General features: G+C 40.5%; 2 protein-coding genes and 1 pseudogene across 3 annotated transcripts in view; 1 reads left to right on the top strand and 2 right to left on the bottom strand.

Moving 5' to 3' along the window:
* The first annotated feature begins 31,551 nt into the window (after positions 1 to 31,551).
* On the top strand, positions 31,552 to 44,379 carry LOC111878283 (uncharacterized; annotated as a pseudogene).
* Positions 44,380 to 60,644: 16,265 nt separating this feature from the next.
* On the bottom strand, positions 60,645 to 62,339 carry LOC128127381 (uncharacterized). The gene has a single exon (XM_052765862.1). It carries the CDS (start codon positions 62,337 to 62,339, stop codon positions 60,645 to 60,647), a length of 1,695 nt encoding a protein of 564 aa, XP_052621822.1.
* A 4,406-nt stretch (positions 62,340 to 66,745) lies between these two features.
* LOC111900513 (receptor-like protein 7) overlaps positions 66,746 to 72,089 on the bottom strand; it is a 5,348-nt gene continuing 4 nt past the window's right edge. The window contains exons 1-3 of one of the 2 annotated variants that reach the window (XR_002853234.3): positions 69,029 to 72,089; positions 67,961 to 68,036; positions 66,746 to 67,366 (exon numbers count right to left, since the gene is read on the bottom strand). The exon at positions 69,029 to 72,089 is cut by the window's right edge and continues 4 nt beyond it. Coding sequence is in view for 1 of the 2 variants with exons in the window: in XM_023896396.3 (XP_023752164.1) it covers positions 68,026 to 68,036; positions 69,029 to 71,921 (2,904 nt within the window). In the remaining variant the exon portion in view is untranslated. Of the gene's footprint in view, positions 67,367 to 67,774; positions 68,037 to 69,028 lie in introns of those variants that run through there. The other variant, XM_023896396.3, reaches the window with a different exon arrangement.

Below are 72,089 nucleotides of genomic sequence, written 5' to 3'. Positions count from 1 at the left end.
TAACTACCAGGAATTTTAAACCGTACTCTAGCAGTACTAAGAAGAATGTCTCACAATTTACGTTAACAAGTTTACATGCAGTGTGCGTGTGTATAAAACCTTTTTCTGTGGGAATAAAACCTTTCGAAGTGTGTTTGTTGTGTTAATGGAAACATAAACTATACCTATTATAGCTTATCAAAAACATTTTGTAATGGTAGAAATCCTCTTTGTATATGATGTAAACCTTTATAATGAGGTAAAATACATGCAATATAAACAACATGTATTTATATATGACAATACACACCTTGTACAACAAGTTACAAGGTGTAAATGAGTTACTAGCAATTTGTTAGTTTTATCTTTTCTGTTCCTGTTCCTTGAATAATTATAGAAAAATCAAAAGGAGTCAAAAACTAATTGCGTAAATTCTGATAGTTCAGAAATTGTGTCTAGTTCGTTCATAATTTTTCTCATGATTTTTAGAAGTTTATAACTGGTGTGAAAGCGTTCATATTCACAGACTGGTCCGAATTTGTAGCTACAGTGATAGGCAGTTTTGTAAAAATCACCAAAAATTAGAGAAACGTCGTGCGAATATGTGCAAGTAGTCATTTTAAAGTTAAAAACCTTACCCATTTGCATATAATACAGTTTTGAAAACTAAAAAGTTTAAGATATTCAAACAGTCCATGAATGAACATTAACTTTTCTGTTGAAAGTTGATGTTTGAGTTTAGTTGTGTTCTTTGTGTTTTAAATTGTATCCCCCCCCTTAAAACTTAGGAAGAACATGAAAATATAGGGGTACGAACTCACCTTGAGTGATCTATTAGGATGGATGATAGAGAAAAGGAGTTTCCAAGTCAAGAACACTTGGGTGATGCTTGAAGATTTGAAGTTTCTATGAACAAATATGATGATATTTGTGTAAGCAATCCATAATTTGGAGGAAGGATAGTAGAATATTTAAGTGTAGGAGAAATATAATTACCAAATGTGGAGCAAAAACCCAAGATCAGCCTTTCAATCTCGAATTTTAGAGAGGGAAAGTGAGAGAGATGTGTTTGTTCTTCTTGAGAAAGAGTGAATAAAGTGGGAGGAGAGATAAGATTTTTTTTTAATCTTTGAGTATTGAATTTTGCTAGAGAGGGGTGGTGAAAGGACAATTAGTTGACTAGAGCTGATGGGAATAGTGACATAAAGCATGAATAGTGACCTGGAGTGGGTATTGGGGGGGGGGGGGGAGTTGCTTGTGTCCTGCACTAGTTAAAGTCAACACTCTATCACAAAATCTAACTTAATAGATTTTATTCTTGGACAAGTATTTTCCCCCAAAATGTGATACAAATGAATATTTAGGGTCTCTTATGTTAAAATACGAGTGTGGGTGAAAATCTCGCGTTAAAATCACGCAAAATCGGCTTAAAATGGAGATGGGGTCAAAAACCGGGAAAAAGTTGCGAATATCCGATGTCTGGGCCGTTCGGTCCTAGCCATTAGAACCGAAAGTAGATGGGAACCGAGAGGTAGTTCGGCCAAGAATGCTCGCAAGCAAGAAGAAAAGGGAAGCGAAGGCGAGACCAGGAAGAGAAGCAAAAGCGAAGGGAGGCTCGGCCTCGGTGGTTCGGTCTTATGCGAGGTTCGGTTCTCATAAGCTTTAGCTTCGGTCCTTTAGCAGTTCGGTCCAGGAGGCTTCTTAGGGTTTCGTTACTTAGGGTTTCGCTTCTTAGGGTTTCGCCTATAAGATGTTCGGCTCTAAGAGGGTTCGGCCCTAATTGGCTGTTTTTCAAATAAACTTCCTGTTTTGCATGGTTTTCAACTAAGTTAAGCTTCAGGATGCCCTAAATGATTTTAAAAAGTTGAGGGAGGTTATGAGAGAGATTTGGGAGAGATTTGACATACTTGGAGAGATTTGGGAGATATTTGACATACATGGAGAGATTCCACATACCTGGAGAGATTTGGGAGATATTTGACATACTTGGAGAGATTTAGGAGAGATTTTACATACTTGGAGAGATTTGGGAGAGATTTTAGATAGAGAGAGATAGAGCGAGAGAGATCGAGAGGGACTTTGTTTATGGCCTTGGCCAGAATTTGACTTCGAAATGCAAGGTTTGTAAACCCTGTTTTGCCTTGTTATGAGCGTTATACGCCGCGAAGGGTATGTATTAATGTTTTTGTCGAGTAGTTCTATCTTTTACACTAATTTGGGTGTAGATTTTCTGAACACGTGAAACTTCTAAGCGATGCTTTGTATCAAGATGGTGCGTTGTAGAATAGTAAACATAAGGTAACCCCTAATATACAAGGGTTAATTGAGTTTAGCGGTTTGACTTGTTAACTTTATTTGACTTTGACTTGACCAGAAATTGACAGTTGTCACATCATCCTCCTGTTAGAAGGAATTTCATCCCGAAATAAACGTTTCGATAGGGACTTCAATAGTTGGGGAAAAGATGTGGGTATTTTTGTTTCATCTGATCTTCGTGCTCCCAGGTGAACTCGGGTCCTCGTTTAGCGTCCCAACGGACCTGCACAATAGGAATGCGACTTTGTTTCATTCTCTTGATTTTCCGATCCATGATTTCAACAGGCTCCTCTACGAAGTGGAGAATCTCGTTGATTTTGATTTCGCCGAGTGGTATTACAAGAGTCTTGCCGGACAGACACTTCTTTAAGTTTGATATGTGGGAGGTCGGGTGTACGCTGTTAAGTTCTTGTGGCAATCGAAGTTTGTACGCCAGTGGACAATCCTGGCAAGGACTTCAAATGGCCCGATGTATCATGGATTTAGTTCCCCATGTTTACCAAAACGTATCGTTCTTTTCCATGGTGAGACCTTCAGTAGTACATGGTCGCCAACCTAGAATTCCAAGGGTTTGAGTCGCTTATCTGCGTAGCTCTTTTTTCAATCTCGAGGTGCTTTCAGTCTTTCTCGAATTTACAGGATCTTTTCCGTTGTCTCTCTTGTGATTTCAAGGCCAACGATGGTGTTGTTAGGGATTTGCCTCTTTGCTAGATGTATGTTTCTCACTTCAGCCCAACGCAGTGGTGATCTGCCCTTGTTGCTTTAGAGATCTTCGAATGGAGCGACCTTGATGTTAGGGTGATAGTTGTTGTTGTGTGAAAATTCAATGAGCAGTAAGTGGGCATCCCATGCTTTATCGAAGTCAATCACCTAATCTATTAGCATGTCTTCCAAGGTTTGATCAATTTCCTTTGCTATGCCCATCGGTTGTAGGTAACTCGAAGGCTTCTATTGTTCTACCCTGACCTTGGCACAAGTCCGATACTTGCCCACACTTAGTAGCGATGCCATCTTTCCTATTCATCCACTGATGTTACTTTTTGAGGTCCAGATACCTGTTGTCTGAGCCTAGATGAATGGAGTAGCGAGTTCTCATGTGCTTTGTTCATGACGTCATTTTTGATTCCATCAACTTCGGTGTCCAGATCCGGTTCATGGGATAACATGCCCTAGTGCTCTTGCCTTCTCGGTTCTTATGATCGGTGAAGATTGCACATTTTGTGTCGTGGAGATAGTGCCTCTAGATCTCTAGGGCGAATACTACCGCTTCTAGTCCAAGGTCATGTGTGACCTAGCCGATCCCGTATATCTTTAGCTGTCTTAAGTAATAAGTAATAACTTCTCCTCAGAGCGCTGCATAGAGCTTGCAGTAGTGTTTCTTGATTGATTAGTTCGGTAGGGAGCATGTAGGTTTAGTTTATGCTAATACACTTATTTGGATGGTAGAACGTTCACTCGCACCCCTGGGTAGCCTTTTCCTGAAGTTCCTGGTAGGACTCGTACCTGGTCCATCTATCTTTACCTTGCGCATAAAGGTCGTATGTAATTAGGGTTGGTAAGACAGTTGGATGGGTGACTATGCCCCAAGTCCATAACCAGACAAGGAACAGGAAATAGGGTGGAAGCACACATCCAATGTCCGAAGAATCTTAATTATATATTATCATCGCATATACAATTAGTAGTGATAGACTAACCATATTTGTCCCAAGCTTCCGTGCTTGATCTTGACCTGCTATACGAGTGATACTCTCGAAGGATTTACTAGGAATAATTTGAAAAGGATAGAGAAGGTATAACACACCTCCATAGAGTGCTTTGGGGTTTCGCAATGAAGCAGGACCAGAGAGTCAGAGTCATATTTAGGGTTATGAGAGACGAGGGTTTCGATATTCAGCTGGTTAGGTGGAGGGTCTTCTCGTAACATATGCAATTGATAAGGCAATGATCCAAACCAATCCATATCGAATGAAAACACCGGATTTTCTCGATGAAACATGTATTAAGTTGTGTTCGTATAGGTATTCGTTAGAGTGATAGTGCATCCTGTGTTTCTTTTTAGTGTTTTCCATTTTGATCGATGTTATTGTTATTGCAAATGATTTATACCACAGTAGCTAGTGCTGGTAGTAAGTGTGTTCTGATAGCTAGTAATGATACTTTATATTGTGATCCCCGGCCGATCATTCTATGATCGATCGGTATATGAAAGTCGTATGTCATTTGATATTAATGAAACCGACGAGTGAATGGCTCAACCTTAATCCCACCACTAGACATGGAACAGGAATTAGGATGGAATTATTCGCTTTAAGTTTGTAGTATTTTGATAATAATTAATCCTAATGTATACATCAATTCATCACAGCTCACCGGTGATGATTCTAAGATCATATATGAGTGTCTTTGATTTGATTTAACGAGAGGGTATTTTTAACTACTTTTTGAAAGATGGAAATTTTTAGCGAACACACCAAATTCATTAGAAACATATGGTACTTAAACGTTTTTATTGTTGGAAACACCACAAAAGTCCTAATAAGATTCCTTGTTGCTCTTGCTGGTTTGTTTGTCACACTCCTCCTGCTCCCCCGTCATTCCTCTCAGTTGGACAGTCTCTCTTAAAGTGTCCCGTTTCACCACATGGGAAGCATACTGGACTTACACCAGCATTGGTGGTTGACGCAATGTGTTGGGTCGGGGTCCTGCAGAAGCAGACAATATGTCCTTTCCTGTTGTAGTTGATACAGCGTGGAATCCAGCAAGCTCCTGTGTGAAGGTAGTTACACTTGTTACACTTTGGAAGTGTTCCCATATATTGCCTGTCTGGTGCTTGAGTGACAAATGTTGTGGCTGATGTTGAGGCATGTGTTGTGACTGCTGTCGTAATTGTAGGGGCAACCACGGATTGTTGTCTCTTAGTGAATTTTTTAGATGGGTTGCACTTCTTTCTGTTCCAAAACTTCTGTTTTTTGCTCTTAGGTTTTTGTTCTAAGGTATTTTCGTTGGTAGACGCCCGCTGGTGTTCTTGATTGTTATTGTGGTTAGCATTTCCGACACCATCTCAGTGCCTGCTAGCGTGGTTGGCATTGAGTTGCGCCATGACGGCTGCCGTGACTGTAGCTTAAAAAGTAGCAGAGTCTATCTGCAGGGTTGGCGCCTTGCTAGTTGGTTGGTTACCTCTTGGTGAAGACATAATTTTGTTACATGATGAAAAACGACTTCGTGAGTGGGGACGATTACCTCACGTGCATTCTTACAATTTATATTCACATATATAAATTTCGCACATTGTTGTACTATTCTTAGTGTTTCTGCTAAACACTCTCGAGATGGAGTTACAGAAATGGGTAGAAGTAGGTTTTGTACGAATGCTAAATTTACCCATCCTAGTTACTATCTTTGCCCAAACACTCTTAGCTGAGGAGTTCTGATGGGATCCGGTGTATTAGTGCTGGTATGATTGCACACTATAGTACGAAGAAGGCACCTTTCAACCAAAATGCTTAAAGGTGAGACAATAATGAGTCGTTAGAAAGGGCTATATGTCGTGACTTATCTAACTAAGTTTATCTTAGTTCTAAGTGTATTGTATATCGATTTTTATTGTGTTCTAAAAGCAATTCCTAATGAAAGTCTATAATAAACCCATGTATTTTAGTAGTTTTGTATCCAAGTGAAACCTTGTAATTTGATCCAAGTTAGGTCCTTCTTACGACCGCTTGATGTATGCTTAGTTGCATGAGTAAGACTTAATAGACCTTTGAGTCTAATGGGCCAGCCGTAAACCCATTGTGTTAATGTGATACTAGTAATTTTGGTTTCAGAGAAAATTTTGGCCTCGATGCAGGTTTACACCACATCATTGCAAGGAAAAGTTTTGAAAGCAAATAAATCCCCCGATTAGTATAACCACTTAAATCGTAGGGTTGAGCTTACACATAGAATAGAGTAGCACCAACGCATACTCATGAACCTAATCTACAAGGTCTTGTGAGTAGTATGAACTCTACTCACGATGATCCGTCCCTTGCGATGCCTGAGACAAAGTCGATGCACCTTGCAGCTCTGCCATTTGACGCTTGACTACAACCATTCTCTCTTCGAGTGTCGTGCGTCTACCCTGTTACTCTTTTGCCTCCGCTCGAGCGGCGATAAAGTCCTTATGAAGTTGGTCTCTGAAATAGCAGTCTCTTTTCGAGTCTCGGGTACGTGAGATGGTAGTGTCTATAGTAGTGCGTAGCTTTCGAACTTGAGTTGCAGTCTCCCTGTTTTGATCCCCGATGTTCGCGATCTGTCGGGTCTTCGCCGGGAGGGCTCTGCCAGTCGGTCTCCCGTGGTTGAGGTCATAGCAACGTCGATGGTCTCCAACTGGTGATTGTTGCCATTGATGTCGACTCCAACCCTCAATCACGGTTGCCCAACGGGGCACAGGTCTGATGTAGTCGAAACGGTTCGCGGGAACTCTGGCTATGTAGAGAGGGTTGATCACCTCTGGTTCCTCTTCTGATTCTACCTCGTCTTCATCTTCACCCATAACTACTTCGATTTCTTCCTATTTAGATTCCTCTTCCTCAGGTTCTTCATTGGGGTCTTCTTCAGGTTCTTCCTCGAACACCTCTTTGGGTTCTTCTCCTAACCATCCACTATTTCCTTGTTTATAAAAGTAGGGATAGCCTGGTAAGTAGAATCTTTCCATGTTATATGTGTGATAATAGAAAGGGTAGGAAGCATATATTAGTCATATTCCTAGAAATACTTATAGGGGTTTGATCCTCATTAGTTACTTCTATAATGACATAGAGCATACTAATTACATATAACAATGATATGATAGACCTTCGAATAAGTGATCCTACCCTTGGTCCACATCCAAACAATGAAAAGGAAGTAAGGCAATGACCACATATTCTATGTCTATGATCTCTAAGTTATATATAACTTTATAGTATCCACTTAGTGACTATAGACCCATTATTAAGGATCTGTTTAGTTTTCACATAAGTTATAATATTACAAAACACTCTTATAGTATTTTAAATGTTATGCTTGGTTCTTAGTAACTTTCTTTTATGGGAAGTTTTTAGGCTTGTTTCTCACTACGACCATACCTCAGCATACATTAGTCACACCTTGGATAAATATAGTTGATCAGGCTATATCCACCCCAAGTCTGATTACATATCCCAAGGTCTACTCGTAGTGTCCAACTCCTTATTTTACTTTTGTATTGTCCTAGATATGATACTATACTAGTATGTATGTATGTACTCATACTTTTAACAAGAAACTCTTTCATTTCTAAGAGTATAATTGTTTTGAAAATTTTAAATCAGAGACTTTTAGTCCCAATGTATTTATAGTTGTATATATTATGTGGTTCGATATACTTAGTTCACTACAAACAATGCTCTGATACCACTCTATCACACCTCGAAACCAAGGATGGCGGAAAAGTCCGGGGATGGTAGACTTCATGTATAGCATCATAACAACGAGTATAGTAACACCCCGAAACCAAGGATGGCGGAAAAGTCCGGGGATGGTAGACTTCATGTATAGCATCATAACAACGAGTATAGTAGTGATAAAAGCAATACAAACAATCATAAATATAATCGAAAAAGAATTACATGGTTTCAAGTGTTACATATTTCAATGATTGATTACAACATGATATAAAAATAGTTGTTCAACGTCGTAGCATTCCATCCTCAAAAGCTTGTGGTTACCTGGTTTTGTTGATTTCCTGAGAATACAAGTAATTTTGAAAGAGTGTCAACAATTAAGTTGGTGACTTCATAAGCTTTTTAGATGAAGAGTTTCAAAACCGATCTTTGTTATGATTTGTGTGTTACCAAGAAAATCCAATATTTTCCTTACAAAATTGATGCGTAGTCTTAAATTCCAAGACCGAGAGTGTACAAGTAATATCCATACTTATTGATATAAAAGTGATTTTAAATCGACTAAGAAGGATTTTTAACCCGTACTCTAGGAGTACTAAGAAGAATGTCTCACAATTTACGTTAACAAGTTTACGTGTAGTGTGCATGAGTGTAAAACCTTTTTCTGTGGGAATAAAACCTTCCGAAATGTGTTTGTTGTATTAATGGAAACATAAACTATACCTATTATAGCTTATCAAAAACATTTTGTAATGGTAGAAATCCTCTATGTATATGATGTAAACCTTTATAGTGAGGTAAGATACATGCAATATAAACAACATGTATTTATATATGATAATACACACCTTGTACAACAAGGTGTGAAAGCGAAAACTAATTGCGTAAATTCTGATAGTTCAGAAATTGTGTCTAGTTCGTTCATAATTTTTCTCATGATTTTTAGAAGTTTATAACTGGTGTGAAAGCATTCATATTCACAGACTGGTCCGAATTCGTAGCTAAAGTGATAGGTAGTTTTGTAAAAATCACCAAAAATTGTAGAAACACCTTGTGAATATGTGCAAGTAGTCATTTTAAAGGTATAACCCTGAACTATTTGCATCTAATATAGTTTTGAAAACTAAAAAGTTTAAGATGTTCAAAACAGTCCATAAATGAACATTCGCTTTTCTGTTGAAAGCTGATGTTCGAGTTTTGGGTAAAAAAATTAAAAGCCCTTATTTTAAATTCCTCCCAGATACATGGCTTACATACTTGACTCAACATTCTTGGAAAACAATCGAATCGAGGGTCCGGAGGAGAATTTGCCATTTAATCTTGTTCTTGGTGTTTTAACTTGTATCCCCCGCCCCCCTTAAAACTTAAGAAAAACATGAAAAGATAGGGGTATGAAGTCACCTTGAGTGATCTCTTAGGATGGATGATGGAGAAAAGGAGTTTCCAAGTCAAGAACACTTGGGTGATGCTTGAAGATTTGACGTTTCTATGAACAAATATGATGATATTTGTGTAAGCAATCCATAATTTGGAGGAAGGATAGTAGAATATTTAAGTGTAGGAGGAAGATAATTACCAAATGTGGAGCAAAAACCCAAGTCAGCCTTTGAATCTCGAATTTTAGATAGGGAAAGTGAGAGAGATGTGTTTGTTCTTCTTGAGAAAGACTGAATAAAGTAGGAGGAGAGATAAGGATTTATTTTTCATCTTTGAGTATTGAATCTTGCTGGAGAGGGGTGGTGAAAGGCCAATTAGTTGACTAGCGTTGATGGGAATAGTAACATAAAGCATGAATAGTGACTTGGAGTGGATATTGGGGGCGGGGGGGGGGGGGGGGGGATTGCTTGTACCCTACACTAGTTAAAGGCAACACTTTATCGCAAAATATAACTTAATAGATTTTATTTTTGGACAAGGATTTTCCCCCAAAATGTGATAAAAATGAATATTTAGGGTCTCTTATGTTAAAATACGAGTTTCAGTGAAAATCCCGCGTTAAAATCATGCAAAACGGGCTAAAAATGGAGATGGGGTCGAAAACCGGGAAAAAGTTATGAATATCCGAAGTCTGGGCCGGAGGTTCGGTCCTAGCCATTAGAGTCGAAAGTAGATAGGAACTGAGAGGTAGTTCGGTCGAGAAAGCTCGCAGGCGAGAAGAAATGGGAAGCGAAGGCGAGACCAGGAAGAGAAGCGAAAGCGAAGGGTAGCTCGGCCTCGGTGGTTCGGTCTTATGTGAGGTTCGGTCCTCTAAAGCTTCGGCTTCAATCCTTCAGTAGTTCGGTCCATGAGGCTTCTTGGGGTTTCGCCTCTAAGAGGGTTCGGCCCTAAATGGCTGTTTTTCAAATAAACATCCTGTTTTCCGTGGTTTTTGACTAAGTTAAGGGTCGGGATGCCCCAAATGATTTTAAAAAGTTGAGGGAGGTTATGAGTGAGAGATTTGGGAGAGATTTGACATACTTGGAGAGATTTCACATACTTGGAGAGATTTGGGAGAGATTTGACATACTTGGAGACATTCCACATACTTGGAGAGATTTGGGAGAGATTTGACATACTTGGAGAGATTTGGGAGAGATTTGACATACTTAGAGAGATTCCACATACTTGGAGAGATTTGGGAGAGATTTGACATACTTGGAGAGATTTGGGAGAGATTTCACATACTTGGAGAGATTTGGGAGAGATTTGAGATAGAGAGAGATAGAGCGAGAGAGATCGAGAGGGACTTTGTTTGTGGCCTTTGCGAGTAATTGACTTCGAAATGCAAGGTTTGTAAACCACGTTTTGCCTTGTTATGAGCGTTATATGCCCTTGAAGAGTATGTATTAATATTTTTGCCGAGTAGTTCCATCTCTTACCCTAATTTGGGTGTAGATTTTCTGAACACATGAAACTTCTAAGTTGTGCTTTGTATCAAGATGGTGCGTTGTACAATAGTAAACATAAGGTAAACCCTAATATAAAAGGGTTAATTGAGTTTACCGGTTTGACTTGTTGACTTTCTTTGACTTTGACTTGACCATAAATTTATGGTTGCCACACTCCAGATGACTTGTTTCTCACTCAGACTAAATATGCTTAGGATATTCTATCAAGGGCTAGTTTATTCGACGGCAAACCAGTACATACTCCACTTGCTACGTTTGAACTGCTTACTACTCCCAGTGAACCATTTCATGATCAAACTCTCTATCGGTCATTGGTTGGTGCCTCTCAATATATTACAATCAATAGACCTGATCTCTCTTATGTTGTAAATCAGGTTAGCCAATATCTTCATGCACCCACTACTGCTCAGTTTCAAGCAGTCAAGCGAATTCTTCGCTCTATCAAGGCAACTGTTTCCTTTAGTCTAACTTACACACGATCTCCTAATATTCCTCTTGTTCCCTTCTCCGATGCCGATTGGGCACGTTGTGTTGAGACACGTCGCTCCCCGTATGGATAGTCCATCTTTCTTGGCGGTAACATTGTCTCTTGGAGTGCCAAAAATCAAACTACCGTGTCACGTTCTAGTTGTGAATCTGAGTATAGGGCAATGGCTAATACGGTGTCTGAAATTATTTAGATCACTTATCTCCTACATGAGCTTATTCCCATCTCTCCAACGCCTTATTTATACTCTGATAACAGAAGTGCGATATTTCTAAGTCAGAACCCGGTTACTCATAAACGTGCCAAACATATCGACATAGATTATCATTTTGTTAGAGAGTTGGTTACTTCTAGTAAGTTACTCAAACGGTTCATTTCTACCACTCAAATGATGGCCAATATGTTTACTAAGAGTCTTCCTCATCCGTTGCTTGAACGATTTCAATCCAAGCTGTGTGTTGGACCTCCACCTTCCTGCTTGATGGGTGGTATTAATGATAAGACTACCATCTCAAAACCAAGGTTATCTAGTCCTACTTGATAGGATATTTGTTATATTTAAATTATGTTATCTTGTATTTTGTAATCCATATATAGTGAAATATACGATACTCTAGATCATTGGAGATTTCGATATCATTGTTTATAGTATGGAAGCTCACTGAGGTAATTTATCTTATTACTTATTGTAACATTCAAATTCCCAGGAATATTATTTATTCATTTAATTTTTGGAGTTTGTGGAGGAACTCGGCGAGTTGGTGCCAAGACTCGCCGAGTAGGGACGCGGATGTTCATTCTAGTTCACGTCCGGACTCGGCGAGTCCATGCGTGGACTCGGCGAGTCCTCACTATTTAGTGAAGCCCTAATTTCCAGGGCTTGGGACCTATTTAAAGGCCCTTATGGCCGTCTATTGCGGCTACTACACCCCAGAGAGAGTCTCAGATCGTTTGAGAGGCAAGGAGTAACCATTGTTGATCTTTGTTGTGTTATTAACAAGAAGAAAGAGGTTCTAGCCAAGGGAAAGCAAAGAAGGTTGCTATTCTGAGGACTAAAAGCTAAGATCATTTCATTTGAGGTATTATTTCGACCTTTCTTCTGTTTTGGGAAGGATATGTGGTTTTAGGGTTTCCTGTGCCCTTGTCTAAGTTGATTTGAGGTCCAAATAGTCCCTTCTGGAGATGAGACTTTAGATCTGGACCCATAGAGGTCTACAGAGCCTTATTTTTCAAGCTTTATGAAGAACAATGGAGGTCATGACCTTGGAACAAAGTATTTGAGAATAAATCACCATTTCATGCCTATTGGTTGATTTATAAGCGTCAAGATTCAGACTTTACGTGTCATTTATGCTGGGGAAGGCCAGATCTATGGATTAGGGGCACAGATCTGACCTCAGGAAGTCAATAGAGTTTGCGCATGGCATGAACTCGCCGAGTTGTTCTTGAGACTCGGTGAGTAGGGTTAAGGTTCCACGCAGATCACCCAGGGAGTAGACTTGCCGAGTTGGGGGATAACTCAGTGAGTTAGAAGGGGATTAAAAGACTGGAGTTCAAGGCGGTACTCGCCTAGTTGTTCTTGAGACTCGGCGAGTTGAGTCGGGGTAGCCCCGAGATTCATGCCATGTGTGACTCGTCGAGCATAGGGAAGGACTTGACGTACCAAGCGGGACAGAGAGTTAGTGGACATGTGTGTACTCGCCGAGTCACCGGAGTGCACTCGGCGAGTTGGGTCAAAGTTGACCGTTGACTTTTGTTCACTTTTAGGGTTTGGTCAACAATGGGGTCCTTGAGTCAAGAGGGGGGTAAAATAGTCTTTTACCCTTTTGAGGGTGACAATAGAGGGTTGAGTCTAGCCTCGAGAGTTATATTTATGAGAGTATTTACTTTGTGTAAATAGGCGGAGGCTAGGCAATATTTCTACCGAGTTAGAGATTTACGAGACGTCTGAGGTGAGTCTTCTCACTATGCCTTACCCGATGGGATAACTATGTGTGACCGAAGGGTCTTACGTGTATGTTATATATGTGATGTAAGTTATATGTGATGTGTTATGTGATATGAGTAGTATGTGGGCCGAAAGGTCAAGATGATATGGTCCGGAAGGTCAACAGAGTTATGGGATGGAAATCCCCTGAGGCACTTGGATCAGAAGATCCCGCGGAGTTATGGCCTGGAAAGGCGTATGTGTTAGAGTGGTATTTTGTGGAATTCACTAAGCATTTATGCTTACAGTGTTATGTGTTATGTGTTTCAGGTACCAGTGATGATCGCGGGAAGGTGTTGGCATGACTCGTACACACGCACGTTGGAGTTTAAATCTTTTGATCTTGGGGTTTTGTACTAATACAATGTGATACAATGTTTTATTTATAAATGCCAATAATATTTCATAGTTTTCAAAAATGATAAATTGTTCGGATTTTTACAGTGTTACAAGTTGGTATCAGAGCCTTGGTTTGAGGGATTCGGATACATCCTCGGGCGTATCTGAACTCAAACTGGGGATTTGAGGAAAATTTTAATACTAAAGTAAAATTTTTGAAAAAGAGTAAAAGGGTTTTGAGACAAACGGAGTAGAGTTGTGTGTACGATCAGCCAGCGCCCGAACAGTGATTTCCCAAAATACTCTCGTAATAAGTGTTATCAGATATGCTATGTTATGCCATATGATGAATTACGTTATGCATGCTAGAGTAGACTAGGTATTCTTATTAGGACTAGAGTGGCCTGATATATGATGCCTTAGTCTAGGGGTTGCTGCTAGAAATGCTTGAAAGTGTTTAGATAACAGCGAGGTGCTTATGAGAGAATTGCTAGCAAGTAGCGCATGATAGTGAGAGTAGAGCACTGGGATTTGGGGCTCAAGGAGGAGGACTTGGGATGAATGTCGATGCAGTATGGACGGTAGTATTGGGCCCGTACTACTGAAGATACCGGGTTGGTGCGTAGTCCAAGTAAGAATCCTTAGGGCACTGAGGAACCAGTGGGGTGGAGTTATCGAGATTGATTATACTCGAGTGGGTCCCTAATATTCTTATCTTGTATTTTAGTGGGATATCATGGTTGGGACACGCCACACACCAAAGGTCAACGGGACGAGTGATGTGGAGATCCGTAGGATCATCCACGAGGAGGTGGCTGTCGCCATCAGGGTTGAGATTCCAGAGATGTTCGGGTCTATTAAGACCATTTTGATTGAGACTTTTCATAAGCGGTATGCTGCTCTTTCTGATGCTGCTGTTGCTGCAACCACTACGGCCGTTGCTGCTGACAGGCCGCAAGGGGGTGACTCGTTGTTGTACCAGGAGTTCAGCAACACAAAGCCACCAGAATTTGACGGAACTCAGGATCCGATAGTTGCGATGAGGTGGGTTTCTGACATAGAGGGGTGCTTGTACACATGTTCCTGTCCGGAGCATCTGAGAGTTCGGTTCGCGCTGAACCAGCTTCGCTTGGGAGCGAAGGACTGGTGGAAGTTTGTGACGGCGCACTACACCCCTGCTGAGATTGTTGTAGTAACATGGGAGAGGTTTACTGCTATGTTCCGAGATGAGTACGTTCCCCAGGTGGAGAGGGAGCGATTGGCATAGGAGTTTCTGACCCTTAAGAAGGATACTGAGTCGGTTACAAAGATTACACGTAGGTTTCACGAGAGGGCGATGTTCTGCCCTGAGCACGTGTCGACCGAGCAGGCATGTATGTGTCGATATCTGAGCATTCTGAGGAGAGACATTCGTGACTTTGTGGCAAACTCATCATACCGGACATTTGCTGAGCTTCAGGCAAATGCCCGGAAGAGGGAGATTGAATTGGAGACGCAGACCAAGGAGGAGGCCAACTCTCAAAGGATGGATCGGCGGCCGGCACAATCTCAACCGGCAGCCAAGCGGGCCAAGCCTACCGATTCGAGGTTTGGAGGTCAGAAGGGGCTGCACTTGCGGAAAGTGCAGCAAGGGTCATGACGGAGTTTGTAGGGTTGGTGCTTGCTACAAGTGTGGCAAGGAGGGGCATATCGCCAAGGATTTCCCCAAGGGATTCATGGTCTGTTTCCGGGCACCGGAAGCCGGAGTGTCCATACTTGCGAGGGACGACATAGGGAGCACCTCAGGGATCTGCCCCTACTGTTGCAAGAGCTAGTGAGAGTAGGCCGGTGAAAGCCGAGGCTCCAAAGGTGCGAGGGAGGGCGTTTCAGCTGACAGCAGAGGTGGTTCGTGCAGCACCTGACGTCGTGGCTGGTATGTATTCTATCATGTATTCATTATATGTTGAAATATTGTGCTTATATTATGTTATGTGTAGGTACTTTTCTTGTGAATTCTATACCTACTGTAGTGTTATTTGACTCGGGTGCGAGTCGATCTTTTGTATCGTTGGCGTTTAGCCGACACATCAGTATTAGTCGAGAGACGTTGAGTCAACCTCTGAGAGTTTCCATAGCGGATGAGAGAGCAGTCTATGCTGCCGAGGTGATTCGAGGTTGTGTACTTGAGATCTGCGGGGTAGCGTTTCCAATCAATTTAGTTCCCATTGCGATGGGAGATGTATGCGTCATCGTCGGCATGGACTGGTTGAGCAGATTTGGAGCGATCATTGACTGCGAGCAACAATTGGTGACCATGCGAGACCCTAGTGGGGGAGTTCTTACAGTGTACGGCGAGGGTACACGTTCTGGGTTGGCGTTTTGTTCAGCCGCCAGGGTGAGACAGAGTCTTCAGCAGGGATGTAAGGGATTTATAGCGTATGCGATGGACGCGAGGGTTTATTCAGAGAGACTAAGGTCAGTGGAAGAGGTTCCGATAGTGCGTGAGTTCCCGGATGTATTTCCGGAGGAGTTGCCGGGTGTGCCTCCCATGAGACAGGTAGAGTTCAGTATCGATCTGGTCCCGGGGGCTGCGCCTATCGCCAAGGCGCCCTATCACCTTGCGCCTCCCGAGATGCAGGAGTTGTCCTCGCAGCTTCAGGAGCTACTGGGGAAGGGATTTATTCGGCCGAGCAGTTCGCCGTGGGGAGCACCTATCCTTTTCCTCAAGAAAAAGGATGGTTCACACCGGATGTGCATTGATTGCCAGGAGTTGAACAAGTTGACTGTCAAGAACCGTTATCCATTGCCGAGGATTGATGATTTGTTTGATCAGTTGCAGGGAGCATCTTGGTTCTCCAATATCGTTCTGAGGTCTGGATATCATCAGGTGAGGGTGTGAGATGAGGATATCCAGAAGACAGCGTTCAGGACTCGTTACGGGCATTACGAGTTCGTGGTGATGCCTTTTGGGCTCACCAACGCACCAGCGGTGTTCATGGATCTCATGAACAGGGTGTGAAGACCGATGTTGGATCGCTCGGTGATCGTATTCATCGACGACATTTTGGTGTATTCGAGATCTAGAGAGCAGCATGAGGAGCATTTGAGGGAGATCCTCGGGGTTTCGAGATCGGAGAGGCTTTATGCCAAATTCTCCAAGTGTGATTTCTGGTTGCGAGAAGTCCAGTTCCTGGGACATCTCGTTAACCTGAAAGGGATATTGGTCGACCCGACCAAGATTGAGGCGGTGATGAGTTGGGAGGTGTCGAGGTCACCAACGAAGATCAGGAGTTTCCTAGGACTGGCAGGCTATTATCGGAAGTTTATCAGGGATTTCTCCAAGATCGCCGTGCCACTCACTAAGATGACCCGGAAGGGTGTAGCTTTTGTTTGGGGTCCAGAGCAGCAGGCCTCCTTCGAGACACTTCGCCAGAGACTATGTGAAGCCCCGGTGTTAGCCCTTCCGGAGGGGATAGAGGATTTTGTGGTATATTGTGACGCATCGATATCAGGGTTGGGAGCAGTGCTTATGCAAAAAGGGCATGTGATAGCATATGCATCGAGGCAGCTAAAGCCTCATGAGGCGAGGTATTCTACCCACGATTTGGAGTTGAGGGCAGTAGTGTTCGCCCTCAAGATCTGGCGTAACTATCTATATGGAGTCCGGTGTACCATTTACACGGATCATAAGAGCCTGAAATACTTGATGGATCAGCCCAACCTGAATATGCGACAGAGGAGATGGCTGGATGTGGTAAAGGATTATGATTGCGAGATCCTGTATCACCTGGGTAAGGCTAACGTGGTAGCCGATGCCCTGAGTCCTAGGGAGGAGAGTGTTCCAATGCGAGACGTTTGTATGAGGTTGACAGTGATGACTCCAGTTTTGGACACCATCCGAGGAGCCCAGGCCGAGGCCGTGAGACCAGAAAACCAGAAGAGAGAGCGAGTTATCGGTCAAGTATCGAAGTTCGTTACCGATAACCGAGGGCTTATGACTTTTCAGGGTCGGATTTGGGTACCGTTTGTGGGCGGAACGCGTACCATTTTAATGGAGGAGGCACATAGAATGAAGTTCTCAATCCATCCCGATGCAACTAAGATGTACTTGGATCTGAAGAGGGAATATTAGTGGCCCTGTATGAAGTGGGACATCGTGTGGTTCGTTGAGAGGTGCCTAACCTGTCGCAAGGTTAAGGCTAAGCACTAGCGTCCGCATGGCAAGTTGCAGCCATTGGAGGTTCCCGAGTGGAAGTGGGAACAGATCACCATGGATTTTATCACCAAGTTGCCGAGGACTGCTAGGGGTGTCGATGCAATTTGGGTGATTGTAGACAGGTTGACGAAGAGTGCTCACTTCCTTGCCATCAGTGACAGCTCTTCTGCTGAGAGGCTGGCAGAAATGTACGTGAAAGAGGTGGTATCGCGACATAGAGTGCCGATCTCGATTGTCACAGATCGAGATGTGCATTTCACTTCCAAATTTTGGAAGAAATTCCATGAGGAGTTGGGTACGAGGATGCATTTTAGTACCACATACCACCCGCAGACTGACGGACAGAGTGAGCGGATGATTCAGACACTCGAGGATATGCTCCGAGCATGTGTACTGGATTTCGGCGGGAGATGGGACACGTATTTTCCCTTAGCGGAGTTTTCCTACAACAACAACCATCATTCGAGCATTGGTGTGCCACCCTTTGAGCTGTTGTATGGGAGGAGGTGTCGGACCCCCATTTGCTGGGGAGAAGTAGGGCAACGTGTGATAGGAAGTACAGAGATCATATTTCAGACGACTGAGCAGATTCAGCAGGTCCGACAGAGGTTGTAGACCGCTCAGAGTCGCCAGAAGAGTTATGCGGATAGGCGACAATTTGAGCTCGAGTTTCAGGTTGGTGACTTCGTGCTTTTGAAGGTATCTCCTTGGAAAGGAGTGATCTGATTCAGGAAGAGGAGCAAGCTAGGGCCCCGGTATATTGGGTCGTTCAGATTGATCGCGAGGGTGGGCAGGGTAGCGTATCGTTTGGAGCTACCTACGGAGTTGGACCAGATTCATGATACCTTCCACGTGTCGCAGCTGAGAAAGTGTATAGCCGACGAGTCGGCGGTGGTGCCATTGGAGGATATTCAGGTGGATGTGGGCCTAAACTACAATGAGAAACCGGTGGCGATTCGGGATTGAAAGATCAAGGTTCTGAGGAACAAGGAAGTGCCTCTGGTGCAGGTCCAGTGGCAGCATCGAAAAGGGTCAGAACTTACTTGGGAGCCAGAGAGCGAGATGCGTGAGCAGCATCCAGAGTTGTTTTCAGAGTGAGACTTCGAGGGCGAAGTCTGATTCTAGTGGGGGAGAATTGTAACATCCGGATTCCCAGGTATATTATTTATTCATTTAATTTTTGGAGTTTGTGGAGGAACTCGGCGAGTTGGTGCCAAGACTCGCCGAGTAGGGACGCGGATGTTCATTCTAGTTCACGTCCGGACTCGGCGAGTCCACGCTGTTTTGTGAAGCCCTAATTTCTAGGGCTTGGGACCTATTTAAAGGCCCTTATGGCCGTCTATTGCGGCTACTACACCCCAGAGAGAGTCTCTGATCGTTTGAACGCAAGGAGTAACCATTGTTGATCTTTGTGGTGTTATTTAGTGTGACATCCCCATTTTTCATGGCCAGAAAAGACCAATTTTGTTTCTGCTTTATAAAAATAAGAGTACTTCTTTTAATAAAAATGTTGCGGAATTTGTTCCCAGAAAAACATGATAAATACGTTATTAAAACATTTTCGAAGAAACGTATTTTATTCATTTTAAAACGTTTGGGATGTCATCGTTAATACAGAAACATAAGCATAAACAGAACTTACATTTATTTACACTAGTGATCTAAATCTCTTTAAATCTCTCAGTGTAATGTGACTTCATATCAACACCTGTGATATAAATAAACTGAATGGGTCAGGTTGGGAAACGTGGTGAGTACATAGGGTTTTCAACCCACAATAATATAATTATTATGTTTAAACAATCAAACAATCAACCCAATTACCCATCCCCATTATCTTCTTTACTCTTAAGGATTTATCCTAAGAGTCATCTATCCTGCATTCGTTTATTCCGAAGTCCCTTACTTCCAGGGTTATAGGACTGGCACTAAATCCATAGCTGCCAATGCTCGTTCGTAAAGCACTAATTCCATAGCTGCTATAGTTTATTCATCGGGTACTAAATCCATATCTACCGGTGTTTATCTAATAGGTACTAAGTCCATAGCTACCAATTCCTAACAGGTACTAAATCCATAGCTACCAGTGTTTGTCCAATAGGCACTAAGTCCATAGCTGCCAATGTTTACTCACATCATCTTTTATCTCTCATCATTCATCTACCCATGTCATACCCAACATATTCGTATATATAAAATACGTATACAGTTTAAATCCTTTAAAACATGTATAAAATGTTCATCCAGCATAGACAGCAAGTATTTAGATAATAAGCACACATAGCACGTAGTTTATATAAAATACTTCATATCTATGTGTAAGTTGAAGGTAACTATGCACTCACCTGAAAGGTGGTGACTCAGCACTCGAACAGCGTTTCGATACTCTCAAAACAATTTCCTACGATAAAACCTAGTACCAATACCACTAGGGTTTAGTCCAACGATAACCGCGACAAATTAATAGTCTGACTATTATTGTTATTATATAAGCGTTAAATAACACTCAAGATAACTCATAATAATAGACCAAATAATTATTTGAAGGACCTAATAACATTACTATAATTATTTGAAAGCTATATTAAAATTTGCGTAATCGTAGCTTACTTACAGCGAATTTTATCGAAAACCAGAACATAATTGGAGCAGCGTTTCGAAACCGAAAGAATCCTTTTCTCGGGACTCCGGGAGCTAGGGGGTTTATCTAGGGTTTAGAGGGGTTTAAAGCACTTAGAGAGAGAAAGTTTGTAGAGAGAGAAGTGAAGAATGGGTTAGAAATGAAGTTGCCTTCGCTGCCTTTTTATAGCCTGCGAGGCCTCGGTACGCTGGGCGTACCTCAGACCTACGCGGGGCGTAACCATCGGATAAGGCTGCCAGCGAGCTTCTAGCTATTTTACAATCGGAGTAGATCAGGGCGAGGGTACACGGGGCGTACAGACTTCGGACGCTGGGCGTAATGCGAGGCAACGTGTCATCATCCAAAGCGAGGACCATGGGATACAAGCGACGGCTGTGATCTTGCCACGTCATCGATCCATGCATCAGCTTCGCAAATTCACCTTCCAACTTCTAAAAATCATAACTTTCACATACGAGCTCCATTTTCGACATTCTTTATATCCACACGAAGGTGGGAACGTACTATATAAGTTTCGTTTAGATTCCGTCGGCTAATTTTGACTCGATTTTAAATTTTACATTATTAACAGGCCGGGATAGGATTGGTCCGTTAAATTCTCATAACTTCTTCATCCGATGTCCGTTTTTGCCCATCTTTTTCTCGTTACGCTATTCTTAACGAGATCTTCGATTCTCATTATGGTCGTGTCGGCTAAAAACCGCACAATCTAATATTCGAATTTCGGGTTGTACACTACTAATCCGAAACTTCGAAAAATCATAACTTCTTTATACGAAGTCAGATTTGGGCGTTCTTTTTATCGATGTTCTTAGTTTAACATATTCTACGACTTTTGTTTAGATCGCTAAGGCTAAATCTCGCTCTATCATAAATTCACTATTTACGCTTCCCGGTGCCGTGCCGGTTCCGACGCGAAACTTCGACGGGTCATAACTTCTTCGTTATAACTCGGATTTCGGCGTTCTTTATATGTTCGGAAACCTTGTGACATATTATACAACTTGGTTAAGATTATTTAAATAATCTTTTGTCGAAAATTTGTTTTCTACCCCTATTGCTTCTAAATTGACTAACCCGGATTTGTGGGCGTTACAATTATCTCCCCCTTAGGATGATTACGTCCCGGAATCATCAACGAAACCAGATAGTATAATGACTCCATACATTATCTCTTCATCCTTGGTAATAATCATAACTTCCTCGTTTCTTCGAATGAGTATCTATTTCTTGGACTCCTTGATTGCAGGCGGTGCTCGATCTAGCACTTGCTCATTAGACTTTCAATCATGACCTTTGTGTCACAAACTCATTCTTTATCAGAGACTCCTTCTTCTTCTTAACAAACTTAGGATAGGTTAATTTGATTACTACAATTGACCGATGTGTCATATTCTAATGACCTATCATCGTATGTAGCAACGCTTAGACTCAGGTCTCTTAGAGTCAGATTCCGAAATGGAATATGCCTTCCTTCATAGTCTAATGTGATATAATCACATTTTAACATGTAGCATTTCTAGCTACCAACTTCTTTAACAACGAGCGTGATACTTCGCTTTGATTTCAATCGTTTGGTTTAATTCAGACGCTACATCAAACTTGGTTCTCTGAACCACGTAACCTACCCATCGTAGTCGGACTCAATGTGATATGACCACTAGGGTCGGAAACAATCATCTTCTTAGTCATTACCGAAACAATGGTAACGACATACTTGAATAAAATGAAATCAATTACTAGCTTCTTGGTAACCTTGTGACTTTCCCTGATCCAAGTGTGAGTCCTGTGCTTTCGGTAGTATAGGCCTCTACTACCATTCACACCTACTCATACTCATCCCAAGTATCATCTTGCAGTTTTCCAAGTCACCATACAAGAAAATCACATAACAATTTAACACACTAGATAACAAAATGAAGATTTTATGATTTCTTGAAACTATTACATAGGTGTTCAAGTTCACCCTGGACTATGCCTCTAATGGGCTACATCATACGATACTATGGCTACTGCATAACTTGATCTTCGGGTATAAAGTCCTCATCCTTGATTCCTCGCATGGTTTTCTGCTTCGTCGAGGATCATGTGAAATGTCCTTGGCCTTGGTGGCGTTTCTGGTGTTGCTGCTTTATTTTTCCTTGGGCAGTCTCTGGACATGTGCCCCTTGCCTCCACATCCGTAGCATACTTTATCATTATGTGTGCAGTCCTTGGAATAGTGACCAGTCCTTCCACACTTGTAACAAGTCACTTCTTCGTTACACTTCCCACAATGCTTCTTCTTGCATTTATCACACCATCTCGCTTCACCTCCATCTCCTCCTCCAAGCTTTGAGAATTTGCTTTCCTTGTTGGACCTTAAAGATCCTTCAAACTTCTGCTTCTCTCCTGCCTTATCTTTTTCTAGACCCTATTCTCTTATCTGGGCCTCTATGTTCTTAGCTGCCCTAACAACTGTTTTCAAGGTAGTTGCCATTTTGACCATTGGGCCAAAGTCAGTGGGCAGTCCGTTAGCAAACCTATCAATCTTGGAGAGTTCAGTAGGCACCAAGTAGGGGAATAGCTTCATCCTCTCGGTGAATGGTGTGGCATACTCATCAACACTCATCTTCCCTTTCTTCAGGTTTTGAAACTCGTTGTTTAGGTCTATCAGATCTATCTCCGAGCAGTACTGCATTTTCAACTGTTCCAAGAACTCTTCCCATGACATCCTTAAGGATTCTCCTCGTGGCATCGTATCTGCCAATAGCTTCCACCAGGTTAAGACTCTAGTTTTTAGTTGTCTTACGGCGAAGACGGTCTTCTGTTTCTCGCTACAGTCGCAGCTCTCAAACACCATTTCCATCTCGGAGATCCAATCCATAATCTCCACAGGCTTTGGGCTTCCTGAGAGACTTGGTGGTTTCGCACCCAAGAAATTCTTGTACATTCGCCCATCCTTGTTGTTTCTGCTCTCCGGGCCATCTTGAGTCCCCACTTGACTCACTTGGCGGCTGTAGTTCCCTTCATCCGATTGCTTGGGAATCAGCTCGGGTTGCTCAGTGTGCATAGTAGGTTAGTCCCTATTTGACATCCTCCTCATTTCTTCCCTTTGTTCAGCTAGCATAGTTTGAATCATGGCTTGAACTCCAGCCATGGTGACTGGCTCAGGTGCAACTTCTTGTACAACAGGTATTTGCTGAACCACTGGGGGTTGGTTCCTATTCTCATTTGCATTCACGTTTCCGCTACGGGTCCTTGCCATCTTGATCTATACACCGAATAAGGTGAATCTAGACCTTTACTTAGGATTGACGCTTAAATCATCCTTATCACTCCGGAACGTTTACATGCTAGTTCTAATATCGTAGTCATACGTTTAGAATCCTAAACACATAAGGTTTCCAGATCCGGTCGCCAACAGACCATAGATCCGATCAAACTATAGCATAACAATTTATTTAGCACATAAAAGCATTTTAGGCATAATTCCTAAAATAAGCTAGTGCTCACACCTCACAATCATCACTTAGCATTCTAAGTTTAAGTCTAGAAATAAATCCATATTCCTAGTTCGCTTAAACTAATGCTCTGATACCAACTGTGACATCCCCATTTTTCACGGCCAGAAAAGACCGATTTTGTTTATGCTTTATAAAAATCAGAGTACTTCTTTTAATAAAAATGTTGCGGAATTTGTTCCCAGAAAAACATGATAAATACGTTATTAAAACATTTTCGAAGAAACGTATTTTATTCATTTTAAAACGTTTGGGATGTCATCGTTAATACAGAAACATAAGCATAAACAGAACTTACATTTATTTACACTAGTGATCTATATCTCTTTAAATCTCTCAGTGTAATGTGACTTCATATCAACACCTATGATATAAATAAACTGAGTGGGTCAGGTTGGGAAATGTGGTGAGTACATAGGGTTTTCAACCCACAATAATATAATTATTATGTTTAAACAATCAAACAATCAACCCAATTACCCATCCCCATTATCTTCTTTACTCTTAAGGATTTATCCTAAGAGTCATCTATCTTGCATTCGTTTATTCCGAAGTCCCTTACTTCTAGGGTTATTGGACTGGCACTAAATCCATAGCTCCCAATGCTCGTTCGTAAAGCACTAATTCCATAGATGCTATAGTTTATTCATCGGGTACTAAATCCATAGCTACCGGTGTTTATCTAATAGGTACTAAGTCCATAGCTACCAATTCCTAACATTTACTAAATCCATAGCTACCAGTGTTTGTCCAATAGGCACTAAGTCCATAGCTGCCGATGTTTATTGGGCACTAAGTCCATAGTTGCCAATGTTTACTCACATCATCTTTTATCTCTCATCATTCATCTACCCATGTCATACCCAACATATTCGTATGTATAAAATATGTATACAATTTAAATCCTTTAAAACATGTATAAAATGTTCATCCAGCATAGACAGCAAGTATTCAGATAATATGCACACATAGCACGTAGTTTATATAAAATATTTCATATCTATGTGTAAGTTGAAGGTAACTATGCACTCACCTGAAAGGTGGTGACTCAGCACTCGAACAGCGTTTCGATACTCTCAAATTAATTTCCTTTGATAAAACCTAGTACCAATACCACTAGGGTTTAGTCCAACGATAACCACGACAAATTAACAGTCTGACTATTATTATTATTATATAAGCGTTAAATAACACTCAATATAACTCATAATAATAGCCCAAATAATTATTTTAAGGACCTAATAACATTACTATAATTATTTGAAAGCTATATTAAAATTTGCGTAAGCGTAGCTTACTTATAGCGAATTTTATCGAAAACCGGAACTTAATTGGAGCAGCGTTTCGAAACCGAAAGACTCCTTTTCTCGGGACTCCGGGAGCCTCGGGGCTTCCCTCGGGAGCTAGGGGTTTATCTAGGGTTTAGGGGGGTTTAAAGCACTTACAGAGAGAAATTTTTTAGAGAGAGAAGTGAAAAATGGGTGAGAAATGAAGCTGCCTTCGCTGCCTTTTTATAGCCTGCGAGGCCTCGGTACGCTGGGCGTACCTCGGACCTACGCAGGGCATAACCATCGGATAAGGCTGCCAGCGAGCTTCCAGCTGTCTTACACTCGGAGTAGATCAGGGCGAGGGTACACGTGGCGTACAGACTTCAGACGCTGGGCGTAATGCGAGGCGACGTGTCATCATCCGAAGCGAGGACCGTGGGCCGCAAGCGACGGCTGTGATCTTGCCACGTCAGCGATCCATGCATCAGCTTCGCAAATTCACCTTCCAACTTCTAAAAATCATAACTTTCACATACGAGCTCCGTTTTCGATGTTCTTTATATCCACACGAAGGAGGGAACGTACTATACAACTTTCGTTTAGACTCCGTCGGCTAATTTTGACTCGATTTTAAATTTTACATTATTAACAGGCCGGGACAGGATTGGTCCGTTAAATTCTCATAACTTCTTCATCCGATGTCCGTTTTTGCCCATCTTTTTCTCGTTACGCTATTCTTAACGAGATCTTCGATTCTCGTTTAGGTCGTGTCGGCTAAAACCGCTCGATCTAATATTCGAATTTCGGGCTGTACACTGCTAATCCGAAACTTCGAAAAATCATAACTTCTTTATACGAAGTTAGATTTGGGCGTTCTTTTTATCGATGTTCTTAGTTTAACATATTCTACGACATTCGTTTAGATCACTAAGGCTAAATCTCGCTCTATCATAAATTCACTATTTACGCTTCCCGGTGCCGTGCCGATTCCAACGCGAAACTTCGACGGGTCATAACTTCTTCGTTATAACTCGGATTTCGGCGTTCTTTATATGTTCGGAAACCTTGTGACATATTCTACAACTTGGTTAAGATTATTTAAATAATCTTTTGTTGAAAAATCATTTTCGACCCCTATTGCTTCTAAATTGACTAACTCGGATCTGTGGACGTTACATTTTGCAAGAAGAAGGAGGTTCTAGCCAATGGAAAGCAAAGGAGGTTGCTATTATGAGGTCTAAAAGCTAAGATCATTTCATTTGAGGTATTATTTCGACCCTTCTTCTGTTTTGGGAAGGATATGTGGTTTTAGGGTTTCTTGTGCCCTTGTCTAAGTTGATTTGAGGTCCAAATAGTCCCTTCTGGAGATGAGACTTTAGATCTGGACCCATAGTGGTCCAGAGAGCCTTAATTTTCAAGCTTTAAGAAGAACAATGGAGGTCATGACCTTGGAACAAAGTATTTGGGACTAAACCACCATTTGATGCCTATTGGTTGATTTATAAGCATCAAGATTTAAACTTTATGTGTCATTTATGCTGGGGAAGGCCAAATCTATGGATTAGGGGCACAGATCTGACCTCAGGAGGTCAATAGAGTTTGTGCATGGCATGAACTCGCCGAGTTGTTCTTGAGATTGGCGAGTAGGGTTAAGGCTCCACGCAGATCACCCAATGAGTAGACTTGCTGAGTTAGGGGATAACTCAGTGAGTCAGAAGGGGATTAAAAGACTGGAGTTCAAGGCGGTACTCGTCGAGTTTTTCTTGAGACTCGGCGAGTTGAGTCGAGGTAGCCCCGTGATTCATGCCAGGTGTGACTCGTCGAGCATAGGGAAGGACTCGACATACCAAGCGGGACAGAGAGTTAGTGGACATGTGTGTACTCACCGAGTCACCGGAGTGCACTCGACGAGTTGGGTCAAAGTTGACCGTTGACTTTTGTTGACTTTTAGGGTTTAGTCAACAATAGGGTCCTTGAGTCAAGAGGGGGGGTAAAATAGTCTTTTACCCTTCTGAGGGTGACAATAGACGGTTGAGTCTAGCCTCGAGAGTTATATTTATGAGAGTATTTACTTTGTGTAAATATGAGGAGGCTAGGCAATATTTCTACCGAGTCAGAGATTTACGAGACGTCTGAGGTGAGTCTTCTCACTATGCCTTACCCGATGGGGTAACTATGTGTGACCGGAGGGTCTTACGTGTATGTTATATATGTGATGTAAGTTATATGTGATGTGTTATGTGATATGAGTATGATGTGGGCCGGAAGGTCAAGATGATATGGACCAGAAGGTCAACAGAGTTATGGGATGGAAATCCCCTGAGACACTTGGATCGGAAGATCCCGCGGGGTTATGGCCTAGAAAGGCGTATGTGTTAGAGTGGTATTTTGGGGAATTCACTAAGCATTTATGCTTACAGTGTTATGTGTTATGTGTTTCAGGTACTAGTGAGGATCGCGGGAAGACGTCGGCATGACTCGTACACACGCACGTTGGAGTTTAAATATTTTGATCTTTGGGTTTTGTACTAATACAATGTGATACAATGTTTTATTTATAAATGCCAATGATAGTTCATAGTTTTCAAAAGTGAAAAATTGTTCGGATTTTTACGGTGTTACACTTATCCACTAGTTAGATGTAGTTTCATTTGTGATTTATGTTTACCTTCTATCACAATTTTAGTGCAACCAAGCCGGTGTATTGGAACGTAAGCTAAGTAGGCATTATGTAATGAATTGGAACTTTGATTTTGTGTTGAACAGACAACAGAGATTTCCGAGTAGAGTAAGTACTTCTTAAAAAAAAATTCTTCTAAAGCAACAAACAAATTGTTTCGTTATTTAGTAGTTTTGATTTTATTTTCATATAGTTTGGTTACCTTTGGGATGACAAAACTGCATTTGAGGAAAAGACATTGGTTACAACTGTTGCTAAGTTTTATGAAAGATGTGGTTGTCTAATAGTGCATATAAGGTTAGTTGTTAATTTTATAACATCCTACTTTTAGTTTAATGATTGTTTGCTAAATTCAACTCTTTTAAAATGCTAGACAAAAAAACTAATTATTTGTTGTGTTTTGTTTTTCAGTGAGGATGAAGGACAATTGTTGTGTTTTATTTTTAAGTGAGGTTGGAGGATAGCTGCAACACTTGATTATTGGACAATACCTGCATCACTTGATTATTGGACAATACCTCTGCATGGGAAAACAATTTCTTTTTTGAATTTATTTATGTAAGTTTTATGTAGTATGAAATGACCAAATCAATGAGTTTTTAGCGTCACTTAAGCATGTTTTTATCGATGACTATAATGATTGGTTATTTAGCATGTTTATATTAATATAATTTGTTCATGAATGCATTATTTTTGTTTTGTTTTGAATGTATGTTTTGGATGCAAGTATCAGTTTGTGGTTTTCTATCAACTGTTTTCTTTATATGATGGTTATTTGAATAAAATTATTACAAATTTAATTCTTATAACCATGTTGTCCGTTATAGTGATTATAGTTGGTTTTTGTAAGGCTGAAAAAGACCCGGTTATTTGAATGGAATGTCCATATTTAATCATTGTATGACCCGGTTTGGGGATTGGAACCGGGTTCTTTTAGCCACATATGACCCGGTTTTGTGTCTTGATCTTTACATACGGTTTTATGAACAATCATGTTCTTTTGTGTCAGATAGGAGCTGGTTTTAAAACCGGGTTTTATTCCTTTTTTCACATAGGGCTCGCTAGCTTTAAGACCCCGTTTAAAACCGTGTTATTTAATCGAATTAACCCGGTCCTATAAGTTTTTTGTAGTAGTTAGTCAATCCACTTGTAGTCTGAACTTATATGGCTGCCACAACACCCCCCCCCCCCCCCCCCCCCCCCCCCCCAAAAAAAAAAAAAAAAAAAAAAAAAATACAATAATCATGTATTGTTTTCCTCCAAGCTTTCTTGCTTGAGCTGCAGGATCAACCACTTGCAAATTGTTGAACCTTTAGATTTAAAAAAAGTATAGTATAAGTTGCTCAAGGACCTCTGGACGAATACTGGGGACCAGTAAACGTTTCCCAAAATCAAATTAATAAGCTTTTTTTTTTTTTTTTGGTTTTCCAAATATTCATATTTTTTTAAAAAGATATTCAAACATTTCTTTTAATTTTTTTTTAATTATATAAAAACAAGTTAGTTCTAACATTAATCCATCCTGTTCCAACACTAATATAAGTCAACATGCTCACCAATTAGATTAATTCCATATTCATCATTACGACCAGACATTGAAATTCCATAACTCAATTGAAGTTCTTGTGGCCCAAAGCTTACTATTGCAAAATCTAATATTATATTTTTAAGCATCAACTTGTCAACTATGACCTTTATATAAATAAATAACACATTTAAGAGCATGCGAAAAAAAATCTAAAAGTATAAATATGTGGATCCATTGATTAATAGTGATCTCTATATTTAATAACTACGTATGTTAACTTTTTTTTTTTATAAGAATAAAAATAGAACTAAAATCTAAGGATGTCAAAAAGTCTCGTGATACGCCGTTCCCGTGGGGGCCCCGTCTCATTTTGGGGAATTTTTTTAAAAAAATTGGGGTCGGGGACGGGGCGGGGGTAAGGTTAACCCCCGTTTTAATTTCGGAGGTGGGGGCAGGGGTAGACAATCCAGTCCCGAAACCCCCATGGGGACCCCGTTAATCAATTACGTATATATTAAATATATCAATTATATAAATATAATAAACAATGACATGATTTTGAGCTTCCAAAATTCATCAAAAAACATGTTTTTAAATTCTTAGTATAATGTTTTTAAGATGCCATAATTTTTTTTAACATGTAAAATTATGCTATAAATAATTATTTGTTACTTAAAAATAAATTTTTTTAGCCTAAATAACAACTTCCTTTAAACCAAAAAAAGACAGCGGCAATCAATCGGGGGCGGGGAAACGAGGGCGGGGGCGGGGGTAGGAATGCTAAACATTTCGGGGACGGAGGCGGGAACGGGAACGGGGGAACAGGGAAATTTCGGGGGCGGGGGTGGGGGATGCACTCCCCGTCCCGTTTGCCCACGTTAACATCCCTACTAAAATCAGTAATTTTGAACAGTTATATTACTTTGATCATAATATAAAAACTTAATGGAAATAGTTTTTTAACAATAAAATATTACTATTTATTTATTTAAAATAAAATGAATTAATACATTGAAGTTAATAAAAATATAAAATAAACATTGTAAAAATAAAAGACATAATTAAGAAGGTTTATATAAAACACTTTTTTTTTTGTTTTTTCAAACAACAAAAGATATATATATATATATATATATATATATATATATATATATATATATATATATATATATATATATATATATATATATATATATATATATATATATATATATATATATATATATATTAAACAACACTTAGCAAGAAGCTAAGTCGCAATGTGTCGAAATACAAAAAGGTCCTAATGAACTTACATATAAGAATAAAAATGAGAAAATGGAGAGATACTCCAGTCCACCCAATTCCACACCCGAAACTACTTCTATGTTAAACTACTTCTATGTTAGCACCATAATTAAGAGAGGGAAATAACATTGTTAGCCACCTTAGTGTGAGTGATTCTCAATTCTTTGAATAATTTGTCATTCCTTGCAATCCAGATATTCCAAAATAAGCAGTACACTATGGAGTCAAAGTGTAACACCCGTTTATTTATTAAGTTAAATAAATAAGTTAATGAACGAATGGTAGCTTAAAATAAATAATAATATATCAAAGGATGGCTTCGAAGAGCTAATGATCACAATTTTAGAATTTGGGGGTTAGAACTGTAAGTTTCGGATTTATTTTGTAAGAATTTATGGAATCAGGAGTTAAAGAGTAACTATTAGATTGATTTTGAGAAGAATTTGTTATAGAGGGGCCATTGGTAAAAGTTATGGACTTGATTTGAAAGGAATTCCAAAGTCAGGGTGGGAAAGGTAAAAAATTGGACTTAATTGGAAATAAAAGAGAAAGGGAGGGGCTAATAGTGTCATTATGGAAAATTAGTTAAAGGATCGGGTATATAACCCATCCCCTCTTCTGGAACCCTAGAAACCCTTGCAGTCGTCATCTCCTTATGCCCCCTCCTCCAGCTGTCGATCTCGCTTCTTCGTCCTCCGGCGTTGCACCACCACCTCTGTTGAGGTCGCCAACCACCGTTTCCGATCCGCCAACACGTCGCAGCCCCTAGCGTCCAGTGAGAGCAAGTCGACGACGAGTTTCGGGCACATTCGCTGCCACCGTTATGCTCCATCAGTTGAAGACGAAAGCGCCGCTAGCTGGCGGTCAACGTTGCTTCGGTCCACGGCAGCCTCCATTCATCCTCCTCATCGTTCTCATGGTGCTATTTCTCAGTTGCGACCTCCATATGGCTCAAGTATGTCGCTTTTGTCATCGTTTGCCACCCCGAGGGGCTGTTGTGTTCGTAGGTTTGGGCCTCTGTCAAGTAGAAGCCGTGGAGAACCACCATGGCAGCCAGCCATGGTGGCTGTCATCGCAAATCCCACCACCTGCCGCTAGTTCTTCTACATCTTTCCATCGCTGCCTTGGCTCGTCACCATCAACCACCGTGGGAGGTGGCTGCAAGTTGTGTGGGTGTGTGATTTTGCTTTTATATGGGTGTTGTGTGTGTTTTGTCTAGCCGGAAAAGCCGCTACCACCTTAAGCCGCCATGGGTGCATGTTGATGTAGTTAGTGTGTGTGTTATTTCGTGAGCTCATTGTAAATTGTAAAAATGGAATAATGGAAAGAAGTTGAAAACAACCACCTTAGGGTGGTGGCTGCCGCCACCGGCCGCCGTGTCGGGTGGCGGTGCGCTTTGCCTTTTGTGATAGATTCGTTTGGGGTGCTAGAAACCCTAATGGGCTCAAAGGAGCTCTAATGGGCTCAAGGAAGCTTAATGGACCCAATAAAACCCATATGGGCTTAATAAGATTTTAGTAGGCTTATTAAGCCCAATAAAGCCCTAATTGTCATAAAAGTCCAATAAATTAATAAATGGGCTACTATTTAGGTTGGAAAACCCTATTGTAATCAAAACCCTAATTTTGGGAAATTAATCGAGACACACGGAAATTATTTAATAACTTGAGATATTAAATAATAATCATTGGCAAAGATTAATCTAAGCAATATTGGACTTAATGGATTAAGTCCTTAGTGGATGAAACCCTTAATGGGTTAAGTAGGAAACTTAACCCTCACCATCATTCTATGAGAAACCCTAATTTCACTTGGGTTTATTTTTGGGCCCTTCTATTGGGCCTTGATGATTGGGTTATTATTTGGGTCATACAAGATCATCCAATTTGACTAAAATAATTTAACGGGCCTAGGGTAAGGCCCATGTAAGGGGTTGGGCCCAATTTGGAAAATTGGGCCATAGTTTGGGCCTTTATGATTATGTGATATTGGGCCATTAGAATGTTGAATGTTGGACTGGACTAAATGGTTGGGCCTTATGGTAAGACCTTGTAAGGGTTTGGGCCCAATTTAGAAAATTGGGCCATATGTTGGGCTTTGATTCCTAGTTGGCTTTCGGCTTATGGATTGGGCCTTGTTAGGCTTAAATAAGCAAAACTTGGGGTAATGTAGTAATTATCCATGTATGTATTATGGTTATGTGTTGGGACCCAATTATTAATTGGGTGTTATTTTGGTGTTGACAGTTCGGGAATCTGTCAACCAATAGTTGGGGTTCAGCCTACGGGACTTCAGTAGTGTGGGATTGTGTCTACGTGACTTTAGCAGTGTCAGGTGAGTTTCCTTCCAGTAACGGTGGGTCTACGGCCACAATGCCGTCCCACCAATTGGAGTTGTATGTTAGATGATTGTCTTTGTGATATCATATAGGTTTGCTACTACCTGATATGTTATATGCTGGCATGAAATGTTATATGTGATAATAGTAGAGTTCGGTTGATAGGACCGAAGGGTAGGTAAGGCACCCCAGATATGTCTGACAGTACGTGATGATATGTTTGTATGCTGGCATGATATGTTATAGGTGATAGTGGTAGTAGGAGGGGAATAGTCCCCAAGTTCGGTTGCTAGGACTGAAGGGTAGTTCGGACACCCCATACATGTCTGATAGTATGTTTATGTTATGATACATGGTATAGTAGCAGTAGGGGGTGAAATAGTCCCCGAGGGTCGGTTGTTAGGACCCACGGGTAGGTCATCACCCCAGAATGGCTTGACATGGGTAGGTCAGCACCCCAGAATGGCTTGACACAGGTAGGTCGGTATCCCAGAATGGCCGCACCGGGTAGGTCGGCACCCCAGAATGGTCGTATCGGGTAGGTCGGGCACCCCAGAACTGCCCGACAGTATTTATGTTATGTGATTGTGAGGTATGTGGTATGATGGGGGAACTCACTAAGCTTTGTGCTTATGGTTTTCAGTTCTGGTTTCAGATATTTCGTTTTCAAAGAAAAGGAGCCGGTTCGATCGCAGCGCATCACACTATGTTTTCCGCACATGAGATCCTTGGGAATTACGCTCTGATATGGTTTTATGATACTATGTTTTAGATTACTGGCACTTGGTTTTTGAAATGAGACGTTATTATCAATGTTTTTATACTGATGGTTTTATGTAATAATGTAATTAAAATGAAATTTTTGGCCTGTATTTTTGGGATGTTACAAGTTGGTATCAGAGCCTTGGTTTCAGGGATTCGGGCACACTCGCGAGTGTGTCTGAACTCAAACTAAGGACTTGGTATGAAAATTTTCCTAAGTAAAGCCCTTTTTTAAAAAAAAAAAGAAGTGAAAAGGAATTGAGAAAGGAACATAACTTTGAAAAGAACAAAGTGTGTGATGTGTGCAATCAGCCAAGCTCAAGTAAGTCTTCCCCAAGATATCCGTACATGTTATGAGATGTTATGATATGATATGCTTATGAGAATTGCATGCTAGATTAGGGCTAAGGATCTTGGAGGATGCCTTATATGCCTATTATATGTGCTTGTAGACTTGCATGCTAGAACTGATCAGTCAATGATAGGATAGCCTATTTAGGTTATGCCTGATTGTATGAGCCTTTGAATATCGTGTACAGATTTCCTGATTAGAGGATAAAATGATTTGATTGGAATATGATGCTTAGATTTTCCATTGTTTGAATGCTGCTTGCTTTGTGCTTTGTGGGACTCTTAGTAATGTGAGTTAGCTATTAAGTGCATATGCTAAGTCACATGTCACACAGGCTGGATAATCTCAGAGTGATATATTTGACCCTATTGCGAAGCTCTCGTTTGAGTCTAACCGTTATAGGGATGAGTCTTTTACTTGAAGGATTATCTGATCTCTGTTGCATGTGACTATATTCATGAGGTAGCTAGTTGACATTACTGAGAATCTTTCAGCAGCCGAGGACTGGGTGAGTTCAGGAACCTAGGGAAGCCTAGGATATATTTCAGTGAGTTAGTATTGAGGCTCAGTTAGACTTGGGTGTACTAGTTGAGGAAGTGACTTGGAGGGTCCGGGAGGATTGCTGAGGAAAGTATGGATAGGTGTGGAAGGTAGTATTAGGCCTGTACTACTAAAAGCACAGGATCCATACTCGAATCAGTGAGATTCTTGGAGAATCTGAGAAGCTTCTAGGAAGAGTTAGTGACCCGGTTTGGGGATAGAGGATGTTCCAGTGTTGTAGCTTGGCGATTGGCAAGTGAGCTAGCGAGCGTGAGAGGGTGTCAGACCCTAAAGGATATGATTTCCAAGAAGTTGCAGATGTGAGATCGATTTGGAGCACCCTGGAAACAGAGGTTTGTTCCAGGTGCGTATAGTAGAGCGTCCCAGGAAGAGACCCATGACTTCTGATCATCGGGTGAAAGGCTAATAGGGCTTGAGTCAGTGCAGCACGTACACGACAATGCACAAGGGAGTTTGTCGCACCGAGGGTTTAGGCTACTACAGGGTAGCGGGGTTGATCATGTCTGCAGAAGGTGATTAGTATTCCATCAGATGTTGCGAGTATGTCATCTTCTATTGCTACTAGATGGATGTTGGGGATACATATCACATTGGAGTTATGAGTGAGTTTGGATAAGATAGATCTTGGGTCGGTTTCCTGCTAGTGTTTGGGTTATCAAGGATCATATATGCCATCCCACATGCCGAGAAGTCCTTGATGAACCCACAGAGGGATGCATCCTGTGGAGCGGGTTCCGCGCGTACCATTATCATTCCGGATCCTTGTCGGGATCTATGCAGGAGTATAATATAGAGGATACTCGGTCAGGGTTGGAGTGATAGTTCTCCAGTGAGGTCAACGTTCAGGGATTCTACCATTGTGCAGGTATGGTCGGTGATTGTTTATGGATGAACTTTGGAGTTCAAGGCACTACCTCGCGGGTGTTAGATGCATAAGTGGTTGGTCATTGGATGTTCAAGAGAATTGTGTTTACGCGTGGGCTGTGTTCGATAAGAGTTCAGTGGTACTGCAAGATTGGGAGTGGGAACGAGGATTCGTCAAATAGAGTGAAGATTAAGGTCTTCATTTGGCAGCATGTTAGATGGATTGAGGTGTCAGACTGGATCAGATTTCAAGAGTACTCATTGAGATTTCTGAGGATGGGAGATCTCAAGGCTTAATCGACGATTACACGCTAGCATTGGCAGGCACAGGTTGTCATCGGTGGGATATTAGAAAGCAAGAAGGCTTGGGAACCCTTCGATTCTCAAGTAATGGGAAGACTTAGTCGAATCTAAGTGGGGGAGATACTTCTTATAGAGTTCTCCAACTGTGAATTCTGGTTGCGCAAGGTGCAATCTCTTGGCCCCTTTGTCAACCAGAAGGGTATTCTAGTTGTTTCGGCCAAGATAGAGGTCGTGATGCGGTGGGAGATTCCGAGGTCTCCATCTGAGATTCGGAATTCCCTGGATCTAGAAGGTTACTACCGGAGATTTACATGTGACTTCCCCGAGATTGCGGTTCCTTTGACCAGACGGACCAAGAAATCGGTTGCCTTTCATTAGGGGCCTAGGCAGCAGGCAGCCTTCGAGGCTCTCAGACAGCGGTTGTACGAGGCACAGATTCTCACCCTGCCAGAGGGTGTAGATGATTTTGTGGTTTATGATGACGCTTTGATCATATGCATGGGTACGGTACTGATACAATGGGGTCGCGTGATAGCAGGTTTCGGGAACCAGGTTAGATTTCTGGTAAGGACTCAAGTTCAGTTGTGTGTTAGGTAGAGTGCGTGTTCGACCCAATATAGAAAGTGTTGTAAGACTACTGGGGTAGCTATAGCATTCACTAGCAGTCAGATAGTTTGGAAAGTGTTGTAAGACTACGGGGGTAGTCGTAGCATTCACTAGTGGTCAGTTAGCATGGGAAGTGTTGTAAGTTTGCGGGTGTAGCCGTAGCGTTCACAAGCATTCAGATAGTAATAGAGTGTTGTAAGTCTGCAGGTGTAGCCGTAGCATTGACTAGCAGCCAGATAGCGATATAGTGTTGTAAGTCTGCGGGTGTAGTCGTAGCATTCACTAGGTTGGTAGGTAGCATGAGTGCGTTGTTAGGACGCGAAAGGAGCAATAGTACACACCAGTTCGGGTGCAGCAGTGAGGATATGGAAATCCACATATTGGATTTTGGACTTACCCAAATGGATTAGATCTGGTTAAGCCAGTAATGAGATGGTAGGGACGTCACTACAGATATGAGATCAAGGAAGCAATGGACTACTTAAGGTCGTTGGTGATGAAGACTACCATTGGTTAGGTAGCAATCACTTTTAGTTTTTGATTGGGTGACGTCGGGATTCGACGCACGGAACCGATCGGCTAGATCAGAAAGTTGTTTGAGTCAGAGTGTCATGATAACTAGTGGCAACTAGTTCTAGAGAAGTATTTCGTTCAGAAGTCGTGTGAGGTGACTAAGTAGTGAGTCCTTTGGCTCCACAGCCGGGTGTAAACCCAATATTTTAGAGGATTGGCAAGTGAATTGAGACCCAGGAGGTCTCGGTAGCTTTTGGTAAGCAGCTATATAGCAGCGTATATTGCTTCAGGCAGTTCAGTGTTCGGGCGGTTTCAATGTTTGGGAAGTATTAGTATTTGTGTTTCAGGTTGCAAGTACTGATGGAATAGCTGGTTGATCTGGGAAGTGACAAGTCACTCACAACAGGATCAGCTGAGCCTTGGCCAAGTATAAGTGATCTGCAGGGATTATTGAGTCTGTGAAGCTTTTTATAGTGAGAACCTAAAGCTATCAGAAGTTGAGTAGCATGTTGAGGGATGAACGGACTGGATTCAATGGTAATGATACAGTATGAGTGGTCTGTTGGGGAATCAGACCATCTCGAGATAGTATATTCAGATGAAGTAGATGTAATCCTATTGCGAGGAATTCGTTCACATGAGGATATTAGGGCTTTGCGAATATTAGTCATAGCTACCCTGCGAAGGCTAGGGCGTGCCCAGGTTGGTGACCATGCTACTATAGTGGTTGGGCGAGTAAGGAATGGTAAGGAATGATTTCGAGGACGAAATATAATTTAAGTGGGGAGAGTTGTAACACCCATTTATTTATTAAGTTAAATAAATAAGTTAATGAACAAATGGTAGCTTAAAATAAATAATAATATATCAAAGGATGGCTTCGAAGAGCTAATGGTCACAATTTTAGAAGTTGGGGGTTAGAACTGTAAGTTTCGGATTTATTTTGTAAGAATTTATGGAATCAGGGTTAAAGAGTAACATTTAGATTGATTTTGAGAAGAATTCGTTATAGAGGGGCCATTGGTAAAATTTATGGACTTGACTTGAAAGGAATTCCAAAGTCAGGGTAGGAAAGGTAAAATATGGACTTAATTGGAAATAACAGAGAAAGGGAGGGGCTAATACTGTCATTATGGAAAATTAGTTAAAGAATTGGGTATATAACCCATCCCCTCTTCTGGAACTCTAGAAACCCTTGCAGCCGTCATCTCCTTATGCCCCCTCGTCCAGCTGCCGGTCTCGCTTCTTCGTCCTCCGACGCTGCACCACCACCTCTGTTGAGGTTGCCAACCACCGTTTCCGATCCGCCAACACGTCGCAGCACCTAGCGTCCAGCGAGAGCAAGTCGACGACGAGTTTTGGGTGTGTTCGCTGCCACCGTTATGCTCCATCAGTTGAAGACGAAAGCCCCGCTAGCCGGCGGTCAACGTTGCTTCGGTCCACGACAGCCTCCATTCATCCTCCTCATCGTTCTCATGGTGCTATTTCTCAGTTGCGACCTCCGTATGGCTCAAGTATGTTGCTCCGGTCATCGTTTGCCACCCCGAGGGGCTGTTGTGTTCGTAAGTTTGGGCCTCTGTCGAGTAGAAGCCATGGAGAACCACCATGGCAGCCGGCCATGGTGGCTGTCATCGCAAATCCCACCACATGCCGCTAGTTCTTCTACTTCTTTCCGTTGCTGCCTTGGCTCGTCACCATCAACCACCGTGAGAGGTGGCTACGAGTTGTGTGGGTGTGTGATTTTGCTTTTATATGGGTGTTGTGTGTGTTTTGTCTAGCCGAAAAAGCCGCTGCCACCATAAGCCGCCATGGGTGCATGTTGATGTAGTTAGTGTGTGTTTTATTTCGTGAGTTCATTGTAAATTGTAAAAATGGAATAATGGAAAGAAGTTGAAAACCACCACCTTAGGGTGGTGGCTGTCGCCTCCTGCTGCCATCGGCCGCCGTTTCGGGTGGCGGTGCGCTTTGCCTCTTATGATAGATTCGTTTGGGGTGCTAGAAACCCTAGTGGGCTCAAAGGAGCTCTAATGGGCCCAATGAAGCTTAATGGACTCTAATGGACCCAATAAAACCCATATGGGATTAATAAGATTTTAGTGGGCTTATTAGGCCCAATAAAGCCCTAATTGTAATAAAAGTCCAATAAATTAATAAATGGGCTAGTATTTATGTTGGAAAACCCTAATGCAATCAAAACCCTAATTTTGGGATATTAATCGGGACACACGGAAATTATTTAATAACTTGAGATATTAAATAATAATCATTGGCAAAGATTAATCTAAGCAATATTGGACTTAATGGATTAAGTCCTTAGTGGATGAAACCTTTAATGGGTTAAGTAGGAAACTTAACCCTCACCGTCATTTTATGAGAAACCCTAATTTCACTTGGGTTTATTTTTGGGCCCTTCTATTGGGCCTTGATGATTGGGTTATTAATTGGGCCATACAAGATCATGCAATTGGACTAAAATAATTTAATGGGCCTAGGGTAAGGCCCATGTAAGGGGTTGGGCCCAATTTGGAAAATTAGGCCATAAATGGGCCATAATTTGGGCCTTTATGATTATGTGATATTGGGCCATTAGAATGTTGAATGTTGGACTGGACTAAATGGTTGGGCCTTATGGTAAGACCTTATAAGGGTTTGGGCCCAATTTAGAAAATTGGGCCATATGTTGGGCTTTGATTCCTAGTTGGCTTCGGGCCTATAGATTGGGCCTTGTTGGGCTTAAATAAGCCAAGCCTGGGGTAATGTAGTAATTATCCAAGTATGTATTATGGTTATGTGTTGGGACCCAATTATTAATTGGGTGTTATTTTGGTGTTGACAGTTCGGGAATCTGTCAACCAATAGTTGGGGTTTAGCCTGCGGGACTTCAGCAGTGTGGGATTGGGTCTACGGGACTTCAGTTGTGTCAGGTGAGTTTCCTTCCAGTAGCGGTGGGTCTACGGCCACAATGTCGGCCCACCAATAGGAGTTGTATGTTAGATTATTGTCTTTGTGATATCATCTAGGTTTGCTACTACCTGATATGTTATATGTTGGCATGATATGTTATATGTGATAATAGTAGAGTTCGGTTGATAGGACCGAAGGGTAGGTAAGGCACCCCAGATATGTCTAACAGTACGTGATGATATGTTTGTATGCTGGCATGATATGTTATACGTGATAGTGGTAGTAGGAGGGGAATAGTCCCCAAGTTCGGTTGTTAGGACCGAAGGGTAGTTCGGACACCCCAGACATGTCTGATAGTATGTTTATGTTATGATACATGTGATACTAGCAGTAGGGGTGAAATAGTCTCCGAGGGTCGGTTGTTAGGACTGACGGGTAGGTCAGCACCCTAGAATGGCTTGACATGGGTAGGTCAGCACCCCAGAATGGCTTGACATGGGTAGGTCGGCATCCTAGAATGGCTGCACCGGGTAGGTCGGCACCCCAGAATGGCCGTACCGGGTAGGTCGGGCACCCCAGAACTGCCCGATAGTATTTATGCTATGTGATTGTGTGGTATGTGGTATGATGGGGGAACTCACTAAGCTTTGTGCTTATGGTTTTCAGTTTTGGTTTTAGGTACTTCGTTTTCATAGGAAAGGAGTCGGTTCGATCGCAGCACATCACACTATGTTTTCCGCACATGAGATCCTTGGGAATTACGCTCTGATATGGTTTTATGATACTATGTTTTAGATTACTGACACTTGGTTTTTGACATGAGATGTTATTATCAATGTTTTTATACTGATGGTTTTATGTAATAACATAATTAAAATGAAATTTTTAGCCTGTATTTTTGGGATGTTACATAAAGATTGTTCTTTCCCTTGGATAATTCCCCCAGGATGCTGCAAATCAATGCACTCCCTAATATTCGAGAAATGTTGTGTGTTGATCCCACGCCATTTGAAGATCCATTTGCAAACACCTCTTGCGAATTCACAATTAAGTAAAAGGTGGTCGGCCGTTTCAGGTCCAGTGTTACAAAACTTGTAGAGATGAATGGATATTGTTATGCCTCTTTCAACTAGTGATGTGACTATAGGAATTCGATACAATGAACCCCTCCAAATGAAGCACCTGAGTTTTAATGGAACCATTTTGTCCCATACGATTGAGGGACCACTATATGGGTTCACTACTAGAAAATAGCCCTTTAATGACGCGCAAACAATGACACTCGCTGATAGAGGACGCGCATTTGTGTGTGCCCTAAAAAATAATGTCAATTTTGTAAAATTTGAAGGATAGTAGACACGCATATGTGCGTGCCCTACAATTAGTGTCAGAAAAGAAAAAAAAAAGAAATGCGGAGGGTGCCTTTCATAAAATGTGCGTCCTCTAAATGTGTTGCTTTATAATTTTAATGAAACACGCATTTTTAAGGCGGGATTTCACCCACCTATTGAATCCCAAAAATTAAACCCCCCCGCCTCTTCCAACTAGCAAGAAAAAGCCCTATGGCCTTCGTCTTCATGGCCGCCGCTTCAGAGAATGATACTGTTGATATCTCTACCGTAACAACAACCACCATCAATATATCCAGAAGCATCAGATCGTGCCATTACACCTCAAACCATCTTCCCTGCAAACCATCAACTGCTATCTCACTTCACCTTTCTTCATCTAACAGAGCAGAAGGAAGAGGGAGATGGCGAACATAAAAGGGTCGAATAACAAAATCACACGAACCGATATTGATATTAATTCTAGGGCTTTTTTAAGACTCAAAACACTCGCTCACTCAGTGCTCTATAGCATCGATCCGGCGACCTGGCCTCACCTTCTGCAACCCCTTGCTCACTTCTCCTCATTGATGATCTCATGCTCACCTGACCTCAAATTCCTTTGTTTCAATCTTTTGCAGAAAGCCCAAATACATGCTCGCCCCGTTTTTGACGCTCAGAAACGATAAAGGGAAAGCGCCTTGGTATGTGAGAAGATGTATTTTTGGGAAATAGGGGATTTTGGTTCTACGAGTTCTTATAACCCTAGGAATCAAGAACCCTGTATTCTCACACCAGATTCATAGTTGAAGTCTACCGGAGACTCGGAGAGGAAAGTGTACGGATGAGCCCAATGGGTCGGGGAATAGCAGAGGAAGCGCTAGTCCTTCTTCGTAGAAGACTAAGGCCTCGTTTGTTTTTTGGCAAACAGACTTTTTGGGCGCTTATATCTGCGGGCGGCTAGACGTTTCCTTTCATGATTGCATCCTCCGATCTCTCCACACCGGTCAAACCTCCTGCAGACATTGGTCCTTGATCCGCCTTCAACGCTTCTTACTCTGCCTCCGTCACTCCACATCGCCGCCGCCGCCGGGTCATCAGGTACAATCTGTTTCGTCACTCTTCGTTCTCCTCTTTCGTTTCTCTTTTCTTATCTCCCTCTCAACTTGTATTATTACTTTAAACTCCATTAATGGTGAAATCCCATCTACCATTTTGTCAATTAAAAACCTTAATGTTGTTGATTTCTCGAATAAGTTCCTGATTATTTGTTTGATTTTGTTTTGTTTTCTACCGGATCTAATTGATTATGCTTTGTTTAAAATGTAATTTTCTTCTTGTTTACTGCTCTTATACCAAAAAAGCATAAGCCGTTTCCTGTTTGAACAAGTAATTTTCTTGTTTCTTCTTTGAAATCCCTTTGGCACCAAATCTGGCCATCAGGGGTATTAATGTCCAAAATTTGTAGTGTCCAATCTGTAATTTAGATGTGAATCTACTCCTTCAGTTGAATCATAATGAATAATTGCTTTGAATTAAGATTTAGGAACTTCTTATTATTGTATGTGGGGTTTTTTCTTTTCATCAGCTACATCTGTACATGAAAATGTCACTGATTCAATTTTTCGAAGCAAGCTAGGATATTGCAAAACAATATTTATGATTTATCATCTCACACAAGACGCATAAAGCCATAAACAATCATCAATTACTACAGGGCTAGTAATTTTTTGATACCCTTTTCTCATCTTTAAGCTCATAATTTTTTGATACCCTTTTCTCATCTTTAAGCTCAACTTGTCTACTGTGCTCTCGCTTCAAAGCACTTGCTTCTTCTTGAAACCAACATCAGAATGATTGATTCCAAACTCAATTTGCTGTTTACTTTTTTTGTTAAGTACAATTTTACTTTGTTTTTTTTATCTCTCATGTTGCTGGTTGCCTTGAGATTTGAGTGGGTTGATAACATGTTATCTCAATTACATGCCCTTTCTTATTACTTTGTTGGTGTTTTCAAAACTCATGTCAAACATTGACCTTTTTGCCCTTGGTTTTATTTTGTGTTACAGGTGCCTACTCTTGCTTCTAGTGTCATGATTGTAGTATCATTTATGGTTTTTGGTTTCTCCCTAGTGTAGTTTTGGTGTTTTGACGAATATGCCCTTTGATAAAATGACAAAAAAGATAACCCTTGGGTGTAACTCCCATGATGGCAATTAATGGCTACAAAAATAAAAACAAAATTTAGGTTTTTTTTTAAAAAAAAAGAAGACTTCATATATATTGGTAAACAAAATTTAGTTTTACCCATATAGGGTATCAAGGACAAGGTTACTTACTCCCATTGCATTGCTTTGTTTTTTGTTTTTACAATCTCTTTATTCCTACTACTCTCACTGCCTTCTATCATAGCATTCTACTTTTCAGTTATCTACTCAATTATAACATTATAATTTGGATGTCATTGATATAATTGGGTAGATTTTTCAAACTACAATGCTGGAATAGTAAATCAATATATGAAACTCGCTTGTTATTTCTCACATTTAACCCTTACAATATTTATTTTAAGTTTAGAATATTGGTCCTTATTTGAGGGATTTGTGACATTTTTGTTATGTTTATGTAGTCAAATAACGATTTAGTGTTTGGAGGCACTTGAGTTTTTACATGGATTAGGGCTTATACATTGTGATTTAAAGCCTGAGAATATATTGGTGAAGAGTTACAACAGAAGTGAAGTGAAAATGATTGATCTTGGAAGCAGTTGTTTTGAAACAGATCATCTTTGTTCTTATGTCCAATCAAGGTCTTATCATGCACCAGAGGTTCTTTTAGGGCTTCCTTATGATAAAAAGATTGATGTTTGGTCACTTGGCTGCATTTTAGCTGAACTTTGTACTGGAAATGTACGTATCCCTTTTCTTTTTGTCTTTTAAAATTTTAATCTTTAAACAAAATAATATGCATATAAATAAAATGAGGTGTATGAGTTTGTTTGTTTGTTTGTTTGTTGTAGGTTTTTTTTTCCAGAATGATTCTCCTACTACTCTGCTTGCATGTGTGATTGGAATTATAAGTCAAATTGATCAAGAAATGCTTGTAAAAGGAAAAGATACACACAAATACTTCACCAAAAACCATATGCTTTATGAGCATAATCAGGTACTATGATTATAATAATTCTTGTATTAATATGTACATGTAATAATTTATTTAAGTTTTTATTGTTCAGGACACAAACAGATTGGAGTATCTAATCCAAAAAAAGACATCTTTAAGGCACAGATTACCAATGGGTGATCAAGGATTCATTGATTTTGTCTCCCATTTATTTGTTTGATATAATACTAATCAGTCTTTTGCTTGATTTTCTACCTTTCTATAGCTCCTTTATCTAGCATTGGTAGGTCCTCCTAAATCTATATTGGACTGGACTCAAGAAAGTTCTACATTACCAACCCAAAATGCAACTAATCAAGTAATTTTTAGGAGAGAGAACTGGTGGCTTTTTATGTCTAAAATACCGGGATTTTTTTTAGTTCTTTATGGCCCCTAAGAACTGGTGGCTTTTTATGTCTAAAATACCCTTTTTTTTTAGTTTTTTTAGTTCTTTATGGCTTTTAACTTTTGCAGGCTTGTCAATTTCTTCGTATCATTACATTTTATTCAATTATACTTTTAAGACAATTTTACCCTTGTCTGTACTAATGTTCTATTTTGTGTATAATCTGGTTTGACTAGTGGATCAACTTCAGCAGCCTTGCATGCGGGAACTCCACAGGTGTGTTTGGAAAACTTTACCCTTGATTAGTATTAGTTACATTAATAGAAAAAGGAAGGGCAGTTTAGGAATTATTGATGGATGGCAATGGCATACATACCTACATACACAGGTAGTGTGTCCATTTATGCTGGATCAATTTTATTACGCAAAGAGGATGTTTTGGCATGGAGTTGCCCCTGAACACCTCAAGAGAAATCAATTGGTCCCACATGAAGATGATGATGTCAGAGAGCAATTGTTGTTGTCCACCAGAGACAAGAGCAGCAAGACATTTAGTTGCATTCTGATTCAATGAACAGAAACCAAAAAAAATGAGATATCAAAAAGGGTAAAATTGTCATTTGGATTATGGGCAAAAAGGCAAAATTTGTTTTAATGCTATGTATATAACCTGCATCATATATGTCAATAGCGTTGCTCCTAATCGCCGATTTCTCATTCTTAATTAGTACTCTTTTTGATCTTCAGCAATCTTTATTTATTTGTGTATGTTTGTTCTTTGCTATTTAATTCCAATAGGTATGTAAGTCGGCTATTCTTATAACTTTATTTGCTGTTATTATAATATTTCTTATTCCCATTTTAGTCTAAGTCGGTTACACTACGGTTTTAATTTGCCAGAACCTGAAAGTATTATAATTCACTACTAGAAGCTTTTCTGGAAGTGGAAGATTACTATCAGGAGAGACATGAGCTTTTCTGGACCAATGGTTTCACTGTTAACGATGGTCCGTTGAGAAGACTTGATGATCCCCAAAATGCATCTTTCTTGGAGGTACCATATTAAGTTAATAACTTCTTTTCCTTTTTCCCAATTACCTTTTTACCGTTACATGATGTGTTCTCTAATTTTCTTTAACAGAGCATAAGGAAATCAGAATGTCTAGAAGAGCTTAGGCTTGCAAAAGGAAGAGCTCCTGTTCATGCCAGTCTTGTAAGGAAGCTCGAAGACTACCCTGTTAGTAATCTTTCCCATTTCTTGATTTCTTATACAATCCTTCTAGGCTGTTTTTCTCCAATGCAAAACATGCAGGTTAACTCTTTGAATGTTTTGTTCAAATTTGAAAATCTTAAGGTCACAAACATTAAAGATAATATCATATGACACATGTAATTATGATCAACAGATAGAAGTTTGACAATGTCAACAGTGTTGACATCAGACAATATTAGTGATGAAGGGGCCATGAACACTCACACAACAGGTTAACATCAAATTTGGATTCATTGGACTTTTGTTGCACAAGTATCTTTGCTTGAAGATGAAATGCAGAGGGTAGAAAGAGTTAATGTAAGGAACACTGTTTAAAAGATTTATATTACATCCTCATTTTTATCAATCTGAATTTCATATAAATTTGTAACTGGAAATGTATCTATGACTTATTGATATATCTTAATTCTATTTTTTTTTCTTTTTAGTTATATAATAATGATATTGCTGACTCTGCCTTTGGTTATTTTGACCAGGTTGCCCTCATGCTTGCAGGGATGGGTTCATCTGCAGATGTAGATACTGTGAGCAAGTTCATAGATTTAGAGTCCTTAATTGAGTGGTGTTACTAAGGAAGAGTGGAGATACTGTGAGTAGGGATGGGTTCATCAGCACAAATCTTGTTTATAGTGAGGCACACATTAGGTTATTAGAATTATTAGTTTGTAACTTTCTGTTACAACTTTTATTAATTTATTTTATCTTTCCATGGAATGATTATTTGTATGACATTAAATTTTATGCAATGGATTCTATTTTTTGTATATGATATTTTATTTTCTATTATGAAACATTAAATACAAATTTAATTTGAAAATAAGTAAATCTATAAATAATATTTTTTTTAAACATTTAAAATTATGATACGCAAAAATGTGTGTCATCTTCATTTATGACATGGCATTTCTTGACAGGGGCTTTCTTGATACGCATTGTGTGTCATTAACACACGCGTCGTAAGGTTACGACACGCGAATGCATGTCGTCTTCCTTTATGACAGGGCCTTCCTTGATATGCATTGCGTGTCGTAAACGCGCGTCGTAAATGCGCGTCGTCTCTCTTTATGACAGGGCCTTCCTTGACGCGCATTTGCGCGTCGTCTGAGCCTTTTACGACGCGCAATGAGCGTCGTAAAAGGCTGTTTTCCTTGTAGTGGTTAATTTTCACATCTATGCGTCTCCTCATAGTGTTGACGGTAAAACGGTCATTCGGGTTTAACATGAATCTAAAACCAAAAGGAGATTGTGGGGGAATGTCCATCGAACCAATACATGAATATAATTTCCATAACTCATATAGAGTTATTGCATCATTTGGATCCTAGATCCAATTCCAAGTTAAACCATTGGTCGACATCTTCTCTTCCAACCTGCATCATTTTACCTTTTCCTTGTTGTAAAGAGTTGGAACCGCTCTTGTAAAGGAGAGTTTCCACTTACAAGAACGGTTCCACACCAGATAATAATTGAACAAATTTGGGTGTAAATGGTGATTGGATTAAAGTTTGGGTCTAGAAATTTGGCAATAATCCATCTGGAGCTAATGTACACTATGGTTCTTATTACTTCTTTGACCAATTAAAAGGAAATAATACTTGTATCATTTCGCTGGTGTGCAGTATGCGCTAAGACCTCTTTTAGAAAAAATGCATTATTGGTCTTCGTTTCACTATGCCACCTTGATGGTGGGAAATGTTAATTAATTTCATAACGTTTGATTTTGACATTTTATTATTTTAAATGATAGACTTTTGACATTTTTATAGTTTATTTAACATTTCGCTATAGTAATGATGAGTTTTTTCAAAATTGCCGAGATATACACTACAAGAAGATTGGGCAACAGCGGCGACACCTGTCGCCGCTAAAGGTTACGCGTGTCGCCGCTAATACCTTTAGCGGCGACATATCGCTGCAAATACGTCGCCGGTATTGTTTCGTCGCTAATACGCTCAATGTCGCCGCAAATACTTGGTGTCGCCGCTAATACTTCCGTCGTCGCTAATGCTGCCAGTCGCCGCTAATATGTTGTCGCCGCTAATACGACGCTGTCGCCACAAAAGCCGTCGCCGCTAATGCTCTTTTGATTTTTTTTTTTGTTTATTTATTTCACATTAAATTTATAATCAATCAAAATATTAATCCATATAGCATTTGAAAAATCAGATAATTTTATATAGAAATATTAATACATAAAATCAATCCAAAATATTAATACACAAAATCAATCCAAAATATTAATCCATATATATACCACATTTAGTATTGTTTCAAATTACAAAACGTTTCATAAAATCCTAAAATAACTACTCGTCCTCATCATCATCTCCATTATTTGGTGGCGGCAATGAGCGAAACCACTCTTCCAATGCTGCAGAACAAGTCGGGTCTTGTAGTATTGTTTGGAGCATTTGCAACTATAAAAAAAACAAAATATATTAACAATATATCAGAATAACATTATAATTAATTATACCATTCCATTATAGCATTTACTAACAATTACTTGTGATTGTGGTTGTTCTTGTGTCATTGGTTGTTGCTGATTGTACATAGACACAACGGTAGGGGATTTACGCCCAATGCCTCTTATATGTCCGCGTTGAACACCCAATATTCTTTCAAAACAATCTTTTATATCATTTGGTGCTAGACCTGTAACGACCCGTTCCCGGTATGTTAATTTATTGGTTTTTGTTGTGAGTTTTGCAAGAGGAACTCGGCGAGTTCATAGCCTGACTCGCCGAGTAGGGTCGCGGCTGCGAGCACGCGTGAGCCGGGGACTCGGCGAGTCCATATTCTGGACTCGGCGAGTCCATCCGTCTGGGTGAAACCCTAAATCCCCGGGTTGCTCACTATTTAAACCACCTTATAGCCCCATTCTTGCCTCCCTCACCCTGAGAACTCAGTGAGAAAACCCTAATCCTCCCTTGAGAGCTTATAAGTGATTTGGTGCCTTTTTGTGAAGGTGTGAAGAAGGAAAAGAAGAAAGAAGCAAGGAAACGAGTTGTATTGCAAAGATCCAAGGGCAAATCTGAGTTTATTGAGGTATTTTCGGAGTTCCCTTCTTATTTTATGTTTTAAACTTCCATTAGAGCTCTTCTAAGAGCTAATTGATGTTTGTTCCAAGCCTTATGTTTGCATGAATGTCTTAATAAGTCGAAATACCTTTGGATCTGAATGTTGGGGTGTTGTAGAGCCCATATCTTCTGTCTTTTTGGAGTTACTTTGCATATTAATCATAGATCTACCCATTTTATGCATCTTTTAGCCTTATTTCCCTTATTCATGAGGTTGTGCACGTAAAGTTGGAAACTTTACGTGGTAAATCAGCGTATTGGACTCAGATCTATCAATTGTATGCGTTGGATTCAAACAAAATCGAGTAAAAATCAGTTGCATGGCGGCAACTCGGCGAGTCGGGAAGAACGACTCGGCGATTTGGGTCGCGAGTTCCCGAGTCCTTCATTTTAACCAGTGTCGAGTGAATCCAGTGAGTTAGAGAGTGGACTCAGCGAGTTGAGGGTAGACTCAGTGATGAAGGGACTCGGCGAGTTGTTCATACAACTCGGCGAGTCCAAGACAATCTTCTTAGGATCATGAACAACTCGTCGAGTTTGTTCATACGGCTCGGCGAGTCGGATGAAGATTGTCTGAGTTCCTGGATCAAGAGGGTACTCGTCGAGTCGATGCCACACTCGACGAGTAGCAGCGGGTAGAACTGAGAAGTGAGAGTAGGACTCGGCGAGTTGGGTGACCCAACTCGGCGAGTCAGCCCCAAAAGTAAGTTGACTTTGACCAATGGTAAAAGAGTCATTTTTACCCCAAGTGCAGTGTTTAGTATTTGATTGAGTGTGTTCATGGGCTTGTAGCCGAGGAGATTCAGGAGCAGCAGCCGGTAGCTTTCAGAGACACACACTCAGCCGCCAGTTTACGAGGTGAGTTTCCTTCAAGTAGGGACGGGTCTAAGGCCGCAATGCCGGCCCGTCCAGTTAGCAGTAGTTTCCGGACTTCGGTCCGATGTAGCAGCTAGAATGTTTGATGCCTTCGTGGCTCAGACATGATTTATGTGCTATGTTTTATGTGTTACGTGTTATGTGTTCCGGGCTACGGCTCGATGTAGTATGCAGTATATGTGTTCATGCTAGTTGATATGTCATGATATGTTCAGTCAGTTAGTTCCGGACTCCGGTCCGATGCAGGGGACAAGGTCCCAGTTAGTTCCGGACTTCGGTCCGATGCAGTTAGTTCCGGACTTCGGTCCGATGCAGTTAGTTCCGGACTTCGGTCCGATGCAGTTAGTTCCGGACTTCGGTCCGATGCAGTTAGTTCCGGACTTGGGTCCGATGCAGGGGACAAGGTCCCAGTCAGTTCCGGATTTTGGTCCGATGCAGTTTCCGGGCTTCGGCCCGATGCAGTGGGCAAGGCCCAATATGTGTTATATGCTATTGTATGGTATGTGGTATTTTGGGGGAGCTCACTAAGCTTCGTGCTTACAGTTTCAGTTTTGGTTTCAGGTACTTCCGCAAGCAAAGGGAAGAGCTCGGGATGATGGCATCGCACACACCACCGCCTCAGCTTTAGCCTGGGATTGGTTTAGATGTTTTGATCTGATGTAGTATGATACAGTTTTCCGCACAGTATTTTATTATGTTTTGGAATACATCACGCATGGTTTTATTATATGATGCTCTGATTACAGTTTTGATTATATTAAAAACAAAAATTTTTGGGTCGTATTTTTGGGTCGTTTCAAGTTGGTATCAGAGCCCTGGTTTGAGGGATTCGGATACACTTCCGGGTGTATCTGAACTCAAACTAAGGGGAAATAAAAAGATTTCTAAAAGTAAAATGTTTTCTAAAAGAATTTTGAAAGCACTTAGAAAGAAAGAAATTTTTAAACAAGATAAGGGTGTGGTGCATGCGATCAGCCGAGCTCAAGTAAGTACTCCCAAATTACCCATACAAGTTATTTGTTCAATTTCAGTTTTAGTAGAACAGCATGCTAGTATAGGACTAAGGATTTAGGAGAATGCCTTATGTGCCTGCTTATGTGTTACAGCTTTACGAGTATTGCATGCTAGTACTGAGTAGACAGCAGTAGGATAGCCTGATTAGGTTATGCCTGATAGCAGGAGCTTAGCATCTTATGCTAGATTAGTTTCTCGTTTTGAGAATAGTTTTGCCTAAGTATGTTCCCTTATTCCGGATGCTGCTTGCTTCGTGCTTTGTGGGAGTTCTGAGTGATGGAAGTTAACTATTAAGTGAACACGTTACACCATATGTGATCAGGGTTAAATAATCCCAGAGTGCTGGAACTGACCCTATTGCGCAGCTCTTGTTTGAGTCCAACCGTTATAGGGACGGGTCTTTTACTTGAAGGATTATCTGATCTTCGTCACATGTGATGGTGTTCAGGTGATGGTTAATTAGCATTATAAGGAGACCTGCAGCAGCTGAGGACTAGTTGAGTTAAGTCTGAGGTTTCCCTGGGGCAAGCCTAGGATGAGAGTAGCAGAGATCAGTAGTAGTAGAAGTGACTTGGTGGAGTCAGGGCAGTTCTTGAAGAAAGTACGGATAGATGTGGAAGGTAGTATTGGCCCGTACTACTAGAAGCAGAGGATCCGTACTCGAATCAAGAAAGGCTGAGACAAGACCAGGAAGCTAGTTGTAGTATCAATGATCCCTCAAGATATTTCTGTTTTCTGATGTGATTGTGATGTGTTTCAGAATGGTGGTTTTGCGTTCGAGACCAACAGCCGGCAGCGGAGGTGCCGGGGAGGGATCAGGTTCAGGCTCGGGGGATGAGCGCATGGATGAGCAGACCCGAGAGTTTCTTTCTTCGGAGATTATGCGCATCATTATAGAGCAGACTCCTGTGATCTTCGGTTCGATCAAGGAGGGGATTCTAGAGCTGATGGATGAGAGACTGGGCACCTTCCGTGCCGAGGTGGCGGCCATGATGGGGTCGCGCACCCTTACCTTCAGGGAGTTCAGGGCATGTGGAGCCCCGGACTATCATGGGGCGCGGGACCCCATAGCGAGCACCAGATGGTTGGCAGATGTGGCCAACGCTTTCCGTACTAGCAGATGTCCCGAGGGGGACAAGGTCAGATTGGCGTCCTGTCTTCTGAAGGACAGGGCACGAGATTGGTGGGAGGAGGTCGGGCATGCCATTGGGGATGATGCAGCATTGGACGCCATGACCTGGGCTGATTTCTCTACCAGGTTCAGGGCGGAGTTTGCACCGGTCATTGAGGTGCAACAGCTAGCTAGGGAGTTTCAGGACCTCACCCAGACTACAGAGACAGTGGCGGAGATCACCGCCAAGTTCAGGGAGAGGGCTCTTCTCGTTCCTCAGTATGTAGCTGATGAGGAAATGAAGAAGGCCCGTTATCATGAGATGTTGCGGAGCGATATCCGCCAGTTTGTGAGCCGGTCCAGCTGTAAAACGCTGGAAGATATGATTGCTAGAGCTCGGGAGAGGGAGATTGATCTTGAGATGGAGAAGAAGAGGAAACCGGAGGCGGTTTCGGGTTCAGGCAGTTCGGGCAAAAAGCCCAAGGTTTCGGATCACAGATCTAGGAGTCAGCAGAGCCACGGTCGATGTGGCAAGTGTGGGAGATTGCACGAGGGAGCGTGCAAGGCAGGGAGTTCCGGCTGCTACAAGTGCGGTCGGATTGGGCATTTGAGTAGGGATTGTACGGCCCCTGCTACTGCCGTCGCAGCATCAGATCTGATTTGCTTTCAGTGCAATCAGAGGGGACATAAAAAGTCTCAGTGTCCGAGTTTAGCTTCAGCAGGGAAGGTGGCTGCACCTGCCCCTGCTACCTTGAGGATTACAGATGGCCGGCAGGGCCGAGCTGATGCGCCAGTGGCGAAGAGTAGGGCGTTTCAGATGACAGCAGAGGAGGCGCGAGCGACTCCTGATGTGGTGGCGGGTATGTATCTTTCTTTTATCTCTTTATTATTATTGATTAAATGTTGCTTATGGTTGGATGTTTTATTCAGGGTCGTTCTCTGTGAACGGCATTTCTGCTTTGGTATTATTCGATTCGGGGGCTACCCGATCATTCGTATCTCTTGCGCTTAGCAAGAGGTTCAGTAGAGCTCCAGGGGAGCTGGATTGTCCATTAGAGGTTGAGATAGCGGATGATAGGACCGTGAGGGTCGGCAGAGTGCACAGAGGGTGTTCTCTTCAGTTATTTGATGAGCAGTTTTCCGTGGATTTGGTACCTATTCCCCTGCGAGGGAATAAGGTTATTGTGGGTATGGATTGGCTAAGCCCCAATGGGGCGGTGATTGATTGCGAGCTTCAGTTAGTGAGGGTTCGCACTCCCAGTGGGGGAGAGTTGGTGATTCAGGGCGAGAGGCCACAACGAGGACCGACCTTTTGTTCCGCCGCAAGGGCGAGGCGCTATATTCAGCAGGGTTGCGCCGGTTTTGTAGCCTACGTTTTGGATGCCCGGGAGAAGGGCAAGTCGACAGTGGATGATGTTCCTATCGTTCGAGACTGCCCGGATGTGTTTCCTGAGGATTTTCCGGGGATACCTCCCGAGAGACAGGTCGAGTTCCGGATCGACCTCGTCCCTGGTGCGGCTCCGATAGCCAAGGCACCGTATCGACTAGCTCCCCCTGAGATGCAGGAGTTGTCTACACAGCTGCAGGAGCTGTTAGACAAGGGTTTCATTCGGCCGAGTAGTTCGCCTTGGGGAGCGCCAATCCTGTTTGTGAGAAAGAAGGATGGGTCGCATCGTATGTGTATTGATTATCGGGAGCTGAATAAGGTAACGGTGAAGAACCGTTACCCACTCCCGAGGATAGATGATTTGTTTGATCAGCTTCAGGGAGCGTCTTGGTTCTCCAAGATCGATCTACGCTCCGGATATCATCAGATGCGGGTTAGAGATGAAGATGTGCAGAAGACTGCTTTCAGGACCAGGTATGGTCATTACGAGTTTGTGGTGATGCCATTTGGGCTCACCAATGCCCCAGCCGCGTTCATGGATCTCATGAACCGCGTGTGTAGGCCGATGCTGGATCGGTCAGTGATAGTGTTCATAGATGACATCTTGGTGTATTCCAAGACGCAGGAGCAGCACGAGGAGCACCTGCGGGAGGTGCTAGAGGTTTTGAGGAGGGAGAGACTTTTCGCAAAGTTCTCCAAATGTGAGTTCTGGTTGCGCGAGGTGCAGTTCCTTGGTCACCTCGTCAACCAGAAGGGTATTCTGGTAGATCCGGCCAAGATAGAGGCCGTGATGCAGTGGGAGGTCCCGAAGTCTCCATCGGAGATTCGGAGCTTCCTAGGGTTGGCAGGGTATTATCGGAGATTTATTCAGGATTTCTCCAAGATAGCAGTGCCGCTCACCCGACTGACCAAGAAATCAGTGGTATTTCGTTGGGGTCCGGAGCAGCAGACAGCATTCGAGACCCTCAGGCAGAGATTGTGCGAGGCTCCGATCCTTACCTTGCCAGAGGGAGTAGAGGACTTTGTAGTCTATTGTGATGCCTCGATCACAGGTTTGGGAGCAGTTCTGATGCAGTGAGGCCATGTGATAGCTTATGCCTCGAGACAGTTGAAGCCTCACGAGGCTAATTATCCTACCCATGATTTGGAGCTGGGGGCAGTTGTGTTTGCCCTCAAGATTTGGAGGCATTACCTTTATGGGGTCCGTTGTACTATATACACGGATCATAAGAGTTTGAGGTATCTTATGGATCAGCCGAGTTTGAATATGAGGCAAAGGAGGTGGTTGGACGTGCTGAAGGACTATGACTGTGAGATTCTTTATCATCCAGGGAAGGCCAACGTGGTGGCCGACGCCCTAAGCCGCAAGGTGTCGGCGGCCCCTATCAGGGATCTGTGTATGAGGATGACAGTGATCACTCCACTGTTGGAGCGGATCAAGGAGGCTCAGATGGAGGGCCTCAAGGAGGAGAGGCAGAAGTGTGAAAGGATAGTAGGCCGAGTAACTTCATTTGAGTACGACAGTCGGGGTTTGTTGACGCTTCATGGTAGGGTATGGGTACCGTACTGGGGTGGGGTACGGCAGGTATTGATGGACGAGGCTCATAAGTCTCGATTTTCTATCCACCCAGGAGCGACAAAGATGTACCGAGATCTTCGACCCGATTATTGGTGGCCCTGCATGAAGCGGGACGTCGCTTGGTACGTCGAGAGATGCCTGACCTGCCGGAAGGTCAAGGCGGAGCACCAGAGACCTCACGGCAGGATGCAGCCGTTAGACATTCCCGTGTGGAAATGGGAGGACATTACCATGGATTTTGTCACCAAGCTTCCCCGGACCGCACGTGGAGTGGACTCGATATGGGTAGTAGTGGATCGGTTGACGAAGAGTGCCCATTTTATCCCGATCCAGGAGAGTATATCGGCGGAGAAGTTAGCCGATATCTATGTGCGTGAGATCGTGGCACGTCATGGAGTGCCGGTATCAGTGGTGTCTGACCGAGATGTCCGTTTCACATCCAGATTTTGGAAGCGGTTCCACGACGAGATGGGTACTCGTCTCCATTTCAGCACCGCTTTCCACCCTCAGACAGACGGGCAGAGCGAGAGGACGATTCAGACTCTAGAGGATATGCTCAGGGCATGTGTCCTAGATTTCGGTGGCAGTTGGGATACGTATCTTCCGTTAGCGTAATTCTTGTATAACAACAGTTACCATGCGAGCATTGACCGACCTCCCTTTGAGATGTTGTATGGGAGGAAGTGTAGGACCCCGATTTGTTGGGGCGAGGTCGGTCAGCGAGTCATTGGGAGCACAGAGGTGGTGCTCAAGACGACTGAGTTGATCCAGCAGGTCCGTAGTAGACTGCAAACTGCTCAGAGTCGGCAGAAGAGCTACGCCGATAGGAGGCGTTCGGACTTGGAGTTCCAGGTGGGAGATATGGTCCTTCTGAAGGTCTCACCTTGGAAGGGTGTCATCAGGTTCCGGAGGAGGGGCAAGTTGGGCCCCAGATTTATTGGTCCTTTCAGGGTTTTGGCCCGGGTGGGTCGGGTTGCTTATTGGTTAGATCTTCCTGAAGAGCTTAGTCAGATCCACAACACTTTCCATGTGTCTCAGTTGAGGAAGTGTTTGGTGGATGAATCAGCAGTCGTTCCCCTAGAGGATATTCAGGTTGATAGTAGCCTGAATTATATTGAGAGACCGGTCGCGATTCTGGACCGGAAGACCAAGACCTTGAAGAACAAGGAAATTCAGTTAGTAAAGGTGCAGTGGCAGCACCGGAAGGGGTCTGAGTGGACGTGGGAGGCTGAGGAGGAGATGAGAGAGCACTACCCAGAGTTATTTGCAGATCCAGCCGTAGCAGACTTCGAGGACGAAGTCTGAGTCAAGTGGGGGAGAATTGTAACGACCCGTTCCCGGTATGTTAATTTATTGGTTTTTGTTGTGAGTTTTGCAAGAGGAACTCGGCGAGTTCATAGCCTGACTCGCCGAGTAGGGTCGCGGCTGCGAGCACGCGTGAGCCGGGGACTCGGCGAGTCCATATTCTGGACTCGGCGAGTCCATCCGTCTGGGTGAAACCCTAAATCCCCGGGTTGCTCACTATTTAAACCACCTTATAGCCCCATTCTTGCCTCCCTCACCCTGAGAACTCAGTGAGAAAACCCTAATCCTCCCTTGAGAGCTTATAAGTGATTTGGTGCCTTTTTGTGAAGGTGTGAAGAAGGAAAAGAAGAAAGAAGCAAGGAAACGAGTTGTATTGCAAAGATCCAAGGGCAAATCTGAGTTTATTGAGGTATTTTCGGAGTTCCCTTCTTATTTTATGCTTTAAACTTCCATTAGAGCTCTTCTAAGAGCTAATTGATGTTTGTTCCAAGCCTTATGTTTGCATGAATGTCTTAATAAGTCGAAATACCTTTGGATCTGAATGTTGGGGTGTTGTAGAGCCCATATCTTCTGTCTTTTTGGAGTTACTTTGCATATTAATCATAGATCTACCCATTTTATGCATCTTTTAGCCTTATTTCCCTTATTCATGAGGTTGTGCACGTAAAGTTGGAAACTTTACGTGGTAAATCAGCTTATTGGACTCAGATCTATCAATTGTATGCGTTGGATTCAAACAAAATCGAGTAAAAATCAGTTGCATGGCGGCAACTCGGCGAGTCGGGAAGAACGACTCGGCGAGTTGGGTCGCGAGTTCCCGAGTCCTTCATTTTAACCAGTGTCGAGTGAATCCAGTGAGTTAGAGAGTGGACTCAGTGAGTTGAGGGTAGACTCAGTGATGAAGGGACTCGGCGAGTTGTTCATACAACTCGGCGAGTCCAAGACAATCTTCTTAGGATCATGAACAACTCGTCGAGTTTGTTCATACGGCTCGGCGAGTCGGATGAAGATTGTCTGAGTTCCTGGATCAAGAGGGTACTCGTCGAGTCGATGCCACACTCGACGAGTAGCAGCGGGTAGAACTGAGAAGTGAGAGTAGGACTCGGCGAGTTGGGTGACCCAACTCGGCGAGTCAGCCCCAAAAGTAAGTTGACTTTGACCAAGGGTAAAAGAGTCATTTTTACCCCAAGTGCAGTGTTTAGTATTTGATTGAGTGTGTTCATGGGCTTGTAGCCGAGGAGATTCAGGAGCAGCAGCCGGTAGCTTTCAGAGACACACACTCAGCCGCCAGTTTACGAGGTGAGTTTCCTTCAAGTAGGGACGGGTCTAAGGCCGCAATGCCGGCCCGTCCAGTTAGCAGTAGTTTCCGGACTTCGGTCCGATGTAGCAGCTAGAATGTTTGATGCCTTCGTGGCTCAGACATGATTTATGTGCTATGTTTTATGTGTTACGTGTTATGTGTTCCGGGCTACGGCTCGATGTAGTATGCAGTATATGTGTTCATGCTAGTTGATATGTCATGATATGTTCAGTCAGTTAGTTCCGGACTCCGGTCCGATGCAGGGGACAAGGTCCCAGTTAGTTCCGGACTTCGGTCCGATGCAGTTAGTTCCGGACTTCGGTCCGATGCAGTTAGTTCCGGACTTCGGTCCGATGCAGTTAGTTCCGGACTTGGGTCCGATGCAGGGGACAAGGTCCCAGTCAGTTCCGGATTTTGGTCCGATGCAGTTTCCGGGCTTCGGCCCGATGCAGTGGGCAAGGCCCAATATGTGTTATATGCTATTGTATGGTATGTGGTATTTTGGGGGAGCTCACTAAGCTTCGTGCTTACAGTTTCAGTTTTGGTTTCAGGTACTTCCGCAAGCAAAGGGAAGAGCTCGGGATGATGGCATCGCACACACCACCGCCTCAACTTTAGCCTGGGATTGGTTTAGATGTTTTGATCTGATGTAGTATGATACAGTTTTCCGCACAGTATTTTATTATGTTTTGGAATACATCACGCATGGTTTTATTATATGATGCTCTGATTACAGTTTTGATTATAATAAAAACAAAAATTTTTGGGTCGTATTTTTGGGTCGTTTCAAGACCGCTTGCCTCAGAAGTAGCTTGGGTTCGTTGGTTTATCTCTTCGAGTAAAGCATTCTGTATTTTTTAAAAATAATAAAAATCATAAAAATTAGATTACTAAATACCTTTGACGATATAAACACTTATATGAAAAATACAAATTAACCACTTACATATTGTTGCTCGACTGCAGGACTATAAAATACCCCTTGGCGATTGGAATTAGCTTTACGAAAAGCTTCAATTCGACTGATATCCTATTTAACATTAAAATTTAGATTAGTTATACTTTAAATGAATATTTAAATATATCATAACTTACTTCTTTGAAACATGCATTGATGTATGAGCTCGACCCCCCTCTGTTTACAACTACTTGTTTTGCACGACATTCCTTGTTTGACGTCGAACGCTTTAAAAATTCTGGCGTTTGAAAATGTTCGACTGCCTTCGCCCAATTTTCATGTGACATTCCGTTAGGGGGGTTGTTTAATGCGGCTTGGATATCTGCAGGGCCCCCGGTTTCCTTAAAATAAGCATGAGCTTTACTTTTTCGGCCTCTGTAAATTTTTGCAAGACTCGAATCAATGCTCCGCAACAATTGAGCACGCTCCGGATCCATGTTAACCTTATCCAAATCAAATTTATTCTGCAAAACACAAAAATTTTAGTTAATTAAATAACAATCACAACTAAAATTAAAATTGTATCCAAAATTACCTTTAGATGAACAACTGTTGCGTTCCTTAAAGCGGGGGAAACATTGTCCCAACCAGATACGTTGAAAGGGACATTGTTCCACAAGTACCTCCCAATTTCATGGGTGAACCAATTATCACGCTTCCCAACAGGGGAATATGTGATCTCCCTGTCGAAATCCAAATCTATAGGCTTTCCCTTATTTGCCCTTATCAACTTTCCCAACTCTATATTTTTTGACATGCCCCTCCTTTTTTTAGGAAGCTCGGCTGAAAAAAATACAATTAAACCTATTAGTCACGATAACTTATTATAAAATAATAAAAATAGTTAATAAATATATCATAATAAAACTCACCATCTTGTTCGTGCTGACCACGACCAAAGCCTCTTGGAGGTGGTGGATCCCCAGCTCCATCACCTCCGTGTCCAAGCCCCATAATATCGGCCATCATGGCAAAGAGTATTGCCCAAGTAAACCTCATCTGCAATATAAATAAAAGTTAGTTACCCTGCGAAATTATAAGATATACAATATAGACAAACAACATAAATAAAAGTTAGACAAACAATATGAATTAAAGGTACATTTCAAATAAAGTTTCTATTTTATTACCAAAAAAAATTGGATTTTTTAATCAGAATCTTGATCATATACTTCAATGTCTTCTTCATCCGTATCATAATCAGAATCGCCATCATCATAATCAGTCTCTTCATCGGAAACATTATCGATTCTACCCGTTGGCGGAGGTACTTCAGTCTCGTCTTCATCATCATAATCAGCATTGTTTTGAGCTACGTCAACATTGTTTTGAAAGTATTGTGAGAAGTCAATAAAAAGTCTAGCTCCAGGTGAAGAGTTGTTTTGAACTATGTCAACATTTTCGGCCTCCACATTGTCGACATCTTGGATAGAGTCACTGTAAGCATTTTGGACACGAGGATTGTCGGATGGTAGATCCCAAATATTTCGATGATTAACATGTTCGACAACACAACGAGGGTTGTTGTTTTGGTTTCTTCGACGATTAACAGGTTGGCGGATGTAGAACACTTGTTTGGCTTGCAAAGCATATATGAGTTGATCATCTTGGTACGCTTCTTTTTCTGTGTCGATACTTATGAAATTATCACCAGGAATATCTCCCGTATCAAACCACTTGCACCGAAATATTACAGTCGAATAATCATACGGATATTGCACCTCCATAATCTCTTCTAACTGGCCATAATATTTCTCTCCATTCTCACCAACCGCTAGAACCCCAGAGTTTTGCGTTTTGCGTTGTGCATCACGACTAAGTACCATAAACCTAACACTGTTGACTATGCACGCAGTGCAAGTATAAACATCCATTTGTGAACCCATTGAAAGGGCTGACAACTCTTTGTGGAATTCAGGAGAGTTTTCTTTTTCCATCTGATAAGCCTATTAAACATATGTTTATGTGTTATGTATTCTTGATTCATTAAATTTATGAAAGATATTTGTTTGTTAATTATGATTACCTTTTCAAGAAACCAGTTGGGAAATTCGGTCTTTTCGTCACTTTCAGGATGTTCAGATTTGAATTTTCTATATTGATGAAATATATATATATATATATATATATATATATATATATATATATATATATATATATATATAATTGATGAATGGAAAAAAGTAACAATAAATAATGAAAGATAATTAAGAACACTTACTCGATGTATTGTCTGACTTCTTGACAACTATTCAATATAAACCATTCAATATTACGTTTCACTGTTATATCAAGATGTTTGATTTGCGTTGCGCTCGTCGGTCGACACTTGGACTCAAACATCCAAAACTTTGTTTTTTCAATGACAACGTCTTCGTTTCTTTCAAGGCGATTGACATCTCGAAGGTACATCGAACAAAATGTCAAAGCTTCTTCAGCAATATAACCTTCAGCTATACAACCTTCCGGCCTCGCCTTATTTCTGACATAGTTTTTTAGTTTTTTCATATACCTTTCAAACGGATACATCCATCTCATACATACTGGGCCTGTGGCAATCGCTTCATCAGGTAAATGCAAAACTAAATGAATCATAATGTCGAAAAACGTTGGCGGATAAATCAACTCTAACTTGCACAAGATTCTAATAATGTCTTCTTTTGCTTTCCTCATATCCTCCACCTTTAGTGTTCTGGAGCAAATTTGCTTGAAAAACATACAAAGATCTACAATTGGTGTAGAAGTTTCTTTGTCCAATAACGCTCTAACTCCAATCGGTATCAAACGTTGCATAAGAATGTGATAGTCATGAGATTTCAACCCAATAATGTTAGTATCATTATCTACCACTTTCTTACTAATGTTAGATCCAAAACCATCAGGAAATTTAACATCTCTTATAAATTGACAAAAGATTTTGCGGTCAGGTTTCTTGAATGAGTAGCTTGCATGTGGTTTAGTGAACTTGTTACCCTTTTTTTGCAACCATTGATTACGCCGGATATTCAGATTTTTCAAGTCCTCACGTGCATTTGATGTGTCTTTACTCTTATCATTCATCATAGAAGTACCCAAAAGACTCTCACCCACATTTTTCTCGACATGCATCAAATCTATGTTGTGTTTCAGCTGTAGAGAAGACCAATACTCGAGCTCGAAAAATATGCTACGTGTCGACCAGTTCAACTCGAATCCTTGCCGATCCATGTTTTCTTTGAGAGTGTTAGGATGTTTACCCGGTTTACGAAGTATTAGACGACCTAGTTGCTCTTGTATGTCTTCATTAGTAAAGTGTCTAGGAGAGGGTCTTGTCTCTGGTTGCCCATTAAATTTCAAACTCATCCTTAATGGATCATCAGCATCTAAAAACCGACAATGACCGATATAAACGACTTTGTTTACTGCACGATACGAAGGAGTGTCTTCATTGCAAGTCGGGCATGCTCTATACCCTTGTCCGCTCCAACCCGATAAACTACTACGAGCTGGAAAGTCGTTTATTGTCCATAACAACATAGCTTTCATCGTGAAGAATGTGTTTGTCACTGCGTCTTTAATGCGTATGCCTGATTGCCATAAAAACTTAAGCTCTTCCACTAACGGCCTAAGGAAAACATCTATGTCCTTTCCAGGCGCTTTAGGGTCGGGAATCAACAAGGCCAACATGAATGATGACTCTTTCATACAAAGCCATGGTGGCAGATTATAAGTGGTGAGTACAACCGGCCACGTACTATGCGGATTACACATGTTACCAAATGGATTAAAGCCATCAGCTGCCAGCCCTAGTCGTACGTTGCGAGGTTCACTCGAGAAGTCAGGGAAATCTACATCAATTTTTTTCCAAGACTCTCCATCAACGGGATGACGCATCACACCATCTTCTGATCTCCCAGTACTATGCCATATCATATTTTTGGAAGTGTACCGTGAACAATACAAACGGCGTAGTCTAGGGGCCACTGGAAAGTACCGTAACACCTTATGAGCCACTTTCTTACCCTTGGTGTTTTTATCAATCCACCGACTCTCTTTACAAACGGGACAAACTTGCAATGACTTGTGTTCCTTCCAGAAGAGAAAACAATCGTTTTTGCACACATGAATAGACTCGTACCCCAAACCTAACTTCTTCAGTTTCTTTTTTGCTAAATAATATGAACGGGGAACCTTGTTGCCCGGTGGAAATTCCGAATGCAACAACTCAAGGAGTTGATCAAATGAACTATCAGTCCATTTGTTGTTGACCTTCATATGCATCAGCTTTGCTAAAAAAATCAAGGAATGAAAACGTACAACCAGGATATAACTTGGTTTCGACTGCCTCTAACAACTCTTCAAAATCATCATCGACACCACTACCCCCTGTATTCGAGGTTCCTTCATCGAGGTTTATATCATTTTCTCTCGACTCCCACATAACATCGTCAATAACATCAGCCATCTCGTTGCTTGGCGATACGGCATCTACAACTGGAGGGATTAAAGGTTCACCGTGATATATCCATGTTTTGTATGATTGACTGAAACCATATATACGAACATGACGTCTCATTGCTTTCGGATTCATGAAGTAACGATTATCACATTTCTCACACGGACATCTGGTTTCACCTTTACAATCTAGGTGTAACATGGATCTCTCGACAAAAGTGTCGAGTCCTAGCTGGAACTTGGGAGATTGACGATGTGGATTAGTAGTCCAGCTTTTATCAATAGACATGATGCAACTGAAACATAATTTAGTGTTTAAGGTTTACTTTACGGGAAACAAAAATCAAGTAGAGTATTCATAAAGTTGACGATTCAAAAAGTATTCCAACACGGGATAATTAATTTAATATTTTTTTTGTTATTAGTTTAATTTATTAAACAAACTTTATTTTATTTTAATTTTAACATTAACTTTATTTTAAGTCACTAAATGTATGTTGCTATTAAGTTAGTTTTATAATTAATAAAGTTTGATTTTATAAATGTAACTTAATTTGATTCTAAACGTAAATTAATTAGATTTTATAATTAATTTAATATTTTCTTTTTTGTTATTGGTTTAATTTATTAAACTAACTTTATTTTCATTTTAATTTATTAAACTAACTTTATTTTATTTTAATTTTAACATTAACTTTATTTTAAGTCACTAAAAATATGTTGCTATTAAGTTAGTTTTATAATTAATATAATTTGATTTTATAAAGGTAAATTAATTTGATTCTAAAGGTAAATTAATTAGATTTTATAATTAATTTAATATTTTCTATTAAGTTAGTTTTATAATTAATATAATTTGATTTTATAAATGTAAGTTAATTTGATTCTAAAGGTAAATTAATTAGATTTTATAATTAATTTAATATTTTTTTTATTGGTTTAATTTATTAAACTAACTTTATTTTCATTTTAATTTATTAAACTAACTTTATTTTATTTTAATTTTAACATTAACTTTATTTTAAGTCACTAAAAATATGTTGCTATTAAGTTAGTTTTGTAATTAATATAATTTGATTTTATAAAGGTAACTTAATTTGATTCTAAAGGTAATTTAATTAGATTTTATAATTAATTTAATATTTTCTATTAAGTTAGTTTTATAATTAATATAATTTGATTTTATAAAGGGAACTTAATTTGATTCTAAAGGTAAATTAATTAGATTTTATAATTAATTTAATATTTTCTATTAAGTTAGTTTTATAATTAATATAATTTGATTTTATAAATGTAGCTTAATTTGATTCTAAACGTAAATTAATTAGATTTTATAATTAATTTAATATTTTCTTTTTTGTTATTGGTTTAATTTATTAAACTAACTTTATTTTCATTTTAATTTATTAAACTAACTTTATTTTATTTTAATTTTAACATTAACTCTATTTTAAATCACTAAAAATATGTTGCTATTAAGTTAGTTTTGTAATTAATATAATTTGATTTTATAAAGGTAACTTAATTTGATTCTAAAGGTAAATTAATTAGATTTTATAATTAATTTAATATTTTCTTTTTTGTTATTAGTTTAATTTATTAAACTAACTTTATTAATTTTAATTTATTAAACTAACTTTATTTTATTTTAATATTAATATTAACTTCATTTACAACTAATTTATTATTTTTTTAATGTTTTTTTTAAATTAATTTAAATTTATTCTATAATTAAATTAAAATTACTAGAAGTACGTTGCTATTAATAACCTAATTAAAGCTAAAGTTGTAATGACCAACATTAAGTCACTAAAAGTATGTTGCTATTAAGTTGGCCAAACATTAAGTCACTAACAAAATTAAGCACTTTCAAACCATATACAATACATTACTAGAAGTAAGTTGCTATTAATAACCTAATTAAGCTAAATGTATACATCCAATTTCATATTTCAATAACCTAATTAAGCTAAATGCATATTTCAATTTCATCCAATTTCATACAATTAAGCCAAATATATATATTCAATTTCATACAATTTGCATATTCCAATTTAATCCAATTTGCATATTCCAATTTCATACAAATATATATATCTAAGTTTCATGTTAAGGCAATGTGGTATAACTTCAATGTAATCTAAACATAAATTTCAACAAAATACATACAATCCAACAAAATTCCCACAAATGTGAACAAAACACACATAATAATTCAACAATCCAACAAAATGCATAACCAACAAAATACATACAATCCAACAAAATGCATAACCAATTCATATATCAAAATACAAACATAATCACTCAACATACTTGAAAAATACTCACTATTTATCATCTAAAACAGAAAAATCATAAAGAAGATGAGAAATTTGACCTTGGTTGGGGGCAATTTCGGAATTTTGGCTAAATGTCGACCTTGGTTGGGGTTGTGGCGGTATTGTGGCTGCCTTGAGGGAAGGAGAAGCTAGCTAGCACCGGTCCAAGAAGCAATGCGTCCACCAAGTTGAAAAATTGCGAGATATTGAAGAAAAAACGAGAGATAAAGAGTTATGGGTATAAGCTGTGAATGGCAGAAAGGTAAACTGTGAAGGGTATATGCGTTTAGCATTAGCGGCGATGCCTATTAGCGGCGACGTATGGCAATAGCGGCGACATTAGGGCATTAGCGGCGACACACGGAGGGAAAACTCAGCGCGCCTTTCCCTTTTCCTTAACAACCGTTAGATTGAAAACAAATCGGACGACTGGGGTGAAAATGACGCGGATCGCTAAATGAAAGCATTAGCTGTGACGCCTTTAGCGGCGACAGCCAGCAATAGCGGTGACACGTAACGCGTCTTTTACGTGTTGCCGCTATTGCTGGCTGTCGCCGCTAATGCTAACTTTTCTTGTAGTGATACGTCACGTTTCCTTGTTAAACAAGGTTGCTTGTTTTATAAGTATTTTGTTTTTCCTAATTTTAGTTTTAGATTCCTTTTAGAAGTCTTTGCTTTTACCCTATAAATCTAGGGATTGTAATCAAATTTAATTAATCAATGAAATCAATTTCTCGAAATATATTACGGTATCAAAGCAAACATGAGAATTAAACTTAGTTTGTTCTAAACGATGATCGGCGCACCGACGAACATTCCGGTGACAAGAAACAGACGTCGATCATAGACATCTCGTCCTCATATTTTCTTGCTTATGTCGATCACCCAGGACAAAACTTTGTTGGCGATAATCTACGTACTTTGCGATGGAAACTACAATGATTGGAAGATGGAGATGACAAAAGCATTATTTGCAAAGAACAAGATATGGTTTGTAGATGGGTCTATTCGAATGCCTGCTGATGATTCTTCGAAACTGATGAATTGGAAGTGATGCAATGCCATAGTGCGATGGATGGCTCATTAGTTCTAGTTCCGTGGACAAGGAAACAAAAGGTAGCGTTAAATACGCTATCACCGCCCACGACTTATGGATAGATCTTGAAGAAAGGTTCAATAAGGAAAACACCCCAGTGGCTTATGAGCTCAGACGCACCATTACCGCTATTCACCAAGAACGCATAACTGTCTCTATATTATACCAAATTAAGAAGCGTTTGGGACGAAAATCAATCGATAACCCAATTATCGTTGTTTAAATGTCAAGGTTGTAAATGCAACATCTCCAAAAGAGATTACTAAACTACGTGACAAAGAACAACTTTATTATTTCCTGATGGATCTCAATGATGAGTTCAACACAGTCAAGACACAGATTATGAGCACCCATCCACTTCTTGGAATAACCTACCATCTCGTGAGTTAAGATGAACAATAACGCATCATCGAAACTGCTGATAGACCACATGAGAAGTTGCTGCCTTCCAAGCAAACAGAAGAAACTTTAACCGACAACAACAAAAGACCAATACTCTAAACAATAGAAGAGATGATTACAAAAAAAGGGACGACGAAAGACAACCACTGTCGAAAGGGGAGCCATACTATGGATGGCTGTTTCCAAATAGCATTTTATCCAGAATGGTGGAATATGATATCTATCAACACAAGGTGGAATATGATATCTATCAACACAAAAGGTCAACTGGGAAGAAACTACAACTAAGGGCTGCAAATATGTCCAAAGTGAACCAGCAAAGCAATACCAACATTACAAAGGAGGAATATAACAATCTTGTTCAAATGACCCAATCGATGAAACCACAAGAACATGCCTCAAAGGCTAATATGGATGGTAAGATACTTTATGCTCCTCAAGAAAATTTGATCAACATAAATAATCCTAGAAATTCATGGATTATAGACTCGGGGGCTAGTGAATATATAACCACCATAAAAATTGGTTGAAATCCATTAAATAAAACAAAGATGGCATTAGTCTGACCATTCCGAATAGTGAAACCATTCCCATTGAAGGGACCGATAATGTTCTCATGTGACTTGCAATGTTCACTAACATTCCTTCTGGACATCTGGTTCATCCATGACGTGCATTCGAAGAACCTGATTGGGACAAGTAAGGAATGTGACGACTTGTATTACTTGGAGCCGCTCAAGAAAAATAAAATGGTCGTGGCGGTTTTTGGCAAACAAGCAATATGGCATAAAAGACTAGGACATGCTTCAAAAGAAGTTTTGAAGAAAATTCATCAATTAGATATAGAAAAATACAATCATTTTTGTGATTATTGTATTATGGCTAAACTTTTAGATTAAGATGTTTAAGCCCATAACTAAATAGGTATATACTTTAGTTAGAAGCAAAATCCTTTTTGGGTTGGCCTAATATTGAGAATCAACCCAAAAGAGATAAATATTGGGAGTTTCTTGTCATACGAGTTATTGTTGACTTAACGTAGAAATTGATGTTAGGTAAACGAATAAAGTGTTCCATAAAGTTGTTTAAAAGCATGAAAGAAACACCTTCTTGACACTGAAATCGTCAATAATATATATAGTCCAAGTTAGTATATCACATTTTAAAACAAGTATGCCTTTTATGTATCAAGGATACACATAAGCAACAAAAGTCCTAGGTGTATAAAAGTCTTAAAAACAAAAGTCTAACTCAAAGAAATATAATGGAAATCCACATACTTAACAGTGTGCAGACTAAAATCCCTTGACCCTCTACATCTTCTCATTGTCCTTCGAACTTGAAGCTATGATAGTCCTGAGATACATGTTTAGGTAAGGATTATGATGGTAATTCACAGTTTTCTATCTATAGAAACTGTTGCACCCAAGATCATAAAATGTGTACATGAGAAAATATGGTTATATACCAAAATACATTAAACATGTAACATACCATAACACATTCCACACAAACATTCCTTCATAAATATCATCATAAACGTACCGTAAAAGAATAGCTTGTTGAAAAAGACATACCCACATCACATAATTGGACAGATTGCCAAGTAAAAAATTAAAATTATTTTCCATAGTATTTTAAATTTAAAATATGTAAATAATACAATCTTTGCTTAGATGCATATTTGGGTTGATATATAATTTAATAATGTTTTTGATAATGATGAAAAACTAAAAGTAATTGTTAACAAGACAATGTTGAGAAACATATCTCGGTTAATCTCACAAATATATTGTAACGGTTGCTTTCAAGTAAAAAATGTAGTTTAAAAAAAATCATTTATAGAAGTATTAGATTTTTGTAGATGACGCTCAATAATATTGTCTTAGAAAATTGCATCAAAGTTTTAAGATAATATAAAGGACTAGTTGTGAGACCCGTATATTATACGGGTTGATTAAAACAAAATGTTAAGTACCAACGATTAAATAGAAATTTTATTTGAATTTGAAATTGAAATAAGTGAAAATTATTAGAAAAAAACATGCAAAAAATAAAGAAAAAAAATATGTATTTATTGTGTAGTACACGGGTTAATTATAACAAAATGTTAAACATAAAGGTTTAAACCGTAAATTTATTTGAAATTTAAAATTTAAAATTTAAAATTAATGGTAGGTTTAATTTATGGAAACCAAATTAATGATATATTGAAAATGAAAATTAAAGTAATGACAAGTGGAAAATAAATATATCTCAAATTATAACGAAATGACATGTGACTAATAAATTATGAGAGAATGACATGTGGCAAAGTCATTTTCATTTATTAGGGTAGATTATTGTACCTTGGTTTCTCCTTGTGTTACGAAGTGGCCTTACCCATCTGTCCTTCCTCTTTATGAACCGATCACTATACCTTCCATATAGAAAGTTTCCAAAAAAAATCCCAAAAACCAGCCCACTTCCAACTCCACAGAGTATGATAATCCAATCAATTCTTTCGATTGGGAAGAGAGATTCGGACATATTGGTTGTTGGTGGAAGTCTTGACGCCTTTGACATTTGACATTCCATGGATAAAGGCTGTCCACACAATCGAGAATTCCCCATGTAGGAGCTGTTGTCGAATGTGTTGAACTGCTTTCCCTGGGGTATGCGCCCCTCAAGATTGTTGAATGACACATTGAAAATTGAAAGGAAGTTGAGTTGCACCAACTGTTGAGGAATTTCTCCAGATAACTTATTTTGGGAGAGATCCAAAGCTTCGACATTCTTTAGAGATTCTAGTGAGGGCAATACGCGTCCTGTAAAATGATTGTTGGAAAGATTGAGTGATTGAAGCCCTTGAAGATCTTGGAGTGATAGTGGGATTTCTCCTTCAAAATGGTTACAAGAGAGATCAATAGCCATATCTATGGTTAAGATATGTTCGTACTGAGTATTGACAGCTTTGTGAATTACTCTTATTGTATAATCCCAAGTGAAACCAGATGATTTGTCATTGGCTTGCATAACAGATGATTTGCCAACAGATTTCATTGCATTCCAAGCTTGGAAGTACTTTTGGTCCAATTGACCACTAAAACCATTGTTAGAGAGGTCTATGATCCGCAGCTTAGAGAAGTGTGTGGAAACAGCTGTGGAACCGTTTATTGGACCATAAAGTTTGTTAGACCGCAAATCAAGAACTTGCAATTCCGCAAGAGTTCCCATCCAAAAAGGAAAGACATCATCAAAAGAGTTAGCTCCAAGGGAGAGAACCTTTAAATTGGTACAATTTGTCAATGATCTTGGGAGCTGACCCGTAAATGTATTTTCACTCAAATCAAAGCTTTCCAACATGCATCCATGCATAAATGAATTCATAATTTTGCCATGAAAGTTGTTTCTGCTCAGATCCAAAAACGACAACGAATTGCTTAAGCTACCCAAACACAGAGGAAGTGTTCCACTTAGGTTGTTAGAAAATAAATCTAACATTTGAAGAGATTTCATTTCACATATCATTGGTGGTATTTCTCCAGTCAGATTGTTATTTTCGGCTCCATAAGCGATTGTGGTTTGTGGTGGAATTGGTAACTGTCCTCGCACCTGATTATGACTGATGAAAAATAGTTGTAAAGATCTCCATGGGAGAAAACGAGGATGCTGATAAAAGCCAGTGATGGAGTTGTATGAAAGATCAATCTTCTGTAATGTTTCTTTGCTGTTGTTCCAGATCCACACTGGTATCAGGCCATCAATTGTGTTGTCTTTGAGACGTAAGTCTATCAATTTATCTTGGAAGCGCAAAAAGGAAGGAAATTCCTTCAAGTTGCATGATTCGAGGTTCAATTCGATTAGTTGTGGTAATGTGTTATTGGTGTAGTTGTTGGGGGCAAGTAATGATATCCTGTTATCTCCTAACCTGAGAGTTTCAAGTTGGTTGAGTTGTAGGAAGATGTCTATGTCTACCCTCCCTTGGAAATTATTCGAGAATAAGCTAACAAATTGAAGCCTTTTGAATTTGGAAAATGAATTTGAAATTGGTCCTTGCAGTTGATTTTGTTGAAGGTCTATAAATGATAGTTGGGTGAGATTGAAAAACCAGGATGGTATATGACCGGTAAGAAAATTTCTTCCCATCGCGACCACACCAAGCTCGGTTAGGTTAGCAAGAAAGGGTGGTATTTCACCTTTTATGTTCATACCATCTAGATACAGTTTATTAAGTTTAGTCAGATTGCCGAGCCAATTGGGAAAGCGTCCCTTTTTGAATTTGCATCCACTAAGTTTTAAAATACTGAGTTTTGAAAGACTTGCCAATGATGGAACAAATCCTCTCAACTTATTGCCACCAAGAGTCAAGCCAGTGAGTTGCGTCAAGTTAGAGAGTGAACCTGGAATGGTACCTGAGAAAGAGCAACCTGAAAGGCCCAATTTAATCAAGCTGCTGTTATGAAATTCAGGAATGGAACCAATGAGGTTAGTATTTGATGCCACATCAAGTATTTCTAACTTTGGCATCTCAAGTATGGCTTTTGGGAATTCATTCTGAAGCAAACAATTATACAGCCCAATTGACCTCAAAGAAGAAAAGTTGGCCAAGAAATGAGGTACGGAAGAACTAATGTCAACCCATGAGAGATCGAGTTCTTCGAGTCCTGTTAAGTTTTGCATTAGATTCTTGAAGTCGCCAGGACTTTGAAACTTTAGTGGATTCATCGACAGATCTAAGGAAGACAATTGCATCAACTGTGAGATTTCATTCGGGATTTGGCCACTAAACCCAGAATAAGAGAGATTGAGGCTTCTTAATTGCTTTAGATGAGCTATCTCAGATGGGATGTGAGATTCATCAAAGTCGTTCATGGCAAGGTTGAGCCTCTGAAGATGAACAAGGCTGAAGAGAGTGCTGTTAGAGTTGATATGCCCGCAAAGAGAGCATTCGCTCAAGTCAAGGCCAATCACATGACCATTCTCATGGTCATTTCTGCACTCCACCCCATACCACGAACAACAATCAAAACCAGCATCCGATGCATTGCTTCTGGTTCTGGGCTTCCAAGATTGGAACGTTTGAAACCAACTAGCAGTGCAAAACTCATCATCTTGATGAATTAAGCTTTGCTTGAACAGATACAAGGCTGAGCATTCCTCATCATGGCTTAGAGATGATCCACTGCAAATGAGTGTGACTAAAAAGTACAAAAGGGAGATGGTTCGCAATAAGCTGAAGTGATTCAAGTATGAAGCCATGGAAAAAGGGTTTGAAATATTTTAATTGTGTGGATGTGCAATGTTCTTTATATAGACCATTTGTACGTTGCTCAATCATAAATGAATAAGACATGCACTATCCAGAGAGAGATGAAGCGTGAGTTGCCATAGTGGAAAGATAAAAAAACATATTGCTTTAGCTTTAGT

The sequence above is a fragment of the Lactuca sativa genome, chromosome 7, assembly GCF_002870075.4.
Source record: "Lactuca sativa cultivar Salinas chromosome 7, Lsat_Salinas_v11, whole genome shotgun sequence".
NCBI classification, from domain to species: domain Eukaryota; kingdom Viridiplantae; phylum Streptophyta; class Magnoliopsida; order Asterales; family Asteraceae; genus Lactuca; species Lactuca sativa.
The sequence above is the reverse complement of the archived record's forward strand: the minus strand, read 5'-3'. Positions and strand labels throughout refer to the sequence as shown.

Excerpts from the sequence above, each read along its gene's own strand:
- LOC128127381 (XM_052765862.1), bottom strand. The coding sequence starts at position 62,339 with ATGATATGGCATAGTACTGGGAGATCAGAAGATGGTGTGATGCGTCAT.